Source organism: Thalia democratica, chromosome 6 (assembly GCF_965202585.1).
Source record: "Thalia democratica chromosome 6, ktThaDemo2.hap1.1, whole genome shotgun sequence".
Classification (NCBI taxonomy): Eukaryota; Metazoa; Chordata; class Thaliacea; order Salpida; family Salpidae; genus Thalia; species Thalia democratica.
This window is the reverse complement of record NC_139170.1, coordinates 50,867,943-50,940,031: the sequence shown is the minus strand read 5'-3', so window position 1 is coordinate 50,940,031 and position 72,089 is coordinate 50,867,943. Positions and strand designations below refer to the sequence as shown.

At 25.7% G+C, this 72,089-nt stretch overlaps 2 protein-coding genes and 1 pseudogene across 3 annotated transcripts; 2 read left to right on the top strand and 1 right to left on the bottom strand.

Moving 5' to 3' along the window:
• The first annotated feature begins 31,000 nt into the window (after nucleotides 1–31,000).
• LOC145839216 (lysine--tRNA ligase pseudogene) lies at nucleotides 31,001–33,270 on the top strand (annotated as a pseudogene). The gene is made up of 2 exons (XR_014370051.1): nucleotides 31,001–31,094; nucleotides 31,771–33,270. The product of XR_014370051.1 is annotated as a lysine--tRNA ligase pseudogene (transcript).
• A 1,158-nt stretch (nucleotides 33,271–34,428) lies between these two features.
• LOC145837828 (uncharacterized) lies at nucleotides 34,429–62,771 on the top strand. The gene is made up of 22 exons (XM_082945279.1): nucleotides 34,429–34,553; nucleotides 37,464–37,553; nucleotides 37,736–37,806; nucleotides 38,123–38,305; nucleotides 39,016–39,099; nucleotides 39,906–40,076; nucleotides 40,377–40,526; nucleotides 40,821–40,895; nucleotides 41,333–41,457; nucleotides 42,411–42,559; nucleotides 44,616–44,697; nucleotides 44,935–45,051; nucleotides 45,844–45,995; nucleotides 46,883–46,953; nucleotides 47,293–47,342; nucleotides 48,235–48,385; nucleotides 49,310–49,512; nucleotides 56,031–56,168; nucleotides 57,730–57,862; nucleotides 58,552–58,655; nucleotides 61,608–61,777; nucleotides 62,365–62,771. The coding sequence occupies exons 1-22, from the start codon at nucleotides 34,429–34,431 to the stop codon at nucleotides 62,420–62,422; spliced, it is 2,652 nt and encodes an 883-aa protein (XP_082801405.1). The 3' UTR covers nucleotides 62,423–62,771.
• A 3,407-nt stretch (nucleotides 62,772–66,178) lies between these two features.
• Nucleotides 66,179–68,704, bottom strand: LOC145837734 (protein phosphatase 1 regulatory subunit 3B-A-like). Its single transcript, XM_082945166.1, has 2 exons — nucleotides 68,620–68,704; nucleotides 66,179–68,181 (listed from the first exon to the last, which is right to left on the bottom strand). Exons 1-2 carry the CDS (start codon nucleotides 68,651–68,653, stop codon nucleotides 67,187–67,189), a joined length of 1,029 nt encoding a protein of 342 aa, XP_082801292.1. The 5' UTR covers nucleotides 68,654–68,704; the 3' UTR covers nucleotides 66,179–67,186.
• Between the last annotated feature and the right edge of the window lie 3,385 nt (nucleotides 68,705–72,089).

Genomic DNA, 72,089 nt, shown 5'->3' with positions numbered 1-72,089 from the left:
AATTAAAAAATTCAAACTAAATTAAATTTTGTACTAGTCAAAACAAAACTTAAGGTGTTATGTTATAAACAAAGTTTTTAAGTGTCTTAAAATTTTCAATGGTTAGTTTTGGTATATCTAAAATTAAACAGTTCAATCTTTAAAAATTAAAAAAAATCTTCTAACACTTCAATCTTGCAAATGACTGAATGTTATTTTAAATACAACAAAAAAAATCTAAAATCAATGAGGCCTAACATAAATAGATGTTCATATTTCATCGCGCTAGTATAGGTACAAGATCTAAGGCTTAATCCGACTAAATCTAAATTCACCATAAGTAAAGTGTAAAACAGTTTGTATATTTAAGCAAAACAATTTTGGAACGTTGTTCAACAAAATTAATTTCTGATATTAATTTTTTATAACGCTAAACTTTCGTTTATTTCAATTTAATTAATTAAAATCAAAACACACGTTAATTACTGTAGTCTTTTTTATTTATTCGCACTTTTTAAGTTCGCACATTTTACTTAAAAACGCTGTGTAAAAATTAATTTGTTTTTTTAATTATTTTTAAATTTAACTAAAGAAACTCTAATTCTAACTAAGTATTTATGTAATTATAATATTTTTTGTTTTTAATGAAATTAAACGGAAACCAAAAATGTCTTAAAAAACTTTAAAAATAAAGTAAAATTTGAAATTAAAAAACAAAACGTAAACAAAAAACAGTTAAAGTTTTTATCTCATGATTAAGTAAAAATAAAAAGTAAGTCCTTGAAAAAAATTGAACATTGTATAAACGAATTAAGTAATTTACACAGAATTAAAAGTGAAACGCGTGAATCTAAACTGAAACAAGAATATGAAAATTAATTCTTGTAGAAAATGTTGAAATATAAGTTTGAAAGAAAATAGCAAACAGTGAAATGTACTATAAAGTAGTAAGCGATAGAAAATATTTCTGCAACAGAAGCTTGCTTTTTGGTTCTTTCAGACACTTTATGTTGTTGATAAGTTGTTTTAAAAATTTTTGAAAGTTATAAAAGCTAATTGTAAAACTTTATAACCGTACTAACTGCTGCTTTATTTTTTCTAAAATTAATTTTTCTATCAAAGCTAAAGACCGACTAATTACGTCATTAACACAACTAAAAATAAACGGTAGGTCTTTTTATTGGTAACCTTTTATTGATTTTCTAGTTACATCAAATAACTTTGCAAAATTTTTGAAAATTGTACAATTTATATTTTTAATCTCATCATTATAATACTGTAATAAACTTTCATTCTTACAATAGCAAATAATGTAGAAGCAATCAAAACAAAATCTAAATATTAAGATAGTAAATCTAAATAATAAACCTTTATTAGAAACTTATTTATGGCATTTTTTTTTTTCAAAAAATGTAAAAATGTTTAAAAAAGACCACCCAACAAATAAACATATGTTTATAGAATCATTACTTTTTGCTTCATTTTTTTAAATTAAAACATCTTTATTTTGCAATGTCTACTAAATTAAAGTCGGTTTGTTTTTGATTAACTTTCATACTAAATGACACTATTATTACGATGGTATGAAACATCTATGTTTCATTATAAAAAATTAATTTTAATTTTACTAATCTTTAAAATACACCAACTTTTATTTTATAATTTTTAGCACCATTTAAATTAAGAAAACTTTTAACGATTATTAACTCTATGTTTAATTTTTTTTTCATATCTTAGCAACATTGTTGAAATTTAAAATTTATATCATTTTGACAAAATACTAACTATTTTTTTTATTTTACTATTTCTCGTGTAAGTTTTGAATACCCTTAAAATTAACTTAAAACCTTTTTTTGCTTTTCATTTTAAATCCAAGAAAATCTAGTGAAAGTTTCGAATTTTTGGTTTAGCGGTCAAAATTTACAATTAGTGTTTCCTTTCGCAACTCCACTTAAGTTTTGAGAAAAATGCCGGTCATTTTTACACCACGGGCACGTTGCACCCTTAAAATATATCTTAGGGTTGCAACAAAGGGCTGATCGTACTAATTCAATCATCAGACCACAAGCCTACGATAGACTGAGACTAGTTTTGTCCTTATTAGGACCAATCGGCCAGCCGAAGAACTTACAGTCTTCTATCTACAAACGGTTTATCATGCTTTCACATGAAGCAATCATTTGGTGACAATGATTAGTGACATCAGCATTGTCTTTTTCCGTATCACGTTTAATAATGTTTATACGCAGAAAAACTTGTTAGTTATTCAAAATTTGTTTACTCTTTAAAAAATATTTTGTTCAAGTTTTTAAACATTAATTTGTATGAATATGTTTTTTTTCTATAAGCCTCTAATAACTCTTTGAAGTAATGAATAACTAGCTAGATTAAAAACTATTTTATAAAAAAACTTGTATGAATAATATGATCAACTTCTATCATGAACTTATTCTTGGTGTTTTATTTAGTTAAAAAAAGTTGCAAGTATTTATAAATAACTTTGTTTTGAGTTTATGTTTATATGTATATAATACCTTAGTCCCAAGTGTAACGTTCGACTCGTCAGTTATTCTAAGTGAAAGTTATTTTATTTACAGCAACTTACTATTATAAAATCCAAGTTTTAATTAGTTTATTAAAAGACAAAGAAACTGTAAAGATATACATTTATAAAAATTTATTTTAAGTATAATTTAACGCAACAGAGCTTCTTAAAGTATGTTTGTTTTTATGTTTAGTTGTTTGTCAAATTAAATTTTGATATAAACAAAATCTAAAAAATAAAAAAACTGTTTGATGTTTGTTTTTTAGTTAGTTCCAGTAGTATGTGATATGTAAACAAATACAAATGTACAATGTAATTGAAAATGGTGATAAAATCATAATTTAATGAAACGAAGTACAGGAGAAATGTTCATTTTATGAATTTGTTAGTTACGAAGGTTCCAATTCCACAAATGAACATTAAAACTGTTGCTACTACACCTGTTGAAAATATTTTAAATAATAAAGTTGTAGAGAGTTTTTTTTTAATATTAGTATATTTTATATTTAATTGTTTTTTCTCACAAGTGAAAACAGTTAAAAAATAAAAACAACTAAGTGTAGTTTTTTTATAGAAAAGTTAAAACTTTTGTCTTAAAAACATCTGGTATTGTATATTACAGAATTAAAACATTACTGTATAAACAGTAATTTAAACGTTAACTTAAACTATTAAGTCGTTTTAAGTTAAATAGCTAGACAGAGTTAATAACTAGTATAATTTTAAACTATACGTAATAAAGAAATCAATAATAATTGATAAAAGTCAAAGTTTAAATATGCTAAACATAAAACACCATTTATTTACCAAGTTGTGTTCACATAAAACTAGTGATGTACCGGACCCACAATTTCGGGTCCGGCCGGACCCGGATCCGGACTTTTTTTTCAAATTAGAATCCGGCCGGAACCGGATCCGGACTTTTTTTTCAAACTAGAATCCGGCCGGAACCGGATCCGGACTTTTTTTTCAAATTAGAATCCGGCCGGAACCGGATCCGGACTTTTTTTTCAAATTAGAATCCGGCCGGATCCGGATATCAGACAAAAATGGCAATATCCGGCCGGACCCGGATAGTGAGTCCGGTACATCATTAGTATTAACTAGCCTGAGTAAGAATGAGGTTTTTAAAAACTGAAAAAAAGAACTTTAATCTAATAATAAGTAGAACAGCTAGCCACAAGGTTTACAAATTTAGGTGTTATTTACAATTAAAAATCTGAAATCAAGTTCTTGAACAAAATACAATAGAAAATTACAAAATATTGAAAACTGGATCAGCTCAAGCTCATTCAAAATCTAAAAGAAAACTAGCCTGAGTTTTATAAAAGACTAAACTAGCCTTAGGCAGTCCAAGATTTTCTAAAATTCCAAAAATTTTCTAACTAGCAGTGTTGCCACTGTTTAAGTCAACAGAACTAGCTAGAGTGAGTATAAACAAGCCTGAGTAGAATGAGGTTTTTAAAAACTGAAAAAATTACTTTAACCTAATAATCAATAGAACAGCTAGCAAAGGTTGACAATTTGGTAGTAAAGTTGTGGACTGATTGTGGTACACTTAACTTATTAGTACTACCCATCATAACTAAATCCTACCTTATTTAATTAATATCTAAAAAATTCTAAATTCTAACTGAGACTATTTTCTATAATCAGACACGACAGTTTTGAGTGATGAATTTTTTATATAAAACACAACAAGTAATACTAGCATATACAAAACTATTAATTACTTTGGTAACACTTTAAAAACTGGGAGCTATTTAAATCTATATCAAAAGACTTAAAACAATAAACTAAAAATTAAATAAAACTTTTAGTAAACAAGAAACTGTAAAATTTTTAATAAACTATTAAACTATAAACCTGGCTTGAATATTTAAACAATTAAACACCAGTTGAAATATTCACTTTTAAAACAAAACACTACTTACAATAAGCATTCACAAAAAAGTTCAAGGTATTTTGTTGCTTCAAGCTGCACACCAAACTAACTAACTGCTTACATATAAACTGCTTGTCATGTTCTGATGTTTTGTTGCATCAGTATTTAGTTTGAAACATTTCGTCATATGATTCTCATTAGCTCGTACATTCAACCGTATTTACTCTAAATATTCTCTGAGCTCAAATTTAAACAATAAATAATGCAAATATTCATTCCTAAGTTTTCAATTTTACAACATATATAAATAGTTGCTTTTCTGAAATGTTTATTTCATTGTTTAAATGTAAACAAATGTAAATTAGTCACGTGTACAAAATGAGCCAACCACGGTAGGTGTTTAATTTTAACTGACAAAAATGACTCTTATTAATTTACACAGGGTTTTGAAAAATTACTTTTCAGTATGCTCTTTTATACTAACAAGATCCGGGTCCAGCCGGATCTCTGTTAGGATCCGGCCGGACCCGGATCCGGACTTTTTTTTCAAATTAGAATCCGGCCGGAACCGGATCCGGACTTTTTTTTCAAATTAGAGTCCGGCCGGAACCGGATCCGGACTTTTTTTTCAAATTAGAATCCGGCCGGAACCGGATATCAGACAAAAATGGCAATATCCGGCCGGACCCGGACCCGGATAGTGAGTCCGGTACATCACTACATAAAACTAACAAGTTTTATTGTATGTAAATCAACTTTTTTGAACATGCTTAGTGTAAAACAAAACCAATTTAAGAAAAAAAATTAAAAAGAGCAAAAGTTTCAGTTATATTCACTATAATGATTACAAATTAAAATTAATTTATACTGAAAACAAATGTATACGTTTGTGATTGAATCTCAAAAATGTAACTTAAAAATTTGTTATTTCTTGTTTTCGGCTTAATGCGGCTAAAAGCTTTTATTTAAATGGAAACTGAAAATTAAGCTATTGTTCCAAATTAACCTGCGTAGTAACTAAAATTCCAGGCAAGTTCAGCTTCTTTTAAGTAGTATTTTGTTTGACTTGTCCAAATAGATAGACCGATAACTTTAAATAGCGCTGAAAAATTAAATTGATTATTAAAAGTAATACTTACTTCGTGAAAATTAAAACCATTTAACGTATGATAAAAGTTGTATAGAAAAAGCTGTTATCAATTTTATATATTAAACTCACTTATTAAGTTAAAATAAGTTTTAAAACAGTTACAACTTTCCTTTTTCATACTAGTGTTATTTTTTTGATATTTTGGCTGTGTACTACTGTCATAGAACTTATAAATAACAGTTTTATATTCAAACTAAATAAAACAATATTGAAAACAACTAATATTACAAAATAATTGATTTAATACCACGAGTATTTAAGTAAAGATTAACATAAAACCTAAAATGTTAAAAAACCACAAACCTGCAACAACTAGCAAACAAAAAGCTGCGTCAAACTTTTTTAATTTTTCAATTCCCTTAGACACCTCTAAACGCGTTTTGAAGAAAGCTGCAAATCCAAATAAGGAAATAATTGTCGATAGTATTAAGAAAACCTGCGCGCTTTGGAAAACTGTTGAAGTTTTAATATATTGAATTGTAAAAAAACAACATGCTTGTTTTATCTACAAACTAATACTTGTATTGGTGAACTTTCCTTTAGTGTTGTAATTAAAAAACGCATTTTAAAGTTTTTATAATTCAATGCATTAGATGTTCACCGTTACATGTCGACAAGAAGAACTATAAATTATACATTTTTAAACTTAACAAGCACAGCTTAATGCCAAGTTCACAGGTACGATATTTGAGAAAGCATAACTAACTTATCAGCGGTTTCATTAATTTTGCTAAGTAGTTTCTAGTGTGACAAATTTCATACAAATTTAACTTTGAAGTATTATTATATACTTAAAAGATCGATAAATTAAGAATTTATGTTAAGTTTAAAATATTTATATCATAGAAATCTTTCAAGCAATATTTTATAACTGAAGATTACGAACTTGAATAGATCAAAAATAACAATTTACAAATTTTACATTTGTTTATAAATCTATGCGACTTTGAGACGATGTTTTACGTTTTAACTTTTTACAAACGATTGTATGCTAGCAATGCGAGACAGCTTACCGTTAAACGGGAATGAAGCCAACGGTATACAGATTTCGATACCATCGGGATTGGTGGCGCAGCCTTTGAACAGACTGTATGAGGATTTGTGGTATTTATCTATCACCCAGTCGGTTGAGAACAAGTTGTACAAATCAAAAAAGAGAAATAATAAGTAGCAGAAGATAAAAGCTAATGCTGGTTTGTCAACAACCATATTGTTATTTAGCTACTCTGTGAAAAACTATTAAATTTATTTTTTTGCAAATTTTAAACAATGTTTATATTTTTTTATACTTATGTAATATTTTTTACCAAATAATGTTTTTAGTTTTACGTATGTCATCACGTATTAAATGTATAATGCAAAATGATATTTTGTTTAACTATAAAAAAAGTGCTAAAAAAGAAAGGTCCAAAGATCTAATGTACAAAAAAGCCTTTTGGTTATCGAGTCACTAACCACTGATACAGTTTAATGTATTTTTTAAAAGTTTAAGTGACTAAAATAATAATTTTAAAACAAAATATAAAAAAAAATACAATACAGTAAATTACAAATTAAATGTTTTATGCTTATTATATTTAAAGTTTTACTCAAGACTGTTTTATTTTATGAAATTAAATATGCTTGTTGATAATAAAGAATTGACAAAAAAGGAAATGTTACTAAAGTACATATAGTAAAAAGATAAAATTAAGTATAAACATTCAACAAAAAAAAAATTAGTTTTTCTACAAACTTAAAAAAATACTTAATTTTCTCTTCAATTGCGATAAATACTTGTATATTTATACTACAATTTTTGTTTAAAAGTCTTTTTTTTCATCTTAAGTACAGTCAATAAAAAGTTTACCGTTTTATTTTTTTAACATTTTTAAACAATTATGCTATATAAAAGCTAACAAAATGTGTTTGTTTTGTTTTATTGGAACTTATAGTACTTTGTAAGTGTTGCAGAACATTTAAACAACTATTTTTAGTTTTATATAGTATACCAAAGAAATTATAGGTTTTTTCTAGTCTTCTCTTAAATAATAAATATTTCAACATTTAACTACAAAGTATTTTTTTTAATAATTTTACTTTTATTGCTTATAATACATAAACAAAATTATTTAATTAATAAAAACTGTTGTAAAATAAACTTATAAAATATTTAAACCTATAGTTTATACTTTAAAATAAAGTTTATGCTAACAAACTAAGATTAAAAAAAAGTATGTTTATCGATTTGTTAAAAATTTAACAACAAACATTTAAGCTTTCTTACTAGAAGCATTACAAAATTGGGATACTTACAGTCTAAAACTTTTGAACAACCTCTAACAAAAACTCTTAATAAACATGAGCATAAAAGAGTAGATATTATTTTTTCAGCTTTGTAAACTAACTATACCTGTTACTTATTGAAATAATAAACTAAAAGCCCATACACCGTTTATACACACATTTAGTTGATTTCATTACCATCACATGTTTCTAAATTAAGTGACTACTTGAAAAAAATTATTTCTTTTGTACGAACATTTAGGTTATAAAAATCATATGATTTTAAACTATAAAGGACTTTGAAAGTTTAATTTAAATCTAATTGATCATGCTTTATAAAATATAATGTTATAAAAAAGTTTATTAAGTCTTATGACACTCATATGTTTTACCATTTAAAGATTTTTTGCAAGTTTTATTTAAGTTTTAAAGCTTTTTAACGACTACTTTAGATTTTAATGACCTTAAAAAAGTCAATTAAGTGTCATGTTTTTATTTAACAGAGTTGATATTAGTTTATAACTTCGCAAAAAGTAGTTTTAATTTTGTTTTTATTAACAAAAAGAAATTTGGTTTCACTCTAAATTTCAAACTTATTCAATCTACAATTTACATTAATAAACTTAACGACTTCCTTCATTTTTTTATCATTTTAATACTACTTTAAGTTTACATTGGTAAATAAAAATATGGTAAGAGTTAAATAGCTAATCTTGTAATGTTTAGTTATTACCTTTAATTTTGAAATAATATAAAAAACATTATTAAAAACAGAAAATAGTTTCTACTATTTTATAACAAGTAAAAACTTAAATACATAAAAAAATAAAGTACGGTGAAATTAAGTTATGGTTGAAGTTAACGCGTTTATTTTTTTAGCACTATAGTTATAATAGCGTAATTAGCCAGTCTGTCGCTGTCCTATTTAAAAAAACCTAAAAAAGAATCAAACTCAAATATTTTTTATACAAATTTCATTTGAACAACATTAAACAGACGACAGTTAAAAGGAAGAAACGTAACATACTTGTAATTTTTTTTTCGTGATATCTTTCAAATGATATAAATATATATATTTCGAAAGCTGATTGATAGTTATAAATGAAGCCTTAGCTCTAAACTTAACAAATTCCTGTAAATTAACTAATTTATAAAAAATACTATTTTATCATTTTCCTAAAGTGAGTATAAGTTTTTCAACACAAAAAAAAGATTTTTTACTCAGAGAAGTTGATTTGTTATTTATATTTCTAAAGAATACAATAAAAAAGTACATACATAAACTTATTTGTTATTCACTATAAACTTTTCGTAGGCCATATTTCTAGAAAACCAAAGTAAATTATAAATTTTAATTTGAAAACAAACAACAGCAAAACATTTCTAACTGGAACTGCAGAATAAGTCTTTGCGGGCCAGGTATATTGCTATTTTTTTAGTTAAAATAAAGCTATAAATTATTGTAATACACTGATACAATAAGCATTAATCGATGCCGGAAATAAAAATATATGTTATTAAAAAGCATATTTTATTTCTCATAGAAATTATAAAACACCGTCAGCAGTAAAAATCTATAACTACTTTTTAAACTTAACTTACATTACAAAAAATTAATTTAGTTTGTTTAGATAGATTTTCGTATGGTAGAATAATTTTAAGTTTAGTCATTTAATATGCTTAATTAAACTTTTTGATTTTAGTATAAAAAATTTAAAAACTGTAAAATTCTGTGACGAAATTTTAAAAACCAAAGTTAAAATTTTTCATAAAGCCTTAAAACTAGTTTGTTTTCTAAAATTTATTTAAACTATTAACAAACTAATAAGTTTAGAATTTTTTTACTATATATTTAATATATAATAATGCAAATAAAGTCTATAAAAAATAATACTGTTTCAGGTTTCTATATACAATTGAGTAAACTTTATAAAATTTAAATGATCATTTTATAAAAGTTTTATGTCTCTTTTACTTATATTCTTAAGACAAACTTTCTTAAACCATAACTTTTAATGAATTTTACTGTTAAATGGCCCTAATTAAAGCTTTTTAACTACAAACTGTTTTTTTTAACTTTTAGATAACTGATTGATAAATTAAAATAATAAATGTTTCAACTTAAACATAAGATCAGTAATAAAATAGAAATAACTAGAACTCTAACAACTTTGTTAAAAATGACTAATTTAATTTTTTTAGTTTTTAGTATTTTATTATAAAAGTTCTTTTTTTAACTATCTTTACAAAATATAACTTTTCATCTAAATTTAAAACGTAAAACTACTCAAAATGTTTTATATGTAAATAAAAACAAGTAAAAGATTTACAAAAAACGTCTATTAATGTTAACTTTATACTCAAGTAATTTTTAGCTAGAACTTTTTAACTTATATATTTTTTACCTAGAACTTTTAAAAATCTAACCGACCCTTAAAAATATCGTTAATAGGACCAAAGTTACTCTAATCATATAAGAGTACTTTTTAGTTGGTTAAAATTTATCTTTGTAATAAAGTAAGTTATTGTTTTTTGTTTTGTATTAAGTCGTGTGATGGTTGTTTAAAACTTTCTAAATAAAACGTAACATTTAACTTCCTCTAAACTTTTTTGACTTTTACCTCATAACGAACAAAAAAACCAATATTTATATAAACATTTTAATGTCTTAAAATTTATATTAATGATAGTGTTATTAAAATATTCAATAGTAATTACTTTTCTATAATAACTTTCTGTTTGTTCTTTAATCTTTTTAACTAGTTTTTCTTTCAAGTTGTTCATAAAATACCAATTGCTAGTTATCGGTTTATGTGATTTCTCGTGATGATAACTCAAAAAATTATTACGCTAAATTATTAATAATGACTAAAGAATAAAGTAAATTATAAAATGAAGTCTGATGTTAAAGTTAAAGAAGTAAAAATTTTGTTTTATTTTAATTTTTGTTGGAAGATAGTTTGATATTTTAAAAATATGTATTTCAAAACAATTTCTAAATGTGTTTCTAAAAAACTCTTGATTTTTAAAAAGAAAAAACAGATCAAAAAAAATATGTTCAGTAAAAACTTTTAAGTATAACAACTTTTTGGTTTCATTTACCACGAAATCCTAATAAAGTCTAACATTTTTATATTTTCTTGCATAACATTTGTTTAATAATTATGTGAGAAGATTATAGTTTATTTTATTTTTATAAAAACTTCAATATTTGCACATGCTTACTAGTCTTTTAAACATAAGACCTTTAAAAAAGTAAAAAATAGTCCACATACTCTTCTACTCGTTTATTATTATTATTATATTGTTTATTGTGCAATGTTGGACTCAGGCATCAAAACCTGAGCCACTTAAACAGGACACACAAAAAGAGAAAAAGAAAATAAACTTATATTCAAAACTTTAAGATAAATTATACATATATATATATACAAACATAATTTAAATGGAAACACAAAGTTAAACACAATATGATAAACAAATGAACTAAATTGAAAATTCAGTTCAAAAAATTCAAATTTATATATTACTTAGTACACACAGTAAAGAAGTTTGTCTAAAATCATGGCTTATAAAACAATATTCATAACTACAAAATATATAAGTAAACTAATAGTTTGTAGGGGGGAGGCGTAGGGAAACGAATATTTTTCCTTTTGTTACAGTGGAAAATTAGTTAATTTTACTGGTATTTATCGTATTTAAGTCAAATCTTTTTAGCTTTAAACGAAATTGTTCTACCCTCTCACAAGATACTATATCCTGAGGTAGTCTGTTCCACATAGCTTTTGCTCTGTGAAAAAATGCGCCTTGCCACTGACTGTTTTGAAAATCATGTTTACATTTTATTTTCAAATTATTTCCTCTTAGTTGATATTTATTTTGGGAAAAATTAAAAAACTGGTCAAAAAAACTTTTATATTTGCCATTGATAATTTTATAAAGAATTAATAAATCAAATTCCCATCTTCTATATTCCAGTGATTTCAATCCAAATTTAATCATTCTATCATTATATGACGTGTAAGATATGCTGCAACGATTACAAATATGACGGGTAAAACTCCTTTGCACAGATTCAATTTTGTTAATATCCTTTTTTAAATGGGGTGACCAAATTTGGGTACTAAACTCAAGTTTAGGGCGAACGTATGTTTTAAATAGTTTTGTCAGAATTGAAGCAGAATTAGTTTTAAAACTTTTCAATATTTGATAACATGTAGTTTTTGCAATCTTATATAAATAGTTGATATGTTCATTCCATTTAAAATCTTTGGAAATATAAATTCCTAAATCTTTAAAAACTTTAATTTCTGGTAACTTGATGTTATTGATTAAGAGGTCAGTTGGAGAAGATTCTTTTTTGTTAATGGTTAGAATTTTACATTTGCTAGGATTTAAGTTTAGTTTTCTTGTTTTTAACCATATGTAAATATTATCTAAAGATAGTTGTAATGAAGTATTTGATTGACTAAAGATTTTGGCATCATCTGCAAATAAGCTTAACTCACTTTTAATATCAATGTTTGAACAAATATCATTAATATAAATTAAAAATAGAAGGGGACCAACTACACCACCTTGTGGTACTCCACTGTAGATTGTTAAAGAGTCAGAAAGCGTATTATTGATGAGTACTCTTTGTGATCTATTATTTAAAAAGTTATCAAACCAATCAATTAAGCTTACATGTAGCCCATACTGATTTAAAATTTTTAATAATCTTTTGTGTGATACTGAATCAAAGGCTTTTTGAATATCCGTATAAACTACTTTAGTAAATTCTTTTTTGAGATAAGGAACTAACCAAGAATGTAAGCATGTTAACAGTTGAATGGTTGATGAGCGGTTTGGAACAAAACCAAACTGTTTGTTAGTTAATAATTTGTTATCAAAGAGGTGATTGAGAATTTTTACAGATACAATATGTTCATAAATTCTTGAAAAGCCACTTGTTAGAGATATTGGTCTGTAATTTAATGCATCGTGTATATTACCTTTCTTGTGCACAGGAATAATAAAAGATGTTTTCCATTGTTTAGGAACATCAGATAGTTCTAGAGAGCAATTAAATATTAATGAAAGTGGAAATATTATTGATTGGATAACATGCTTGATATAATAGGGTGGAACGTTTTCTGGCGTTCTTATGATTTTATCTTTTAAGTGGTTAATTGAACTTATAATGTCTTCATAGGTTATGAAAAAATTTTGCATCTTACTACAATTCTTTTGGGGTAGCTTAAAAGACTGGTAACTCTCGTCTTTTTTAAAAACTTTTTGAAAATTTATGTTAAAAAGTGTTGCTATTTCAAAATCTGAGGTTACTGTTTTGTTTTTATCATTATCATATAAGAGATGTATGGAATTATTTAATTTAAGTTTAGATTTCACGTAGCTATAAAACTTTTTTAAATTTGGGTTTTTGCAGAATTTGTTTTCATATTCAAAGTTGTATTTTTTAACAGCTAATTGATATTCTTTAGACTTGTTTTTGTATTTTATCAAAAGTGATTTATTTGTCTTACTTTTTTTGTATAGATTCGCTTTTTCTTTTAATAACTTTTTAATATGAGATGGATATTTTTTACTTTTGTTATTTTTAGAAAAAGTTGGAACAAAACGTTTGATTGAGATTTGGATTGAGCTGATGAATTGATCGTAGAAATGCTGGAGATTTTCTGAATTTTTAAATAAAGAGGTCCAATTAATTTTTGACAGGAAATCATTGATGCTTTCAAAATCTGCTTTTTTATAATCATATGAGACTTCTTTAGCAATAGGTACTATTTTATTTTCAATTTTAATTTTTAGTGAAAGCAAGTTATGGTCACAAGTGTTTGTTAATGGAAAATTAGTTGAGTGTGATATGATTCTATCTAGACCAAAATGATTGCAAATTATGAAAATGAAATTTATGTTTGGAAAAAAATTGAAAAGGGTTAACTGTTAATTGCCTTCGATGTTATTTTACGTTGATAAACAATAAATACTAACTAATGTTTTATAGCGATTAAAAAAATTATTCCTCGTTGGTAAGTTATTGTTTAAAATGCAATTATTACTATTTTAAAACTTGTTATGAATTTATTCTCTAAATTTAAACTGATGTTTATTTTAACACTACAATATTTTTAGTTAAACCAAAAAAAAAATAGATACGACTAAAATAAATTTAAAAAACATAATCATCTTTTATATTTTGAAATATTTAGTATTTATAAACTTTGTTAAACGTCATCTAATTTTCAAATCCCTTTCAAATTTATATGGCTTGTTATAAAAGTATTTTAATTAACTTTAAAGCATTGAAAATGTTAAAATTGGTTAATTAAGTTTCTTATTAAATTAAATTTGAAAACAAAGTGAGGTTGTATAAACTTTGTTATGTGTTTCCATTTTAACCTTATTGTTTCTATTTACTAGATTGCAGAAAACTTATCAAGTAGAACTTAATGAGCTTTCAAATTTCTTGTGTTTATATATGAACAGCAGTTAACTTTCAAATGCGGTTTGTTCAAACTTTTAAAATAAAAACTACCTAACTAATTTACGAATCTAAATTAATGTTTTGCTCGTTAGTTTAAAATAATAAACTACAATGAAATAAAACATAACAAATAGCTTGTAATCTGTTTTTTTATATCTCAAGATAGATCAGTTTATTAGCACTTTTGTTCAATTTTACCTTTTTTGTTTTTATCAAAAAAAGCTTATGACTCGTTGTTACTAAACTATTAAACTTAAACATGGTATAAGTCTGACGTATCTTATTAAACATTTGGTTTCATAAATTCAAAGTTGACCAGAGGTTTTAAAGTTCTTATAAGTAATTAATTTATATTAATTAATACACGTAATTTTAATTTATTTTAACTTAAGTTTTTACAACGCTCTAGTTTTTAAAAAGTACAACTGTCGATAAACTTTTGAAAAGTTATATTTTTATTTAAGCAAAACATAACACGTTGAATAATTTTTTTACAAGAAATAAAAAACTTATTAAAGATTGGTATTGAAAATAATTGACTTTAAATTTTTTAGCGTTATTTCTCTTGCCTGAAGGCTGTATGTTACTTGTTTAAATTTCAATAGTTTTTAAATGTAGAACTTAATATATGGATGAAAACTTTTTTAATTAATTAATTTAAAAGTTTTAAATGACTCTCAAAATTATTCTTTTTTCCTGTCGGTATTGACTATTTTGTTTGATGGAAATTTTAATTTTTCAAAATATGTTGCTAATTCATCTATGATTTGAGAATGCTTGAAAAGAAAACAATTTATTTTCCCAACCAATGACAGTTAAAAACTGCAATGAACACCAAATACTTATTTAATTTAGATTTTAAATAACCTAAACAACGAACCCAGTATAAACATATTGCTTAGTGTTATAATGTCAAAGTTTTTGGAGTACTCTACTTAAACTTTACTTTAGTTTTTCTTTTAAATTAGATTTTGCACTCTTAAAACCTTTACTATTGTCATAATGTCTACATAAATTCAATAACGTATCAAAGTAAATAGACTTTTATGTTTAAAATATATGAAACGAATTATGTGTTTATAGAGAATCAAATATTAATTTTAAAATTTTAAGACTGAAAATTTTTAAATATAAATTTCTAATACTCTTTTCAAGTATATTAAAAACCATTGTTAGTTTATTAAATTAAATCTGCTCGTGTTTTGTATAATCATGAATAAGTAAATACTTTAAGATAAAGGAAGATATTAAACTAACTAATTGTTTATACAAAAATGTGTGTGAAAAAATATAAAAGTACTTAATTAGCATGCAAAATACTTTTGAAAAACAATTGTTTAAAAGAATCAATCAAAAAAATTATTATTAGTTTTAGAAAAAATAAATGGTTAAGTAAATACCCAGTTAATAACAAATAATTATAGTTTTAAATTTAAAACAAAGTTCTGCATGCTTTTACATACAGTTACACTTTCGAGTTACTTATAGTTTACTTTATACATAAAGAAGTTACGGTGATAAGAAGTTTTCCAAATTACTTCAAGTTTATATACTGCATATAATCATGTTGTGGCTGGCAGTTTGAAATACTTGTATGATCAAAATTATCAAGAAATAATGTTTCATTTTCAGCAAGACCATCTAATTCTGAATTTTCATTTACGTAGTCATTAACATGATTGTAAATCAAGTTTGATGGTTGAGATAACGTTTGTATATTTGGATCATTTAAAATCTCAGGGAATAAAGACGTATCTCCGATAAGTTCATCCAAATCTGAACCTTCATTTTTGTATTTAACGAGTAGATCACGCTGTAAGTTTCGTGAAGCAGGCTGGGGATTGTAAACAGTGTCTATATTGCTCTTCATGTAGTTGTGCTGATTTTGACAATAAATTTGCGGCAGAACTACATCTTTATCAAATGTAGTTTTATTCACATCTCTGTTAAAAGCACTAGTGTGTTGACTTCTACTGATGCTATTACTTGTGAGCTGGTTTGCTGGTACGAGTTCAACGTTCGTGTCTATTTGATGCCCTGATATTAAAGACGATTTATTGCGACTAAAACAAGATTTATCTGACTCAGAATTCTGTGTGCTTAAAGCGTTAGTGTTGTTTTTAAACATATCTTGATTATCTTTCATGTTTAGGTGATATTTTGATATTAGGTCACTTTGGTCTCGATTTAGATCTTGGTTATCTGAACCATAAGGTCTTGTATTCATACTAATTTCATTGTTTTCATTTAAGCTTAAGCTCGTGTTTGGTTCTCCAATAAAATCATTTTTGCTTTTTTTATACCTTTCTGTACTAAACCAGTTATGTACTCTAGGCTTATCAGAAATTAGTATTGTATCTTCAATAAGACCACCTAATTCTGAATCTACTTTGTTGCATTTATTAACATAATTAAAATTATCATAAAATGGTGCACAATAGAAGTCTACAGTAGTATCATTAGATATTTCAGGAAACAATGATGCATCTCCTGTAAGATCCTCTAAATCTGATTTTTTATGGTTGCAATCAACTGGATAATTATCTGTTGATGTATCTACAGGTGGATCAATATAAACAGAAGTTTCGTTATTATCACAAGAACTATTTAAAATAATGGTTTTGTTTTCATCTCTAAACTGTGAAAAGCATGTATCCAAAGTTTGATGACTTTCATTGTTGCTTATACTAGTTTGTTGCTTTGGTATTGAATCTTGGTCACCAACGTTCTTGTTTAGTTGATATTTCCAGACTATACTGTTTATATCTAAATCAAAACTTAGGTCGACTGATTCAGAAAGCTGATTACCAATTTCACCTTTATGTTGTTTGTTGTTCTCACAAAAGCTCTGGTTTTCTCCTTTATATAATCTACTTTTGTTTGCACCTCTTTGGTAAGTGAACCAACTATTTACTCTATACTCATCACAGCCAAGATCTTTGCTGATTCTTAGCTTGTCTTTAGAACTTGGATATTTGCATTTTTGATACTCCCGTTTCAAATATTCTTGCTGGTTATATGTAAATTTTTTTCTTCTTCGTCTTACACCATACTTTTTTTCAGTTGGGATGAAACTAATGTTTTTCAAACCTTTATTCGCTATATCACGTCTATTGGCAAACCACTTGTCTATTATCATGACGCTTATTTCTAAATCATTGCTCAGTTTTTCTATTTCTTCCCTGCTAGGGTTCTGATTTGCTTTAAAAACCATTTCAAGTGAATTCGTCTGATTTCGATTCATTATTTTGTAGTCATCAACAGTTTTGTCATGTAACCTATGCCTTTTGTTATAAAACCATTTTTTTAAAGATTTTTCGGTCCGTTCTAACCGAAGACTCAACTTTTTGATATCATCATCTGTAGGTGATTGAGAAAAATATTTGAAAAAATTTTTCAAGATGTCCGATTGCCAAGGTTCTAATGTTTTATAATAATTAAACTTTACTGTTTCATCTTGCACGAAAGGTAGGTCTTCTGTTACTACTGGATTATTTAAAGTACTCGAAGAAGCTTGGATTTGTTGAGTATTTGGCAAGTTAAAAGCTTCGTTAAAACCTCCTTGAGGTACAGGTATCAACTTAGATGGCAAATGACTTATTTCTGGTGCAAACTTGCCATCACTTTTGGTGGTGTTTGGTCCAGCTGAGAATATGAATATTCAACTGTTTTGCCATAATGTGTAATACTTAGTTAAACATTAAATTTTTATTGTACATAATGAACAATTTTTAAAAAAGTATTACGGAAATACGTTTAGAACTGTGTCTTATAATCTATCAAAAATTCAAAAAGTAGATAAAGTACTCAATGCATTAAATGTCATCTGAAAATATAAATATTCATCTGTTTTGCCATGTTATGTAATACTTTAAACTATTAAAACTACTATATGTTTTACTGAACATGATAATAAATTAGTTTCAACAAAAATTACATAACCACTTTTGGAACAGTGTACAATTATCTATTAAAAATTCAAAAAGTAATTAAAGTACTCAATGCATTGAATGTTTTGTGTTTACAGGGTTGCCACTTATTTTTTCAAATTTTTTTCCAGATTTTCCAAATTTCTTCCAGGTTTTTAAAAGTACTCATTTTTGAGTTTATTTTTAGTTTTAAGTTAATTTTAAAAAAAAAACTGTGTTAAATGGAACAAAAGCATTGAAAAGATACTGTAAAGTTACTTTAAATGTGTTTTTGAATAAAAAAAATTTTGATGATATCAAAAAATTTTAATTATATGATAGATTTTTGTGTCAAATCAAAATTTTACAACTGAAAATGTTAAAGTTGTTAAAAATTCCAGGTTTTTCCAGGTTTTTTGATCAAATTTCCAGGTTTTACCAGGTTTTTTTTCAAAATTTCATAAATTCCAAGTTTTTCCGGGTTACTTTAGCCTAAATTGTCAAATTACAGGTTTTTCCAGGTTTCCAGGTAAAGTGGCAACCCTGTGTTTACTTAAAACAACCTTTAGGTTTTAACTTTAAAAACTAAAAAAAAATTACAACTGAAAATAATGAAGCACACATTTATACTCATAAATAATTTATTAGAGAAAATAATTAATATGAAAAGATTTACCTGAAAAGTTCCCACTTGGATTAGTGATATCCCTTATATCTTTGTTTCCAGTTTCTTCTACTGCAGCTAATAAAGTATGTGGCTATGAGTTAAATTTCATAAAATAATATTAATTCTTTAAGAAACTTTATTAAAAAGACTTATAGTATTTTTTAGTTATTTTTTTATATTACAATCTTTAAAAATCATTTTCTTTCTACAGAATAACTTTTAATTCAAAATATTAATAAATTTATAACGTGTCTTGTGTTTATAATTAAAAACTGATAAACAATTTTAAACGTAGTAAGAATATAAACTTTAATTAAAACCTATAAATTTTATTAATTAAAAAAAAAACCATTCGTTTGTTTTATAAAACTCTCAATAATATTCTCTTCTCCAGTATGTTTTGTATTTTTGTTTTGGAGAAATTTTAGCTTCTCAAAATTTGTTGCTAATTCATCTATGAATTGTGAACATTTAAAAAGTTTTCTTTCCAGAAAATCAATTTTTTCATCAACTCTTGTCAATTTAGAGTTGCAATGCATAATAAATGTTTATAAAAAAAGATTTTTTTTGAATCTAAACAACGAGCTCAGTATAATTATATTGCTTAGTATTAGTCTGAAATAAGTTTCAGAGAATTTATTTCTTTCTAAAATTACAATTTTAGTTTCTTGTTTTAGAAATATTTAAATTAAATTTTCAAATTTTGAAAACTCTTTTACTTTTTTAATGTCTACAAAATTTAGGCAAAAATTTTTGTGTTTGTAGAAAAATCAAATATTAATTTTTAATGGTTAATACCAAAAAATTTATAACGAAAACATATAATACTGTTTAAGTACATTAAAGTCCATAATTAGATTTTACAATGATACAGTGAGTTGCAAAACGATGTGTAACTAAATAACTTTACATAAAGCAAAGTAATAAACTGATATAAATATTATTTATAAATTCAACAAAATGTAAATAAAATAAATATAATTACTTAAAGATTATATGAAATTATCTTGAAAAACATTTGTTTAAATGGTAAATCAGAAAAAAACTCTTTCATTTTGAAACAAATAAGATGTTTAGTAAATACATAGTTAAAAAAACTTTTGAATTTAAAACAAAGTTCTACATGCTTTTATTGTCAGTTACATTTTCGAGCTACTTATAATTTACTTTATAACACGCTGCTGAACTCAAGATTTGTCAAATTAATTCATGTTTATGTACTTCATATAATCACGTTCTTGCTGGTAGTTTGAACTACTTGGATTATCAAAATTTTTTATAAATAATGCATCATTTTCAGTAAGACCATCTAGCTCTGAATTTTTATTTATGTTGTCATTAACGTGATTGTAAATCAAGTTTGATGGTTCAGATAACGTTTGTATACTTGTATCGTTGAAAATTTCAGCGAATAAAGACGTATCTCCGATAAGTTCAACCAAATCTGAACCTTTGCTTTTGTATTCATAGGGTAGATCATGCTGCAAGTCTCGTGATTTAGATTTAGTTTCTTCAGTTTGGGGATTGTATAAAATGTCTGTGTTACTCTTTATGCGCTGATCTTGACAGTCAATTTGCGGCAGAACAACATTTTTATCAACATTTTCATTCACATGGCTGTCTCTGTTAAAAGCACAAGTGTGTTGACCTTTACTGATGCTATTACTTGTGAGCTTGTTGAGTGGTAAAACTTCAACGTTTGTGTCTATTTGATTTCCTGATACCAAAGACGTTTTATTGCGACTTAAACAAGAATTGCCTGACTCAGAATTCCGTGTGCTTGTAGTATCTGAATCTAAGTTTTCGTTCAATTTTAAGCCTGCGTCTTGGTTTTTGTTTAAATTATCTTTGCGTTTTAAGAATCTTTGTCTATAAAACCAATTGTTTACTTTAATTACATTACACCCAAGATCTTTGCTAATTCTCAGCTTATCTTCATAACTTGGATACTTGCATTTTTCAAATTCCATTTTCAAAACTGCTAAATCATAAGACGTGAAAGTTCTTCCACCTTGTCTTACCTCTTTTATGTTTGCTAACAAAGGTGTACTAATTCTATTCTTCAAGTCATTTTTTGATACTAAACGTTTTCTCTTAAACCAGTTGTTTACTTTTATAACATTTACTCCTAAATCCATGCTTAGTTTTTGTATTTCTTTTCTATTTGGCGTATGGTTTGTATTAAAAAACATTTCAAGCGTTCTTCCTTGATTTTTGTTCATTCTTTTGTAATCAATTTTGCTTTTATCATATAACCTGTTCCTTTTGTTATGAAGCCAGTTTTTTACATTTTCTTTTGTCAGTTTTGTTTCAACGCTCATTTTTTTGATTTCCTTATTTGTAGGTAATTGAAAAGTTTTGTAAAAAAAATCATTGAGGATTTTAGATTGACATGGTCTCAATTTGGGACAGTCTTTGTACATTACTGTTTCGTTTTGCATTAAAGATGAGTTAGTTGTTAAATTTTTCAAAGTACTTGTAGAAACTTGACTTGGCTGATCAATTAGGAGTTCTTTATGACTCGCATTTAATTCAGTTTTATTCTGAACAAAATTATTAGCTTCGTTTGTTTTTTCATCAAGTTTTAAGCTCATGTTATTTCTGCTTAACTGCCTTCGATTTCTAAACCATTCATGTACTTTCAGCCAATCACACTTAAGCTTTTTGCCAATTCTTTTCTTTTGATCCAATCGTGGATAATTACATTTTACATACTCACTTTCCAAAACCAGGTTCTCGTCTGAAGTAAAACTTTTATTCCTTTGTCTTACACCATCAATTTTTCCTCGCGAAATCTGATTACTATTTTCTGTATATTGTTTTGTTTTATGACCATTTTTGTTATCGAGTTTTAAAGTATCTGATCTTTGATCATCGCTCAATTTTTTGTTTATATTTTTCTTTTTCTTATTTAGTTCATACCTGTTTCTGCGAAACCAGTTTTTAATAGTAGTTTCCGGTCGATTTATTTGACAACTCAATTCTTTTATGTCATCTTTCGTCGGTCGTTGAGAGTTGTTGTTGAAAAAATCTTTCAAAACTTTACGTTTCCAACAAATTATATGAGACCGGTCACTTTGTTGCAGAATTGGAGGTTCTTTTGTTGAAGCAGAATTGTTTAAAATACTTGAGGAAGCTTTGCTAAATTGAGCAGTTGTAACGTTAAACGGCTTGTAACAACCATTAGAAACCACGGGTACAAAATTGGAAGACCAAACAGCATTTTTGAATACACTTTTGTTGGCATTATTGATAGAGGCGTTGGATGATGCTAAAAAGTAAAAATGTATTTGCTATAAATATTGGAAAATAAAAAAAAAAGTATTTACTTTAACTGTTTTTAAGGTTTTAAAGCTTTTGATCACTTATAAGTAAGGTTTTTAACATCACAAAAATTAAAGTTAAGTGGAGCAACTAAATCATGCATAAAAATGTTTTCATTCCATTGTAGGAGCTTTAAGACTTTAGAAGTATGAAAAAAAAAAAAAAAGATTATGTCAGTTCTGAAAAACATGTACTATTAAAGTAATAATGAGATATTTTTGTAAAGAACTTTAAGTGAATAAGTTACTTATTAAAAAATAATGCATTTCTTAAATTACTTTCTAAAAACTTAAAAAAAATTTACATATAGATAAAGTTTTGTACTGTTATCCTAAAATAAGTATTTTATAATTACTAAAAAAAATCAAATATAAGTTTGTGCAAAGGATATTTTTTCTTAAAAAATGCCAGAAAAAACTACTAAGGTATAAATTTATTTGCTTAAGGAAATTTAGTCAGCGAAGGTTAAAAAAAATCTTAACAGCTATAGCACAAAAAAAGATTTTAAATTACTTTTATTTTACTGTTTTAGTTTACTATTTCCAAAAGGCAATTACAGTAACCTCTCGCTTATTTACGCACATTGTATTTATAAATATGAAAACAAAAGATAAAACTATACATATAATAAAAAAAAATTATTTAAATTTATATAAAATTGTCGCAGTATTCATGCGATAAATTTCATTTAAAAGCGAATGTTGTAAAATGTTTTTCACTTTTTCATAACGTGATTTTTAGTATTAGGAAAACAAACAGTATTTTATTAAAAACAAACATATTTTTTTTTTAGGAGTAAAACTTTGTTTGAATTAGTATAAAATCAGCGCTTTTCCTTAATGCGTGAGTTCTAAAAACCATCCGTCGCAGAACGCTTTTATATAACTGTTAACTTGGCTGTGGGAATTATCGTCCAAGTCGTGGAGAATCAATCACTCGAGATATCAAAACATTTGTTGCTATCGACGCATAAGTAAATAAGAGTTCGGAATTCACTACATTGTTGGGCGATAATTAGTGTAAATTCGAGAAACTGTTAGTTTATTATTTCCATTTCACTCACGTGTTGCAGTTATTTCTTTTCTTAATTTGTAAATAATTTCACAACTAAAGAGACATATGGTTTAGCTTAAGCCTTAGTTTAAATAAGAATAACTAATGCCAGAATTTCCCAGTAAGTTAAAGAAATTGTCGTATAATAATACGAGTAGAAAAATTTTACTAGTTTTAATAATAAGTAGATTTTATCTTTATTTGTATGTGACTTAGTTGATACTTAAAATTTATATTCTATTCTACTTAGCAAATTCAATTTATTGTTAAGCATTCATTTACAATTAAAAAATGGTGTTGTGTCTATATTTAAATGTGTTTTTATAGCCTTTTACAAAAATATGCATTTGGTGCTGTAATGAGTTTCTTCTTTTTAACAAAAATATATAAAATAGTTTAATAAAAATTGTTTATGTTACTACAACTTTTTAATTTGACTTTGCCCACCAAAGATTTGTGTTAAGTGTAAGCTCTATATTTATTAAGTATTACTGCTACTTTTTGCTGGGAAGCTTCATTAAATATATTTTTTAGATGTTTATTCATATATAGGGCAAGAGTGCTGTATTATTTATTTATGTTTTAAACTCTCATTATTTTACTATACTTTCATTATTTAAAACAGTCATATTTCTTTCAGAGTTTTAGTTTAATCTTATATTGTTAATAAAATTTCTGATATACTGAGGTATGACTAAATGTATATTAATTAGTCAAGGAACATAAGCTTACAAAGTCTAAAGATATAGAGAGGTGAGTTAGCATTTAAAAACTTATTTTTAATCAAAAATATACAATTAACCTAATTTGTAACATATTAAAAAAAATTTTTTTTTTTTAATTTTTGAATTTTTTAGAATTTTAAAATGCGTAACTAAACGAAAGTGCGTAAAGTCACGGGCGCGTAAAGATGCGAAAGGTTACTGTAGTTATCTAATCAAGTTCAGTGGTTAACTATTCAAATTAGTTAGTTGTTGTTAATTATATCGTTTAATAAAGTTAAAAAAATGTTTGTTTTTATATTTTATCAACTAGACATACACAAAAAAAAATTCCAAATAGAATTTACTTGTTTAGATGAGGAACGAGTCAAACATGCACAAAGACATTTTTGCACGAAGACCTTTTTGCATGAAGAGAAATTTTTGAACGAGGACAGTTTTTCATGAAGGGTAATTTTTGCACGAGAGTTAGATAAATAAAAAAACATTTTCTTAAAGACGGGGTTGCCACTCGTTTTTTCAATTTTTTTCCAGGTTTTCTAAATTTCTTCCAGGTTTTTACAAGTACACATTTTTGGGACTATTTTTAGTTTTCAGTTAATTTCTATTAAAGAAATTGTGTTTAATAGTATAAAAATATTGAAAATATACTGCAAAGTTACTTTAAATGTGCTTTTTAATAAAATAATTTTTGATGATGACAAAAAATCTTAATTATATAATGGATTTTTTGTGTCAAATCAAAATTTTACCACTGAAAATGTTAAAGTTATTAAAAATTCCAGGTTTTTTGATCAACATTTCAAGTTTTTCCAGGTTATTTTAGCCTAAATTGACAAATTCCAGGTTTTTCCAGGTTTTCTGGTAAAGTGGCAACCCTGTAAAGGTAAAACATTAAAAAATAAAGTTACCGACCAAGGGTAAGGGGTAACAGTATAAATAAAAAAAAACATTAAATAACTAAATTAATTAAAAAAAAACAACTGACCGAGTGTAAAGGTTAGGTATGACAGTGATCGAAGGAAAAAAACTTGTAGAAACTATTTAAAAAATAATTAAAGTTAATAGTTTACAATATAATAACAAAAAAAAGGAGAAAAAAATTTTACTGACTGAGAATAAGGGTTAGGGGTACCAATGATAGTAAAAAAAGTATTTTTTAAAATTTATTGAATAAAAACAACTAAAAAAATTTCAACCCGTGCAAGTGCAAAAGTGTTTTTTTTTCAAAAATAACTCCACGTGCAAAAGTGTCTTCGTGCATATTTGACCTTAAGTGCCAAAGTGTACCTTTTGTGCATTTTATTAATTTTACCCGCTTAGACGTGACCTTTAGTTAATTTTGTGAAGAGTTTTTGATACAAAAGTTTGAATTTTCATAGGTTGAAAAGTCATCTTAATGCTTTATCTATAACTTTTTGTAAAAAATTCTGATAAACAAGTGATGGAAAGATTACTGGTAGATGTCGTTTATGCACTAAGAGACATCGGAGGAGGAGGAGTGCACGGAGGAAAATTTTTGGTTGAATTTTTGCAACTTTTGCACGAACGGTCACTTTTCTTTTAAAATATTTTTACTTGTTTATTTTTTTAACTATTACCACTCTTACCCTTAGTTCGTATTTAAAAAAAGTATTCTTTTTTTTTTTTTGTAGTTTTTTTTATTTTGTTTTTGTTGTTAATTTTTTATTTTTTCTATCATTGTTACCCCTAACCATCAGCCAGAAACTTTTTTTTATTAATTAATAATTTTTTATTCCTTTATTTTTTTATTAGTAATTTTTTAGTAAAGTTTTATGTTCATATTTTTATTCTTTCTGCTACCCCTAACCTTTACCCTAGGTGGGTGGTTTTTTTTTTTGGGTTTGTTTTATATATTTTTTATTTCTTTTTTTATGTTTATTATTATTAATAACTTTATGCAAAGATGAACCATCGTGCAAATATTTCTTCGTGCAAAAGTTTTTTGTGTAAAAGTTTTCCTTACTGCATATTTAACCCGTTCCAACAAATGGTAGCTTGTTAAAAAATGGTATCAAGTTGTAAAAAAATACTGTTTTTACTCATTAGCCTTAATTTATTTCAAAATATAATAAAAATAATCTAAATGAAAACACAAAAAAAAAATTATAAATTTTCAAATGCCTAACAACTTACTTGAATTATTTTTAATTGTGCAATCTTTGTTTCCAGTCACAATAAAACTTTTTAACTTTTCAATAAATGTCATACAACACAGACTAGTTTGAAGTATAAAAATATCATAAAACTATAGCCAAGCATGAAAGTTGTGCATAAAATGCTTTTAAATGGTTTAAGAATACTTGGATTTAGAAATTGTTAACTAAAGTAACATCTTTTTACAAAAACAAACTAATAAAAAAAAATTAAAATACGATGTATGAGATAAATATTTACTTACTTTTCACTTTTAGACTATTGTTGTCTTTCCTTCCAGTCCTTTCTACTGCAGCTATATAGAAATAAAGCAAATATCAGTACTTTCTAAATTTATTTTTTAGACATCAACAATTCCTTTAATTTTATTTTTGCTTAATATTTTTTTGATATTCTTAACTTACTTCAAAGGAAAAAACAGCCTAATACAAAATAAATTCGAAATTAGAAAAGATTATAAAATAGAAAGTTTTTCACCTTTGGCTTGCTTAACTTGACATTCAAGAATATTCTGTATTTTTGTCTGTTTTGCATTTTTGGTTAACCAAAAGTTTAAACTGTCAAGATTTTTTGCTAAATCATCTACCAATTGACAATGTTCAAAAAGATTTCGTTCCAAAACTTCAATTTTCTCATCAACTATTGAAAGTTTTGAGTTGCAATGCATATCCAAGGCTAAATTCTAAATATTTTTTAATTTGAACAAAATTAACAGTTTAAGTCTACTACTCATTATCATAATACTATAACTGTTGTAATATACCTGTTACTAGATAAAAACATATTACGTTTCATTGAAGCTTTAATCTGTATATCTAAACTGGTGTTAAAATATTAATATATATTTTTAATTCTAATTTTTGCTTAAAAATAAAGTTAAAGAAAACATCATGGTCAGTTATAGTATAAGTTATAATAGAAATAAATTATGAAAAATTTATGAGTAAAATTAATAAATATAATGAAAATACCAGAGTAAAAGTCGTGTGAGAACTTATTTTAATATAACAAACTTTTGATTTTCATACAAATTAAATGAAATAAAACTTGATGAATTTTATTAAAGTTAATGAAATAATGTTATACCAATCTATTTCTGTTGGTGTTATGATGTTAATTATGAAAGTTGTTAATTAATTAGTCATGATGAAAAAGAACTAATGTATGAAATAAATTTTTAAACAAGTACTCAGATATTTTGCAATAAAATATAAGCAAATATAAACAAATTTATATAAAAATTGCTTAATCAAGTGCGCATAAAGTACACTAAAGTTTATTTTTAAAAAATTTTATTGAAATTAGAAATTTTACTATAAATAGAATTCTCTTTTTTTATAAATAATTTGAACTTTTAGCACACGCCCAAAAATAACTTATAAACTTTAAGTTACAATAACATTTTAAGTTTCATCATCGTAAACTCAAAAACTGTCTCTATTTGAAAAAGGCCTATATTTTCATAAGTATATATGTATCTGAGAAAGAATACTTCTTAATGATTTTTCTAAAACTTTAGATAAAATTTAAGCTTAGTCTATATATTAGTTTTTTTTTTAAATGTACCAAAAACTTTAACATGCAATAGTTTCTTAGATTTAAAAAAATATAGTTTTTCACAATATTAATATTATTTGAAATTTTATCACCTTTAATATCCAATTCTATCACCTTTAATACATAGGATTGTCACTGGTTTTTGGGTTCACATTTTTCAAAGTATCTGAAGGAACATGTTTTTGGGGTCTATTTTTAGTTTTAAACTAATTTTAAAAACTGTGTAAATAGCAACATTAAAAAGATACTTTAAATGTGTTTTAAATAAAATACTTTAATGTTGACAAATTTACTTTATTTAGTAAATAAAAAATTATGTGCCAAATCGAAGTTTTACTACATAGCATGTAAAAATGTTTAAAACTCCAGGTTTTATGGCAACCCTGTGTAAAAAAAATATTAAAGAAATAGTGTGTTGAACTATTTAATAAACCAGTAATACCAGTTTTGATTATCTTCCTTTAACTTAATTAAGTAGCTAATTCTATTTATATTTTCTGTTATTATCCCAACTCTTATAGCAGTTTTTAAAAATTGAATTTTTAATAGCTTCTTACTATTTTATTGATTACTTTTAGTAAAAAAACTTGAACTTTTAAGTAAGTTATTGTAACATTATTTTTTCATTTATATGTTTTTTCTATCAACCAAATGTTTTTTTAGATAAATAATGTAAAAAAAAAATTCTATTAAAAAGTAACTAGTCAATATAGTTCTACTTTGAATCTTAACTTTAAAATAATATGTGCTATTCCTTATTTATTTTTTTAATTTCTTCAAACTTTTAGTACAATGAGAGTTTTTTCTACTTAACTATGAAATACTTAATTATAAGATTAATACACATTTTTAAAAGTTAGAATTGATAAATATTTACATAAATCCTAAAGTTGAAATACTTAATAACAATTTTTTTAATGTTATTTTTGATTTTTAAATTAATACATTTTGCTTCAAATTTTAATTAGTAAGTCAAATCTATTAAGTATATAAGACTAAAATTAAAAATTATTCAATCCATGTTTTAACACTTTAATCTTTTAAAAGAAACATAAAAATTCTGAAACTATTCAAAACTTTTTAAATATTAGAAAAAAACTGTCAGCTAAGCCAGCTACTGTAATTATGCTTACTAATTTGTAATTAGAATACAAAGTTTTACTTACATCAGATTTTAGGGGAATACCAAAATATAAACTTTGTTACTGGTGAGAAATCCTATTCTATAGTAACAAATAAAACAGTAAAATTGAAAGCAGTATCATTGTAAACATCCAGCTCTAATAAAATGGCATACTTTTACTATTGCAGTATATAATAGTTTATCAATATAGATGTATTAAGTTTTAAAATTTTTATTTAAATCTCTAACAAATTTGTTCAATGAGCACTAAAAAAGTATGGACCTTACATTGAAAGAAACATGTGAACACTCATAGCTATGGTCAATGAATTAGTAGGAAGAAAGACCATTTGGTCATCAAGCCTCACACCATTGCTGGTAATCAATACTTTGAGCTAAGTTCAAAAAACTAATGATTTTTTTTCAAGTAATTATACATGCATTTTAAGAAACAAACTAACTAAGCAATAAATTTAAGTTTAGAAAGTTGGTAGGCACCCTTTTTTAACTCATTATTGTCAATATTGACCATAGAGAAAATGTTTTGTGTTTGAAATCTTTTTAATTTTCTAAACCAAATACAGAGAGTTGCAAAAAAGCTTTGATACCTGGAGTTTGACAATTTAGGCTAAAAAACCTGGAAAAACCTAGAACTTGTGAAGAAAAACCTTAAAATTAAAAAAAATCTTAAACAATCTTTAGATGTTTAGTAGAAAAATTATGATATGACACAAAAATTTACCAAATAGATATTTTTTTCTTATTATCAATTTTTTTTTATGGAAGATAAGTTTGAAGTAGCTTTACAGTTTCTTTTCAATGTTTTTATGCTATTCAATACATATTTTTACCTTAAACTTAACTTTAAACTAAAAATAAATCAAAAAGTGTGTACTTTTAAAAGCCTGGAGGAAAATTTTAAACCTTGAATAAAATTTGCCAAAAACATTTGGCAAACCTGAAAACCTTGATACATCTTATTGCTACTTTTATAAGTCTGTTAAGGGCATAAGGTAGGGGGTGGGGGATGAAACACTTTTTTCACAATTTGATCTTATTTTAAAAAGTTTTTGCTAAGCTACAAGATGCTTTTTACAGATTAAAAAAAATTAAAATAGTTTTTGAAATATAGCTGGTCAAAGGCAACAATAAATTCCTTTTGGGAGGCACAAACTAAAACGGCAAATAACTAGAAATCACTAAAAATCTATCTTCTTCTACGTTTTTTGAGATAACTACCTCAAATTTTCAAGAAATGTTCCTTGCAATATTTAGAAAATTATGTTGAAACAAAGTTTTAAAAATTCAAAAATAAAAATTTTATATAAAAAAAACAAAAAAAAAAGAATTTCACAAAACAAACTTATGGACCTCAGTTTTTTCATTGTTAGATATCTTAAATATTTAAAAACCTACCAAAAGTATATATATCTTCAGCCCTCTTTTTTTGTTACAATTTACAGCTTTTTTTCAGATAGAAATTTTTACTTTGCATTTCATCCGTTTTTATTAAGAGCTCTAAATATTTTAAATCATCATAAATTATTAAAATTCCAGTTAAAAATATATGTATTTAAGACACAGTTTACTATCAATCTTATTATTAAAATAAAAATAAATTATTTTGTTATGATGAGTGTTATAACACAAATTTAAATGGTTGACAAAAAAAAATAATAATTCCAGATGTAAAGCAAAACTTTTTTTTTTAATTAATGACTAAAATAAATTTATCACTTTTAACTTATTTTCAAGAACTTAAGGAAAATATATTTTGCATCAAAGCAATTACATTTTTTACTATTTAGTTTTGTGTATAAGTTATCAATATTCAAAAGCCAAATTAATGATGTCTAGTAAAAGTAATATAATTATATGATTTTAGTTTGTTGTATACACAGTCAGTTGTTAAACTAAAAAAATAAGCATTTTAAAGGCTACTGGAGAATATATTATCAGGAATTAATATTTATAACAATTAATGCTTGCTAAAATAGTACATGAAAAAAAAATCTAATGTGTTATTTTTAACAGTAAGGTAAAAAGTTGTGGTGTGCATTCTTTTAAATATTAAAAGACAATTGAAATAGTGTATCTTGCCTAACTACTTGTTTGTTTTAATAAAACTGTAAGATATGTTTTTTTTTCAGAAAACAATAAATTAGTTATGTTAAGATCGGTTCAAAAATCATTATGGAAAGTATTTGACACCAAATCTACTTTTCGTGCCATTTCTACTACTAATAAGGTATATTTATTATAGTTTGTCTAAATAAAATTAAATCATATTAAAAAAAATTTACACAAAAGGTTTTAAGCTACATTTAATGAAAAATATAATTGTTTTAAAACTTTTCAACTTAGTTGGCTACAACATAACATGTTTATGTTTTGAGAATTTTATTAAATAGTTTCTAATTTTTTTTTATTTGAATTATTTTTATGAATTTTGCTAAACTTCTAATTAATTTGCTTCTATGACTTTATTGAGCATAATAAGAAGTATTATTTTTTCAAGTTTTGCCTGTCTTTGAGTCAAAAAACTGTCCTGAGTCATCCTGATTTTTTTCAAATCCTTAAATAAAAACAAAAACTTTTAAGAATCATTAAAAATAAGTTGTTTAACTTAATTGATTATAAAATTTTAAAGTATTGAATTTAAATCAACTATATCTCATTCAAAATATACTAAAAACTGGCCAGATATTTTCAAATATCTGAAAACTATTCTGAGTGTGTTGCAACCTTGACTATGTTTGCAAATTTAAATTCTGAAAATAAGCTAACTTCTTTTTTTGTAATGAATTTCCTCAAAGACAAAAAAAATACAAGTTTGGCTTAAAAAGATGTTTCAAGTATGAGCTTGTTAATTAGTACTAGTTAATTAAACTCTAACAAATATTAAGTGGTTTATATTTTTTAAGGTAATCAACAAAGATGACAGCCTTGACAAAGCAAAAGTTTACCACATCGAAAAAAGCAAGCAAATATCACAAATGAAGCACCAAGGTGTAAACCCCTACTCCAACAAATTCTCATGCTCACACTCAATACAAGACTACATTCGCAAATATGATAACATGACAAAAAGCGGGGACAAACTGTTTGAAGAAAAGTGCAAGTTGGCAGGCAGAGTCATGTCGGTGAGAAAAGCTGGCAAGAAGCTGATTTTTTACACCATCAAGTCAAACAACTGCAAGTTGCAGGTGATGGCAAACTGCAGTTGGTACAAATCTGAGCATGACTTCCATGCAGATGTTGACAAAATAAAGCGCGGTGATCACATCGGAGTCAGTGGTTTTGCTGCAAAGTCAAAAGTGGGTGAGTTGAGCATAATACCCAATGAACTTGAACTGCTGGCTCCTTGCACCAGGGTCATACCTGAACAGCTGGAGAACAAGGAAATGAGGGACAGGCAGAGGTACTTGGATACCATTGTTAATAAGTCCTCTTACGAGAAAATGCTGGTGCCAACCAAACTCAACTCTATAATTCGTGACTTTTTCAACAAGGAAAACTTCAGTGAGGTCTCCACTCCCATTCTGTCAACTGTGGCAAGCGGAGCAGCAGCAAAACCTTTCCAAACTTTCCACAACGACCTAAAGATGAACCTGTACAACAGAGTCTCACCTGAACTGAGGTTGAAAGAAATGTTAGTAGGTGGATTTGATAGGGTGTTTGAGATTGGTAAGGTTTTCAGGAATGAGAGCGCGGACAAATCACACAATCCAGAGTTCACAATTTGTGAGGCTTACAAAGCATATTCCGATTACCATGATTTGATGCACATGACAGAAGAACTCTTCACTAAAATTTTCAATGAACTCCGCCCAGAGTACGACCTTGAAACTCCTTTTGAAAGAGTTGACATGATGCCTGAACTCGAGAAACAAATGGGTATTAAACTGCTTAAACCAAAAGAACTTCATACAGAAGACTCCAGAACAAGACTGCTAGAAATCTGTCAAATCCATTCAGTAAGCTGCCCTGAGCCTCAGACTACATCAAGGATGCTGGACAAACTTTGTGACCACTTCATTGTCAAAAACCTGACAAAACCCACTTTCATCACAAACCACCCCCATGTGATGAGCCCACTGGCAAAAGAATGCAAGGACAGGCCAGGGGTCTCTGAGAGATTCGAATTGTATATAGAGGGTATGGAAATGGTGAACTGCTACACTGAGCAGAACGATCCTGTTGTTCAGAGGGATATGTTCATGAGACAGGTGGAGATGAAGGAGTTGGGGGATGAGGAAGCAGTGAAGCATGATGAAGACTTCTGTGTGGCGCTTGAGTACGGACTGCCACCTTGCGCTGGGTGGGGGTTGGGAGTTGACAGGTTGCTTATGCTGCTGACAGGTTCCAATAGTATCAGGGACGTGCTTTACAAGCCACTTATGAAAGAAGACCATAAGTCATGAACTGAATGCTTCTGATTTGATGTTTTCAAATGATAACTTTGATGTTTTGAATGAGTGTCTGTGCTGGTTGTTCAAGAAAATTTCAGTACAAATCACCAATGAATAAAATATATGACTAGCTTAATTTTTTAACTTCAATTTAATTGTAATTTTTTTAATGAATGTATCTTTAAAAAGGTATATTAGAAAATACATTAAACATTTAAGTTATATTTGTAGCTGCGTTTTACTTAAAACTTTAACTATTTCTGTTTACTTGATGCTATAGAAAACATGTTTATGCATGTTGATTTGAAATACTATTTATATTTCACCTTTAAAAAAAAAATTTTATACATCACTAGAATTTTAACTGCTAATTGATAACTAAGGAGATAATTATACCATCATAGTTTCCATCAGTAAGCCGTATGATACTTTTGTATTTTATATAATTTTTGTTGTACATAAAGTTTTGAGATTTTTAATGAAAAATATTGTATTGATATACTATTTTATTGTTTGTATTTGTGCTAGTAAATGTTTTAGGCAATTATCTGAATTAAAAATTTGGTTTGTAATATTTATGCATCATGTTAAATCATTTTTTTTCTCTGAATTTTCATGATTCAATGATTTATGTCTTGTTTATATTTGAAAACTTTGGTTGTTGTTATCTAAATTACAGTCAAATAGTAGTTTAGTTTGTACATATAAAAATATTTATACAGATTTTAAGCCCACACTACTGTTTTATAAGTATTTTTATGAATATAATTGTTTTAGTTTTGTGTTTTTTGTATTATATATTTTACAATATTTAAAGTTATAATATTCTTAATACAGCAAAAAAAATCTTGTCACAGTACATCTACTTATTACTTTTTTGACTTAAAGAAAACTTTAAATTTTTTTATCTTCAGTTAAATTCAAAACACTTAATTATTTAATATATAAATACAGTTATTTGTTGCACTGTCTATAAAAAAACTTGATTTAAGCACATGATTTTTATATACACAGAAATGTTATCGATTTTAACTAGCAAAATTCTTAGCACACTTTAGTTAATACTCTTTGCAGCTTATGTTATCATATTACTTTGACCTTGAATGATTTAAATCTTTTAGCCACTAAATGATTTTTTTTCATTGCAGCCTTTATAGTAAATAAATATAAATGGCTGAACAAAAGAGATTGGAAGAAGATGAGAAAAGATTAAAGAATTGGAAGAGGTGGGGTCCTTACTTAAGTGAAAGGCAATGGGGTACTGTGAGGGAGGATTACTCAAAAGATGGTAACTGGTATGTTGATTTTTGAAAACTTTTCCTAAATTTTGATTTATAAATGACTGCCAATAATGGGTATCTTCAGATTTCCCCTACTGTTTTTGAGTAGCTTGAAATCATGCAAATATTTATATATTTACTGAATCAGCAAAATTTTTATAAAGCATTTTTTATGTTATTTTTTATATTTATGCCCTTATCCCTAAATTCACTTTACCCAAACATAAAAAAAAATCAAAAAGTAAAGATTTGATAGTAAAATAAAAAATATTATAAAAATGCTTTATAAAAACTTTGCTGGTTCTGCAAATATGCAAAAGATTTGCATGATTTTTAAGCTATTCAAAATAAGTAGTGGAAATCTGAAGCCACCCCCAATAATTGGAAAAAATCTGGGTATTTTTCTATTTATAAAAGTTTTGCAGATTAAAATTAAAAAGAAAAAATTGCTAAAGTTGTGCTAGTTTAAATATTTATAATTCAAATATTTTTTATTTAAGTTAAAAAGTTGTGAACTGTTAATATTATTTGTAACATTTTAGATTGTGACAGCCTTTTATTACAAGTCGATTTAATTTGTAAAATTTTCTTGAGGGTTCATGAGCCTCAGGTTAAATCATGCTAAATTTTTTTAAAAGAAAATTTAGCAAAATGTCAGTTTTTGTCATTTTAAAGCTTGAAAATTTCAGTTTTTGTCACCTTCACAACAAATGAGTAAAAAAACTTCACGTTAATTAAAAAATTAGATAACTGACAATAACAAATATGTGGTCCATACGTTTGTATTGGAAACTTAAAAAAAGAAAATATCTCAAAAGTTTTTTTTTGCAAGTTATTAAACTTAAAGCTTTCATATAATAATTAATGTTATTATTACTTAAAAAAATTGTTATCCTTCTATGCCCTTAAACAGAAAAACTTTAAAAGCAAATATTCATACATGAATAGATTGTAATTGTTTCCACATTTTACAGAACTAATTTTACAATTGTTTTTTTTTTGATCAAAAAAGTTAAAATAATCCAAAAATCAGTTTTCTACAAGTTGTTTTAAATTTATTAAAGATTATTCTGAGATGAGGTAGAAATTTAGTGAGTTAATATATTTTCTTTTAGTTTATCCCCCTCTACCCATTTAGAACCTAATGAACTCTTTAACATTAAAACTTTTATGTTTCAAAAGTAACAACCAGTTTTTACAAAGTAAAAATAATCTTTAGTTTATTTAGTTATGTAAAAATAAAACTAATTTTTAAAAGAATTAAATTTAAAAGATTATCCCCTAACCCGCAATTAGATTATAATTTTTTTAAGACTAAACAAATTATAAAATTAAACTGGTAAAGAAAACATAATTACTAACTTATAATAAAAGAATAAAACCAAGTAATTATACTGTAAATTAGCAATGAATTATTTCACTTGCCCTAATTTTTTATTTATTTAAATATTTCACTTCAAGCATTTTATGTTTTATAAAAATGAATTTATTTTAATAATAGTTTTAAGCAGCTTTTCTTACAATTTTATTACAAATGTTGATATTAAAGGTTTTTGTATTTCTTGCAAAATTTATAAAGATTGTTTTGTTCAAATTATATTCTTATCAAACTTAGTAATACTTTCCTTATCAAATGTGTACAAAAAAGGTGAAACTAATTCAGGATTGCCACAAAACCTGGAATTTGACAATTAGGCTAAAAAACCTAGAATTTGAGAAATTTTGAACCAACATTTTTTTTTACAAAAATTAACTTTGGCTTTTATATAAAAGCTTTAAGTACAAACTACAAGCCAGTTTTTATAGAATTCAAAAACGTCATTTAACTTTTGAGATATTTAATTTTTTGTAAAAACTTTTCAATATAAACATATGAACCGCAAATTTTTAGGGGTCAATTTTCTTGAAAATTTTTAAATTCACTAAAAATCTATCTTCTCCTTCATTTTTCAAGCAATCTTCTTCAAATTTTCAGGAAACATTCCTTATAATAAAAGAAAAAAACGCTACTTTAGAATTTTAATAATTTAAAAAAATTAAAATTTTATTACAAAAATTAAAAAAAAAGTGTTTTTTTTTTCAAAAAAAAAAAATTTTACAAAATTTTTCAAATTGTAAAGTAGCGTTTTTTTGTTATTGTATAAAAATTAGACTGAAAGTTTGAATAAGATTGCTTGAAAAATGTAGGAGGAGATAGATTTTAAATAAAATAATCTTTTTTTGCTGTTTTAGTTTTCCTTTCCCATAAGGAACTTATTATGCGGCCCGACTTTGACTGGTCATATCTCAAAAAATAGTTTGAATTTATTAAAACGATAAAAAGCATCTTGAAGCCTAGAAAAAAACTCTATAAAATAAGATCAACTTGTAAAAAAACATGATTTACCCACCCCCCCCCCCCCCCCCCCCCTATGGCCTTAATTTCCTAACTAAAATCCACGCACAACTATTCAAATTTGACAACTCAAATTGTTTAAAAGTTTTTCAATAGGCCAAACTCAAAAAGTTTTAAATATTTGAAAAAAATTAAAAAAATCGTATGTAAGTCTATATAATATATCCAAACTTTTTTGATTTTCAAGTTTTAAATTGTTTCTGGAGATTTGGCTAGAATAAGTTTTAAAATAATCCAAATTTAAGTTAGTTGTAAAATAATTTTCAAGATTTTTTTATTTAATAATAAAAAAGTGTTTATAGTAATTGATAAGACCTACATACACATCTTTTATATCGTTTAAATGTATATTACTTTTTTAGTAGTTGCTCTAAAACTTTTTGTTTAAATAATTTAAGTTGTTTGAATTTGAATAGTTGTGCACCCATCTGTGAATGTTAGACTGTGGTCATGTAAATTCCACACGTACATTTAAGCTAAAAAAAACAATAATGTTTTGATAAAATAAAAACGTCTATATCTAAATACAGTTGGGAATACTTCCCACACTCCCAATCACGCTCACGAGCTTACAGATGGGGAGAAGACGGAATGCTGGGGTTCACTGACAGGCAGTGCAGGTATGTATTTGTAGTATGTATATGAGTATTTAGTAAACAAATCATTCCAAATTGATGACTGTGTTTATATAGTACGCAATGTAATGGGATGTTTAAAGTAAGTCGTTTTAAGTTGAAGTTTTGTTAAGATATTATGCAATATAATATAATGTTTTTATGTTTCAAATATTTCATTATTACAGGTTGTGTTTTTCCATTGCGCTGTGGAACGACAATGATGAGTATATGAAGGAGAGATTATTCGGACTCACTGGTTTGTTTAAGAAAATTCTTTAGTTGTGTATCAAAAGTCTTTGTCAGTCAAAAATATCTTCTTTTTAGTTCAAACTTTTTGGTAAAATTTTTATTTGTTTCATTTAAAAAAAGTAATGGGTTTTTTTGGACTTAATGTCTGGTATACTACAGTTGTTTTTTGTTCTAACTTTCTTATGTTCCTATTTGTACTAATAAATGATAGTGCTAGATAAAAAAGTACTTATATGTTTCATTACCTTTACTTTTAAAGTGTTATCTTAGATAAATTTCTAATGATCAAACTGCATGTATATTATTACAATATGTTTTCACAGGACCACAAGGAAACCACGGTGAAGATGTGAAGGAAAATTACTACTACTTGGACTCCACACCGACCCACTCGTACATGAAGTCAATGTACAAGTACCCTATGCTGCACTACCCCTACGATGAACTGGTGCGTGAGAATACGAAGAGGGGCAGTGGTGATCCTGAATATGAACTTGAAGATACCGGTTTGTTTTGTTTATAGTTTCTTCTTGGAATATTTTAATAGAATATTTAAAATAAAAATATGTAAGCCGCATACTTATATACTTCATCGGCAAAAATTACAATAGTTTTTAAAGAAAATATTATGACTCTTTTACCTGTAAAAAAATATTAAGTTTCTGCAGAAAAAACGTTTCATAGTTAAACTTTTGTTGTAATGACCTCAACCTAGCTTTGTAACTTTGTGTTTTTACTCATTATTGATAAATATTGACAAATTACTAAAATAAAAATGTTCCCAAATGTTAAACTTTTGCAGTTCTTGGTTTTAGTGTTTATATTATGTTTAACAAAGCTTGCATTTTGCTGACTTTTGAATTTTAGCTGGATTAAATATACTGGTTTTTAATCAAAGACTTTTGTTTCAATTTTAAAAGATTGTAGAAATGAAACTATTGGCACTAAACTAAAACCATAAAAGTTTAATAAAAAAGTTAGCATTTAAGTTATAAATTGTTCAGTTTCATCTAAATTGCTGTCAGAAACGTACTGCAAAAATAAATTGTATGGTAAGCTAGTAACTTAAAAAAAAATAATATAGTTTAATAACTAAAAAATGGTTTGATTAACTGCTTAATAAAGTTCTGATACAATTTTTAGTCAGAGTCAGAATACAGTATATTTCAAACGTTAACGATTAAAATAATATCACTGTAAAATTTTATGTTCACAGGTGTTTTTGATGATGGCAATTATTGGGATGTAGTTGCAGAATATGCGAAAGAAAATGATCAACTCATTCTATGCAAGACTACCGGTTTGTCATTTTTCATTGTTTAATTTTTTAAAATTGTTTTAAGTTTATAGTATAAATACTTTGACATCCTATGAATTTAAAGTTTTATGTTATAGTACTTTTAAGAATTATTTTTCTTAGGAATTAATTATTCGTTGTACTATGAACAAACAAAACAATTAATCTAAATTGTGTCAAAATGATAAATCTTATTAAATTGGTCCATGTAATTAAGTGATATCAACTGAAAGAGTCAATTAAATGTTGCACTACATAGGTTGTTATAACGATTTTATCTTTTTAGAAAAGAATATATGGTTTTTTTTTTCTTTTTGTCTAGTTCTTTAAGGTTTATATAAACTGACAAAGTATTTTTCATTAAGTAGTCAAATCTATAAAAGATCAATCCAAAAATTGTGGTTAAGTATATATACTATCATAAGTTGAAAAACAAACTGCATCGTTATTCTTATTTTTTATTATTATAAATATATGTGCAGCACTATGGTTTATTGATGAGTTATTTTCGCAAGAGTTGGTTCGTTTATTTTTAGTCTAAAGTTAATTATTTCGATTTCTATAGCAGCTCTTATTTTATATACATAACTGCAAATTATTTAAGAAAGCAATTAAAATCCTAACAATGCTTTTATAAAGCATATTTGTTATGGTGTCAGTTTATTTGTTTACTGATAAATAAAAACACCTTTGAATCTATATACTATTTTAGCACATCAGTTTTTTTTTCAAAATTGCATAAGTTACTCATGCCATAAACTAGAAAGATTATAAAATGTAAATTAACTAAACTCCACCCAATCAAACAGTGTACAATCGAAGCGACAAAGATAGCATTTGCCACGTGATACCCCAGCTGTGGTACAGAAACACGTGGATATGGGGTTGCAAGCACGAAGGTTGCACTATGAAGGCCAAGATCACAAAAACGCATCATATAAGAGGAAACATCAAGTACTTGTGTGAACATGATACACTAGGTTGGGATTGTTTGTATAACAATAATTGATCAACAAACACACTTTGTATAAAATATTAAATGTTGCTACTTTTGTGCTTTAAGTTTAATCTTAAAATAAAATACAAAAAGTAAACTGATATAAAAAAAAAGACAATTAGATTAAAATATTTAGATTAAACTTTTATTTTTAAGAACAGACGATATAACATGAAGTTCATTACTTTTTTTGATATAATAATTAATTTAACTTTTCTAAACGATCTGCCATGGATAAAGTAAGTTTTTTTATTTATTAAATAAATTTCATCATTACATATAGACGATATGACTTGGGAGTTGTTGGATATTCCTCATCAGAAGGAACCATCTTACATGATGACTGAAAATGAAACCAATGACCCCAAGTTGTTCAACAGTAAAAATTATTCCAAGTTCTATAAAGATGCGTTTCATCTATACGTTACTAATAGTAAGCATTATTGCATTTGTATCACGCAATATCACGCTTTGTAGCTGTCTACTGTGTTAAGAGTGGCATATCTTAATAAAAATTTGCCAGTTTGAAGTGTTTTTTTTTAATTCATTTCAAAAACTGATAGTTTTACCATTATGCTGTATATATTAAGTTTTGCTTATTGGGTTTTTACTTCAGTTTTGCCTTTAAACCAATACACTTTGAAATATTATTTAGTGCCACAAAACATTGTTGTAAACCACTAATATACTTGTATGTAAATCTACAATTATATATTTTACATCTTAGGTGAAACACCCGACATAGAAAAACAAAAAGGAACAAAAGCCGGCGTATGGTACGAATTAAAAGTCCCTGCAGGAGGTTTGATATTAAAAAGATATTTTTTTCTGGAATGACAGTAATTAAGAAATTTTAGATTTTTTGTTAAAACTATAACTTTTATAAAATTTAACTTATTTTAACTGTTGTAATGTTGATATGACATATTATATTCAGTTTCAAGAGGTATGCTAAGATTAATAGTTTATTTTGAGAAAGCCTGCTAAAGGTTCATATGTATTATGATCGCTTAACTAAAATTTTACTTTGAGTAACTAAAGGCAGTAAAAAAGCTTGTAGCTATTTTTACATATAGAAAAAGAAAACTTAATTTTTTTTTTATACTTCCTTTTGTCCTAAATATAATGATTTATATTAAGTTTATTTCTATAAATTAGTTCCAAAGTTTTGGCCAAGATTAATTATTTATTTTGAGTAAATGTGTTACTTTAAACTGCTTTAACTTTATATCATATTAGGTAAGGTAGTGGTGAGATCTCGTTTGGGTAAATCTGAATACTTCGAGGATCACAAAGCTATGTCAGTGGAAGATTTCGAACGAGTTTTCAAGGATAGAATAAAAGAAGCCGATGAGTTTTATGAGGTTTGATATAATTATTAAGAGATAAAAATTTTAATTGGTATAATGAACTAATGATTTTTATCATAAACATAATGAAATAATCATGTATTTTCTTCTAAGTTTACTTTTGCTGAAAACGAATTGTCAAAAAATGAATTGGGTTTGTTAGATTATTAAGTTATTATTATATCGTAGAAAAACTATGATATATCTAGAGCTGTAGTCTACTAAGCTCTTATATATATTATAAGGTCATTTAAGTGCAGCTAAAAGTTACTATAAATTTGATGATTTAATTTTGTTTATGTGGTTTTTTAAGTAAACTTTTACAGAATAGCTTTTGTTTAACCATAGTTACATTTTTAATTATAAAGTTAACATTTGTTTCCAAATAATAGACATATATTGATTTAACGATTATCAGATGAAACGGCGTAATAAGAATATTTAAACAAGTAAATAGAAAGCATATAGAAATTTTTGTCAATGTTAAACTTTTCAACGCACTAAGAATTAAATAAAATAAAGTAAATATTCTAAACTGTTTTCTTGCAACCAATGTAAATTATTTTATAATATTTCTTAAATAATCATGCCTTTAGTTTTATTTGCTACAAAGCTGTATTTCTTTTGTGTGGAATATGTAATTGAAAATGATTAAAAGTACAAAACTTGTATCACGTTTATGTATTTGAACTATAAAACTTGTAAATTAATAGTACTCTTTGGTTAAACGCAAAACAATAAGTTTTTGATAAAAGAAACCCATTCGAAGTAAGTAAAGTGTAATAGTTTTTACATGAAAACATGATCTCAGTTTATGATCATCAAACAAACAACTTTATATTATCACAGTACAGTCATTATTCCCCAAAGTAACATCAAATGACATCAGGTGTTATTATTTTTAAACACCAAATTTTTTAAATTAATTTTTTTTATCAATATACAACTATAACTTCATAACATTACAGTCATTGTTTCCCGAAGTCACATCAAAAGACCACCTCATGATACTGAGACAAGCATGTGCCGGGTTGTTGCATTCAAAACAATTCTACCATTACATCATACAAGACTGGCTGGAAGGCGACCCCAACAAAATCACTCCTCCTATGGAAAGGTGAGTTTTATTTGTCATTAAAAATTTTGAAAATTTTCTTAAAGATACAGGTTATGGGGAAACTTGTTAACAGAAATGTTTTATATACAAAAACAAGTTGTTTTATTGTAAAAGTTGCAATATATTCCGTAAAATGCAAAGTTAGCTATTAGTCTAAAATCAAAATATTAAGTTAATTAAACTATTTTGATCAAAAACATTTAAAAACATAAATGCTTTCATATTTATAACTAAACATATTGATTTTTGCTGCATTGTTGTGATAATTATAATATTTATTAAAGGTTATATTTTAAATTTTTTAAATAAGCTTACATAATCTTAATATTTTCAACAACAACTTTGTTAAGTTTCTTATTTTTAAAAACATCGAAGTATAACAAGCATCAGTGTATAAGTTTTTACTTATAGGTTTCTAAATTTAGCATATATAAAACGTTATATTATTTTTTAATAACTTAATTTTGTGAATTAAAAATAACTTCAAAAAGGTATATGTTTAACTAATTTTAAATGATTTATTATGTTCAGTAAATATGAAATATTTTTTATAAGACATGTTATAGTTTGTTAAGATTGTATTGCAACATGCCTAATTTAATTTACTTCATAAATTTTTTGAATAGGGAAGTCAAATTTTATTTCCTCATAAAACAAAGAAAAAAAACTTTGTATGCAATATTTTACGACCTTGTTTTTTTACATAAATAAAATGAAAAAACTTAAAAGTCAAATCGTATTTGTATTAGAAATAAGTTTATAAAATCTTTAAAAGTTTTATAATTACTTTTTCTGTTTAAATTTTTAAGGTGCACGACAATTTGAATTCTAACAATTAAGATTCTAAGGATTCAAATTTTAAAACTTTTTACTTACTGCTAATCAATTTTTTTAATAAATTATATTTTAAACCTCGCTTTTACTACTGTAATCTTATTAATTAGACCTACACAAACATTTTTTTTAATTTTAAGTTTTTCTTGACATATCATTAATTATAAATGTTTTCTTTTACTAATTGTTTTTAGTTTTTTTACCTGTATTATCTTAAAAATTAGACCCATTCGATCATTTTTTTTTCAAACAGGAATAATTTTATGAGATGTGGCCCTTTAAATATTTTTGTAGGAATTAAATTTATCAGAATTTTAATTTTTCTAAATTGAATATTGACGTAACCAGTTTTTTAAAAATAGCTTTAATAAAAGATGAGTTTAAATCAAAACTAATAATTTGAATTGATTTCAATAATTTTGAAAAATGTTTAAATTGTCTCACAGTTTATTTGAGAAAAAATTTTAGTTTGTGTATAACTACTAGTATTTTTACATAAGTACGATTTTTTTTAATAACATTTTATGTAAATGTATTTATAGGTTGAAATTTAATTTAATTTCAATGTTGTTGACCAATAAGCAGATAAACATCAAAAATTATTGTTTGTTTAATGTCATAGATGTAAAAACTTTACACTTATATTAGTTTACAAAAACAAAGTATTTGATTTATATTGCAGTTTAATTTTATGACATGATTGTATTTAATAGACACTGTTAGTTTTGATAATTTTTACCAGTGTTTAAAAGATTGAATGAAAAACTATTTAATTTGCATAGAAAAATTGCTAGTAATAAAGTAAAAGTTTGTTGGTTTGTTGAAATTGTAAGTATGTTTCAACATTGTTGTTCCTAAACTTCTTAATAAGCTATAATGCTATCCCACTAGCAGAGTGAACTATAAAATTAGTAATTTTTGCTGAAATAATTACATGTTCAGTATTTTTTTTCGTGCAATGATATGCTATGCGGAGTATTTTATATTCAACAAGCCATTAATTTGCGCTTATGATAAAAACAATTACATGTATAAAAAAAAGAAATTAGTTATATGTATAGAAGTTAGTAATTTAAAATATAATTATTATATAGTACACTTTATATTGTATATGTAGTGTAATCACGTACTTAATTTGCTGTATAGCTTTTTTCAACAATTATACAACCACATACGTAATTTATGTTTATAATTTTTGTTAATAATATTTTACTTTATACAGATTGAAAGGTAGAAATAGTGATTGGAAGCATTTATTCAACAGAGATGTTATAAGTATGCCGGATAAGTGGGAATATCCTTGGGTTTGTTCAGTTTAAATTAAGTGTTATTAAGTAAAAGTTTTGTGCTAAGAATATATAAAAATTAACATAAGTGGTTATAAAACTATAAAAATATAAAAAATACAGGAAAAAAGCCAAGTTAACATTTAATCTTATATTTTAACTAAAATATTCACATTTAAAACAGTACAAGCTTAGATATACACATACATAATTACATTTAAAACAGTACGCATCATTTATTTATTATTAACACAGTACGCTTCATGGGATTTGGCATTTCACATGATTCCATTCTCATTGATAGACGCTGAATTTGCAAAATCACAACTTTTATTGTTCCTCAGGGAATGGTACATGCATCCGTCTGGTCAAGTTTGTTTCAATTGTTGATTTTTAATAAAAAAAAAATTTACAGGACTTCTTTTCAACATTTAAAAATTATGAGCTCTGTTTTTGTTTCATCAAATATTTTTTTTAAAAGATTAATAGGTAACTAGATCAGTTAAAATTCTTCAATAACAAATTTTAAGTTAAAACTAAAACTTTATTTTTTGTAATATTTGGGACTTACAACAATATAAAAGTACAGTGCTAAGGTTAGGGAACGTTTTTAACAGTTTTGTTATGTATGGATAGAAAAAAAAGTTTTAGCCAAAATAAACTAGTAATAAAAGTTTTTTTCGGGCAGATTGAATTATAAGCGTTACACTGAAAAGTTAAAATTAAATAATTTCAAGTTTTTATGCAAATTCAACATTTTTTTAAGGATTGCCCTTCATTAGCTTTATTTATACTGAACAGTTTAATAACTTTTTAACTCATAATTTAGTCTAAATTTCAATATAAATCATTAATTTTGACTCTTAAAAAAACAAATATTTCAGTCTCCATTAAAAACAGTTTCACCACAAAAACATTTTGATAAAAATTCAATTTTCAAGCTTTTGTTTTTTGAGATGCCAATCTTTTTAGGATCTCTTAACAACTTAAACTAATCCAATAAACTCAATACATCTACATGACAACAGTTCTACCAAGTTCAAAATTTAAAAACCTATCATTTTACACAAAAACACTCACCAAGTAAAGTTTTTTTTTTATAAATGATTTTTTTATGATTTGTCAACAATGCATAATAATATCAAAACTTTACATCACCAACAGATACCGGCTTACGAGTTCGCGTTTGATGACGTCAACCCTCCGGTTCACGCATGGGCAGTTTTCCGCGTTTACAAGATGACGTCACCAAAAGGAGAAAGGGACCAATTGTTCCTGAAGAAATGTTTCCAAAAACTCATTCTCAATTTTACTTGGTTTGTGACTTTATATTTTAAATAAGCAAATAAACTAATTAATTGAATATAGTCTTAGACTCTTTTGCTAATTACTGAGAATTTTATTTTGTGTCGGTTTAAAAAAGCTTTTATTAATATATTAAAAAACATATGTAACTGAACCAAAATTTTATAATTATATATAGTTTACTATGTTCCCATTTTATCATCAAACTGTTTTTCAAACTTATTTTCTAAACTTTATATGCTTTTCTTTGCGTTATGTCTATATCGTAGACCAGGGTTTCGCAAACCCATTTTCATAAGTGCCCCTTTGGGAGAGTTTTATCGGTCGCCCTTATTAGGTTACATCCCTTCTTTAGTTAACTACCTGTTTAATTTTATACCCTCACACTATTTATTGCCCCTTCTTTGAAAAAGTCAGCCCTTAGAGGGTGATATTGCCCACTTTGGGAAACCATATTATAGGACGCTTCAATTTAAAATTACTTTGTTAAAAATTATGTTTGTAGATCAACCTCATATATCCTTTAAAAAGGCTATAAAAGCTTACTTATATTATGTTAACTAAAAATTATTTCTAATATATAAATATTTTTTATTTATTTAACTACGTAGGTAAAGTATTTTGCATCTTTTTTATGTACATGAGACTTACAAACCACAAAGTATACTTTAATTATACGTTATGTAACGTTTAACAAGTGACTACTTGAAAATAAGAAAGCTTACTAAAATAAGCTAAGCAGCAATCTGCTACTTAATAATCACTGAATCTGTTAGAAGCTAAATCTATGTTGATGTAAATATGATTTTTATTATTCAGAAAAAATAATAAAAAAGTTATAAATTTTATTACGTAACTGTATATTCGTTTTTTATTATTTTAACTTATTTCAATACAGGTGGGTAAACAGAAAAGACCCTGAAGGCAGAAATGTATTTTCAGGAGGTTTTCTGGGACTTGACAATATAGGTTTGTTGCTTTATGAAAAAAAGGCTTTGCTAATGGGTTTTAAATAGAAAATATAAACATTTAAAATACTTTACAAACTTTTTAAGTTAATATCTTTTTAATGCCAAAGGTTTTATCAGAATGGAAAATTTTTAAGGACTATAAATTTGTCATACAAAATTGTTGGAGCAGTACTTATTCTTTAGGTATATTAAAAATATTAGTTTTTCATTTAACGCACAAATTTATTTATTGACAACTTTAACATGTTTTATAATGATAATGTTAAAAGTTATCATCTTAAACTTATTAGGTTAACTAATAGATCCACAAATTTAAATATATTTATTTTAATAACAGGTGTATTTGATCGTTCTAAACCTTTACCTACTGGTGGTCATCTTGAACAAGTAACTTTTTATTTTATTTACATTATTTATAAACTGTTATCTATACAAAAACTTTAATTTTTCTATTTCTAACTTACACAATACTTGATATCTTATAACAATTTATCTTAAAAATCATTTGAATTAGTTTTCGTATGAAATATTTGTATTGATAAGCTTTTTCTTCATGTTAGGTGGTAATATAAAGTTTTATAAATGGTAAGACACTTAATTTGTTTTAGAAAATTTAAGTTAATCGCTAGAGTGTGCTATTCAGTTGCTTAAGAGTAAGGTTTATTTTGAAATTTTATTTGTGTATACACAATTAAGTTGTCAATTTTAAACGATAATGTCTGATAAAAAAGTAATCTGTTTTATTTCAAATTGTTTTCATCTGCTTTTAAGTATTTAAAGCTAATTAAAGTATATATAATATATATAACTAAATTAAAAACAATTGAGAAGTTTTAATAACATAATAATAAAATATTATCATGCTTTACTTTTTAAATTTAGCCCTATTTAATTTTAACTTTTTTTTTTCTTATAAATCATGTTTTTAGTTTGATTTTTTATGATTAATGTTTTAAAAATTTATCGATTTTTTTGCAACGTTAAGCAATTATTGTTTTGTAAAAACTTGAAAAACGACTGGGTTTATTTTAATTCTTTAAACAAGAAAACAAGTGTTCATGACTTAAATATTAATTAGTTTTATATACAAAACATATAAACTTGAGTTTTTTCAGTAAAAAAATTGTGTTAAAAAAAATGTTTTATTTAATTAATTGATTTAAATTTATTTAGTTCTAATTTTATTTTCAAACCTTTCATAATTACTTTAATATATTTCACAAACTTCTTCCAGTCAAATTTTTTAGCATTTTTTTTTTCATTTTCAACCATCCTACAGGCGGACGGCACAGCATGGATGGCGTTTTTTTCCTGCCAGATGCTGGATATTTCACTGGAACTTTCGTTGTATGATAGTTCCTACGAAGATATGGCTTCCAAGTTCTTCGAACATTTCGTATTTATCGTGGATGCTATGAATGCTAGTGGAGGTATTGAAATAAATACTTGTTACTTTAAAAACTTAACACGCTTATAAGGAAGAAAAGTAACTATTTCTTATTTATTTAAGAGGTAAAACAGTATGAAAGTACTTAATTTTTCAAAACTTTATTGTTGTTGGCTTAACACCTAAGCTTTTGAATGAAAAATGTGTTTAAAAAAAAACTATTTCTGGTAAAGATACTAAAATTAAATGTCTATTGATTAAATGTAAAAGTTTAAAAATGTAATACATTCAAAAAAATAAAATACGGCTCAGTATTTTAGACTTCATTTATTTATTAGTTATGCAAAGTTCACACTTGTAAATAATAAACAATTAACAATTAGTTATTGCAGCTTTGCAAATTAGTCACACGCTGTCTATCAGTCAGTTGCAGGTGTTTGTGTTTTCAATACATAATTCTATAATAGATTGTTATTAGCCCCGGGGGCTTGAAGCTTTGTTTTTAACCTTGAACTCATAAACTTAGGTAGGCTTGTGTATTTAACTTAAATTATTTTCAGCATTGTGAATAATTTTCTTTAGGTTTTTATATTTGAAACTTTCACTAAAGCATTACATAGTCTTATCAAAAGTTAATTTCATAGTTACAAGATAAAAAGAAATCTCAAGATACTGAAACCTAAAGAAATAAAATAAGTTATATTGTACTAACTTTGATCCTAACATCACAGTAAACTTTATACAGTTTGCTTGTGGTATTCTAACAGTAAAGTATTATAAAATAATTAAATAAAGGGTTATGGGACGAAGTATACGGATTTTGTTACGGCATAGATAGTATTGGTATAATTTGATTATTTTTCAAAACCTAGAAAAGTAGCATGTTTTAGCTTAAACTTACAGATCTTTGTTATATCATTAACAGGATATATTTTCCGGTAAAGCATTAAATAACTTACTCGTACAGGTTTATGGGACGATGAGGATGGGTTCTATTACGACAAACTGCAAAAAGACAACAAATCATCGTTCTTACGAGTTCGATCAATGGTGGGGTTGATGCCGTTGTACGCTTGTCTTGTGCTGGAACATGAAAATATGCAGAACTTAAAGGAGTTCAAGAAGAGAACTGAGTGGTTCCTGAACAACAAACCTAACTTGAGTGCTAACGTTAGTTGGATGTTTTGATATAAAGGTTGTAAAATAAGTGTAAGATTAAATAAGTAGCCTCACCAGAGTGTAATTTGAAGAGTAATCTAGTTTGAGCGCTAATGTTAGTTGTTGATTTATAATAAAATGATTAAGAAAAATTATAAAAGAAATGTAAGGTAGTATAGCAGCCTCACTAAAGTGGTTCCTGAACAAGAAGCCCATTTTGAGTCCTAATGTTAGTTGTTGGTGTTAAACTTAGAAAACGAATTAACATATTTGTTTACACAATTAGAATTGATTAGGTTAAGTCGAAAAATTAACCTGTATCAAAAACAGAGTTGCTAGCAGTTTGCTTTCAAAAAATAAACATAAAATGAAATAAATGAATAAATATTTTTACTATTTTGCTTATTTTTTTGATAATTTTATCTTATATAATTTTGAAGATTCACATTAATCTATTTGTTGTTTACATTAAAAGTTCTGAATACGCTTAATAGTGCAAGTGTGACAAAAAACCTTTTTGAGCTCAGTTAAAGTTGTTTTATTAGTATGTTTTTGTAATGCTTGTATTTTCAAAATACATTGCCAGACATGTAACCACACTTGTTAAAGCAATGTAAATAAAACAAACTTCGCATGAGAAGTCTGTGTTTTTATTTTCCCCTGCAAAGCTCGAATGTTAGTGTTGTGTTATTTCACTGTTTTTTGTTTATTTACCTGGGAGTGCGATTTGTTTAGCCAACGTATTGTTTTCATTTTCTTCCATATGTTTAAAAAGTTATGGAATTATTTTCTCGAAGCTAAAAAAAGCTTAAGAACATCATAAGCATACTAAGCTTCATAAAAAATCTTAATATCAATATATTTCATGTACTTATATCTCTTTTTTTCACCTTTGCATTAAAAAAATTTTTGTTGAGGCCACTGATAAAATCAAACATGAAAAGCATATCAGTCTACTAGCCCCGCTATTTTAATACTTCAAGTGTTTCCGTCTTCTTACTGTGTTTATGTCTCATATTTATATTCGGAAGTAAAGTCTCACCTGTGCAACCAAGCACGGTCATATCATGCTTTATGCACATAATTTTAAACTTTACAAGCTCGTAAAATTGTGAAAGCCAAAAGTGCGTAAGTGCATACTAACGTTGCTGTTTACACAATCCGAGTGTTTTTACCTTTGTACAGTGTTTACACATCCGTCTCAGCATAATTGCATCAGAAGTAAGTTCTCACCTGTAAGTACACGAACACATCATGCTTTGTACACGCGTGAAGCCGGTATGAGTGTTGTTGTACAAACACATATATTAACGTGGCTGTTTGCCGTGATATAACAGCAATGCATTGTTGGAATGTTCGTTGCTGTGTTTTCCCTTAATACACCTTAACATGCATGCAAAAGTTATACTGCAATTGTTATATTCTGCAAAAATTTCAACTTACCACAAAATGGTTAAAAAATAACTTGTTGCGCATTACATGTTCATTAAAGTAAAAAAAAAGTCTATTACTTTTTTACTCAATCCCAAAAAGTGTAATGTTTCATTTCATACTAACAAACAACTTTGCTTACAAAAAACATGTCAAACCTTACTTTACAATACTCGCCTTGTAATGAATAAAAACAAACATATTTTTAAGATTTATTATAAACAGTTAAATTCCGTTCATTTTGACTGCGGTATCATACAATCTAATTAAAAAAAAATGATTAATGTTTTTACCGATGCAACTATGATTTTAATCGCTTTTAACTTGTTTTTCTTGTATGAAAAAAACAGTTTTCAAACTGTATTTGTTAGAGGTTTAAAAAAGCAATTATCAGCCTAAATTTTTGTGACTTTTTATGGATATTTGACAATTAGTTTTGTATTCTTTTCCAAATTTCTGGAAATCTTGAATTTTGTTATACGTATTCTATTATGCACACGATATTAGTTTATTATATTTGTATAATTTAGTTTTTTTATTTACAATAAGTGGTCATAACTGAATACCTTGACAATTGATTATAATTTTTACAAAATACCCGACCACAAACTCAAAGATAAATGTTCTTTTACGTGTTACTTACTTTTGGAATTTTGTCTCACACATTACATCTATAAAAAATATGTAGTTTCAAAAATTCAAAGTATAAAACTAACTCAAAAGTTTGTAATTGAATAAACTTTCTGTCCAGCTTAAAAAGGGAGAAGTTTATTCGATTTACAAAACAGTTTTAGTATATTTTAGGTGATGTAATGCATTAATGCGTTAAGTTTTGCAAAAGTTACTGCGAAATGATGCATTCTGCTAAAGTTAAAAAATGTTTTTTGCTTTTTATTTATGCATTAAGGTGCAGGCATGGGAATAAACATTTTGTAACTTTGAATTTGTTTATATAAAAAAGGTTATTTAACTGTCAATTTTACAAAAATTGTTATGCTAAATGTATTAAAGCTTGTTGTCTTATTCACATGTTAATGCAATTAAAACTAGTAAGAAGCTTAATTGTATCTAAGATTATTTTTTGTTTCCCAGAATAAGCTAACCATTTTTGACAGTAAAAAATTTATTTGCTCTATTTTATATTTTAGCTGCATAATTGTGTGAGCATACTTTATCAGGAAAGTATTATAGTACTATAGTAATAAAATATTGTAAGTTAATATATATCTAAACGCTTCTATTTAGATTTTAGATTAATATAAGTAACTTATATACAGGGTTGCCAAAATACCTTAAATTCTGGAAAATCCTTGAATTTGTGAAAATTTGAAAAATAAACCATGAATTTCGATCAAAAATCACTTAAAAACTTGAATAAAAGGGAATTATAAATTATATTACATGTAAAGTAATGAAATTTCGGTTTGATAAGAAAATCTCTGATAATAACAAAAAATATTTATTTTTCATTAAAAAATACATTTATTGTAGCTTAACACTATCTATTCAATGTTGTTATACTGCTGAAGACAGTTTTTTATCTTAAGTTTAATTTTACAATAAAACAAGCCAAAAAGCTTGTTTTGTAAAAATCCGGAAGAAATTTAGAAAACCTGGAAGAGAATTACAAAAAACATTTGTCAACCCTGTAAATAAATACTTTGTTATCTTACTTATATGCCATTAACATTAAGCCATCAACAAAATCCCAATTACAGATAATTGTCATCTTATCAGTATATAGTTGATAGTGAAGACGCTAAGATAAGTTTTATAGTGTATATTACTGCTTTTGTGTTCCCTTATTCTACTGCAAGTTAAGAAGTTTAAATCAAGTTTACTGTTTAAACTTAATTTGAATTTAAATAAAAATCATCAAACAACTTGTATATACATTTTTTTAGTTGTACGATAACAAAAAATGCTTATTTATGCAAAAATTCTATAAACTGAATGTTTAAATTAAGTTACAATAGACATATATTTTTATATTTATTAAAACTTATCTAAAATTAGTAGCTATGAAGTATTTTATTATATACTAATAATAATTTAAACTGTTTTATCGTTTTAAAACTTGTCAACTTCAACTCAAACGCAAAAAAAAACCTTTTGTGATATTATCTAAATAATATTTTTTTTTAATTTAAATCTAATTTTATCAATTCAATTTGAATTATCAATTTTATCACAAAAAATATTTGCTCTAATTTGCAGTTCTAACCAACTTATAACAAAGCTACTAGTTGTGCTTTTATAACTATATATACTGTAAAATATAATGTTTTTATCAGAGCTAATATTTTAGGTGGTCAAGTTAATTTGCCTCAAAATTGTCGTCTTATAAAACGTCTTAATTATTGATAAATTTTAACAAAATTTTCAAAAAGAGTTTAAACAAACTTAAATATACACATAAAAGCAGTACACATTGCTAACATGTTGTACAATCAACTTGTATAACCTCCACTAACTTGTTATTTAACTTATTTGCTAACCAGCATCACGCCTTTGCCATGCTCTCAACATTTTGTTTACTTACATTTTGAATATGTGGGTTGAATGAGTTTATTTGTGAGAAAAATTCCTTTATGTTTGACACTTGGTTTCATTTGAATAAAGCTGTATTTAAATGTTGTGTAACATTTACTCCTTATAACTTAAAAAATAAAGCTACATAAACTTATCTGTACAAACTAATAAATTTTACCTAAATTTTGATACGAATGATACGATGATGAATTAAATTAAAAATAAGATATATTTAACTAACAAAACTTATAATTTTTTTAAAGTTTTATCTTATAAAGTATTTAGTTTTTACAGTATTATCTTATATAATACTATAATCTTTTCAACATTTGTAAGCTATAACAAGTGCGTAAAACAAGAAACACCTGGTTATTTTCTAAAAATAAATCTGTAAAAATAGTTTCCTAATTTAGCTTTTCGTAGACGAAGCTTTACATGACTTATTTAAAATACCAGTAAAAATTTGAATGAAGATATCAAATTAGAGTGCATTAAGAGATTAAATCTAAGTTTTGTTTAGGTTTGCGTTTAGTGCTTCTACTTTCAATGTAGAAACTCTTTACTCGTGTTAAATTATACTTATTTATAGAGCACAAAACTTTTAATTTAAACTTATGATTTTTTGTTTAATTTTAAGTTTAGTTTGTTAAATTGTATTTGATAAAAACGAATATTTTAATTACTTTAATTATTACTATTATAACTTTAACATTAAAACTTTTAATAGAAGTATCAATTTAAACTACAGTTAGTTTACTTTCAATAATGCTTTTTTCGTGTTTAAATTAATACTGTAATTTAGATGAGTTATTTAAATTTAAACAATCTAATTTTATAAACAGTTTTTACAATAAAAGTTTATTCTGTATAACTTTTTATTGCTTTGTGTGAGTGCATATATAGAAACTTTTTACGTTTAAGATAGCATATTTAACCTGCAAATTTATATTTCTTAAAACTTTAAGAATTAATTAAGTTTTAAAAATTATGCAGTTTTGAATTCATTTTGATTTGTCTATGTAAATAAGGTTGAAAATTAAAACACAAAACGATTTTTAATTAAGTACAAAACTGAAGTTTTCACACAAAATTCCAAACGCTTGGTGTTGAAACCGAGCAATTTAAAATTCCATCATACCAAACCATTATGACGTAACAGTTAAGTTTCAGTTTCTCCTTCCAATATATGCGCCCGGGCCAAAAACACGCCTCTTGTTATTTCCCTTCTCTTACAAATGTAACCTACATTTTCCACAACTTTCCATTTGTTTGCTCATTTGCTACAGAGAGAAATTTGAATATTTTAAAAGTCACGGAATTCCAGTCTCAGTTTAAAAAGCTTTTTTGTTTTGACTGTTTTTGCATATTGAACTTTATTGCGTAATAATCCTGTTTTCATGTGTTTTTAAAAGACTGTTTGCTTTTTGAAATTAGTGTGCTACAATGCTCTTAAATTTTGATATGACACATAGGTCACGAAATTTCAGTCTCAATTTCAAGTCTCGCTTCAGTTTTGACGTATTTGTTGAAGTTACGAAACTTTCTCGTTTTATGAGGATGCTTGAAAATATGTTTTCTTTTCGTAGTCTGACATTTATGTAATTTTGTTGACTTTGTAATTTTTCGCTTTAACAAAATAAAAATTTCATATTTTTATAGTTTTATGACATATTTTTAATTTTTTATAATTTTTTTTATTGACTTGGTTTGATTTTTAATTGCTTTTTTGGTGTTGGAAATTATAATTTTTTATCAGTATAAAAAAGAACAAATTAAGCTTATGATAAAAATAACTTTGTAGCTGTCTTTTTGAAATTTTTCCAAATTTTTTTTTGTGTTTATCTTAGTTTGTTAAATACATGAAAATACTTACAGGTCTGAATACAATATGTTATGTTATTATTTTGAACTTTTCTACTAATGTTGCACAATGATAGTCATTTGTAATTGCGTTACAAATAAATCATGTAGAAGTCTCAGCTAATATAAACACTCTTATACCACATATTATACCAATAAAAATATACAAATTTTCAAATCTCTTAATTTATTACTTAAGTTTTGAAAAAATTATAAGCATAAAAAACAAGTTTAATTTTCAGCATAGTCATCTGAACATAAAGGTAAAAATAAATTTGTTTTTTTTTTGCCTTTTATTTTTCAGTTTTTAATGTTAATATAGGCTTAGTTGATAATAAGTTGTACTTATTTAAAACTAAACAAGTTTTCGCCTTATGTTTCAACTATTTTCATTATTCTTTGTTTTCAAACATAAGCATTAGTTTTCTAATTCTATATGTAACAATAACAATAGTAATTCATACAAAGTTTATAAATTACTTTTAAACGTATTATTTAACGCTTATTGTTTTTATTTTATAATAAATCAAACTTGTAAATTTGAAGAACAACTAGTTGTTAAGAACTTTTTTCTTTTAAACTTAAACTTCATTGTTTTATCAAAATTTTGTCAAGTAAAGCTATTTTAATTAATTCGATTTTTTTTCATGCAATGTAGTTAACCAGTATACAACAACGGCATAATACAATTAAATATAATTTTACAGGTAACATTCAAAGAAACTGCAAATGACAATAGAGTTCTGCTTGCCATACCTTCAAAAGAACAACTGTTGTCATTACTGAAATATTTACTTGATGAAAATGAGTTTCTGTCTCCATATGGTATCAGGTCTCTTTCTAAGGTAAAATAATAATTTTTATTTGATAAATATGTAGAAGTATATATATAAGCACACATATTTGTATATTTATTATAAAGTTTTGGTCAGTCTCAACTAAATGCACAACTTTTTTTTAACATCATTACCACGTCTTAATATCTATAACGTTTGTAAAGTTTTATGGCTCTAAAAAAATTCAAATGTTATACAACTGTTCCAATGTTTCTGAAGATTATATGAAATACAAGTGCATACAAATATATGATTAATATATTTATCAAAGGTGTAAAATTATGTGTTTATTAGTAATAAAAGTTGAAGTATTTTTATAAAAAATTATTGATGGTTTAACCATATAAACCCAACATCCTTGATTTTCAATACAGTAGCAAATATACATTAAAGCTACTTATTGATTTTGTATGGTTATTATGTGCAACCACAAATACCAAGTATTTTAATAATAAAACAATAATATTGCTATTGATTGTAATACATTTAGTATAGGTATATTTTATTTCCACTTTTGAAAAACCCTGAAAGATTTCAATATTATTAAATCGAAAACTTTAGTAAGTAGAAATAGTTTAAACTGAAATGTGATAAGTACTTTACAAAGTTTTTGTTGTATTATTATATCTCTGATTAAGATAAATTGTGTTATGTGGTTTATATTAATTGTTTTTCCTATTTATATTAAAACCGAATACTTTTTTGTAATAGTGTGTCTTATATTTGAAGTAGGTTATTTATAAACATAAATAAAAACTTCACTGTGCTAACTTTAGCGTGAAATTATAGTTAAATGTATAATGTTATATTGTTAAAATCTTGTTAAAAATTAAATACAAGTTTGTTTTATTCTTTTTATAAAACACATAAACGAACATAAAATGTTAAATTTTTATTTTACGAAAGAAAATGACAAAAATTATTGATTGTAGTTTTTTTCTTTTGCTTATACTCTGTTGTATGTAGAAAAAAATTTAAATATTTAAAGTATATTTTTTTAACATCTAAAAAGACCATAAAAAGTGTTAAGAAAAAAGTTATTCAAATTGTTTATTATTAATCTATAAAACAAAAATCAATAAATGTAATTAGTTTTCAAGATTATTGTTTAAAACGCCTTTTATATATACTAGTAAAACATTAAGACCTTTTTAACAAAACAAAATGAGTTATTTAAATGCTCATACAAAATATATTTTATTTCTTTTTTTCGATATTTTATAGCATAGTTATGTTTTTAACTCTATAAACTAGTTATGTTTTCTACTCATACAGTAAAGTTGTAACTACTTTTAAATATTATGTACAAGTGCAATTTTATAAAAGTTTACAGCTCTATTCTTAGTAAACTTTAAAAACTCTGCCCTGTTGAATATCAAAAACAATTTTTTGATAATTATTCTTGTTATTTAAGCTATAAAACAGTTCTTATGATTTTTGATGCTTTTCTTAATAGTATGTTACATTTATACCGAATCTAGTATCCGGATCCAGTCGGATATTGCCTTTTTAGATCAGGATCTGGTCAATATTAATAATACTTTATTAAAATTTAATTGAAAATTTCTAGGTCCACGAAAAAGAACCATATATATACAATACACAAGACGGTCACCAACACAGAGTTGATTATATGCCAGGTGAAAGTAAGAACAATATGTTTGGTGGTAATAGCAACTGGAGAGGCCCTATTTGGATTTGTGGTTTGTTGTTTTTTATATAATTATTTTTTTTATTTTATAGTTTTTAAACATTTTAGTTTGTAATATTTTTAGTTCCTAATTAAAATAGCTTATAATAAGTAGAAAAATGCATCTACAATTATGTTTTTTGTACTTGATCTTAAGTTCTGATTTTTTTATTAAAATATGAAATTCATTAGTTTTTCTGCTTTTATTTTTAATTTGTTTTAGTCGTTTAAGTTTATTTGCTCTATAAGAAATCACGTACACATATATGTATTAGTAAATTTATCTCAAACATGTTTATTTTTCGTACATGAATATTTTTATTTTTTAAAAAGCCACGAATTTTACAAGAAATGTAAATTGTTTTATTCCATCGTTTTCAACTTATGAAGTTCTTATAAATTTTTAATTTTTTACAATCACGTAAAATCTAAATAAAAAAAGGAAAATGATTTTTGCCATGCGTTTAATATGTATGACTTACTTAACTTCAAAACTGATGTCTTTTAAATACAATAAAGTATAAGTTCAGAAGTAAAATGAAAACATAATAAATTTAAAACGTTTATTGCATAGTTTCCACCTGGTTTTACTTTTCATAATATGAATACTTAAGCGTTATGAAACAAAAGTCATCATTATCAGTCTAAAACTATAATTTATTATTACATTTTAAATAAAAAAAAAATAAAAATTAATCACAGTAAACTTCCTTATAATCGAGGCATTGGAGAGATACGATTATTTTTATCAAGATGATATTTTGGTTGAATGCCCAACAGGAAGTGGTAATCGAATGAGATTGAAAGTTCGTTTTTTTTATTAATGAAAAACAAATTAAGTTTTCTAGATTAACTCAATAACTTAGATAAAAATTTTGCTAATAAAGTAGGTACATTATCTATCTTTATGTGTAAAAAGTCTTTTTATAGTTAAAATCATCTTACTTTTATAACTTAATGACATTTAAATATTAACAAATCCTAAATTTATATCATTATTATTTTAGAAGTTTAAAAAAAAATCTTGCAACAAAAAGAAATTGTATTTTTTAATGTTTGTTGTTAAGATATAACTGTGTTTGCAGCATCTTCTAAAAATAAAATAATGTTCACATAGATTAGTATGTAAATTCAGTTCAAAAGGCACCTTAAGATACATGAGATTCATAAACAAAAACATACATTATTGCAGCACCCATGAAAACTTTGTGTTTTTATACAAAACAAAACCTCTCCTTTAAAAGCAAACAGTTCTTGCAAAGTCAACAAAAGTCTTTTTATTGTTGTTTTATTTCCCGACAATTCAGTTTTGGCAAATGCTATTACAAAACGAATAAAACATATTTTGATATTTTAGCTAAGTACAAGTAGTTGTATATTTTCTGTTCTTTCTTCATAAAAGTCATTAAAGACAGCGAAACAGTCTACTTTGAAAACTTGATGTTTTTTTGTATTTTGTTCATACATTACTTAAGTTTGTATTCCGAAATAAATGCCAGGAAATAAGCACAGTTTGACTTCGGAACTTCATAATTTTAATCGATTCCCTTCATGAATTATTCACACATTGCGACGATCTTGAACTTGGCTTGAATTATAAAGCATTTATGACGTCACATTGACCTTATCGCGCTCGTTTGTTTGGTTTATATTTTCTAACTAGGTGAAAGTTTCTTTACTAAATATTTTGGTTCAAGTTTGTCGGTTTTACCTGTTTAACTAGGTGAAAAGCTACTATGTGAATTATATGAATAATTAAAAAACAAATATCTAAAATGTTTTTAAGTAAAGTTTATGACTAAGTAAATAAGTAATTTGAAAATATATAAAATTTTTCCTCTTTATGTTTATTTTTTAAATGTATGAATAAAATCGTTTTAAAAGGCATTAAAAGTTTAAATTTATATTGAATAACTTTTTTTAATTTGATTGAACTTTATTTTTACTTAATTTTTTCTACTTGTAACACTCACTTCCGCTACAAATAAGTTACTATTTTGCTTTCTTAAAGAATTCTAACTTCTTTCATCAAATTATTATAACAGTAAAATATATTGCAGCAGTTGTCAAACCACGAAAGTCTAGAATTAAAAACAACTTCATGGATTTTATTATAGGCTTAGCTTTTCAAGGTTTTTTTTCATAAAACGTATTTTTCTCATGCAGCATGCATAAGTCATGCTTGTGCAATACTTAAAAGCACGAAAAATTGTTTTCAGAGTACAAGTTTGCAAAATTTATTTAAATTTCAGTGTTGTAAAAAGTAAAAATCTGTTTTTTCTTCAGCACCATGCTCAAGCCATGCTTTAGACAGGTAACTTTTACAGAAGCTCTGGTAACCTGTTAATAAAATGCCCCCTGGCATGCATATATTTGTTATTATTACTTCATAAACACCAAACGTTGCCTTCCTGTTTTTAATGTCGGTTTTGTGAATAATATTATGCATGTACAGTACATTATGTACCGTAGAACAATTTATATGCTGTTTTTTTAAGATTGAGGTTTTGCTCTTACACAGTTGTCCCAGTTTCAGATGAAAACATGTATACTAATTTAAATGTAAAAAAAAACCCTTAATTTTAAAGTACAGTTTGTAAGTACAACCTAGTTAAACTATATACAACTTTGTAAAAATAAACCAAAACTCAGTTTTGTAGAGTATTTGTGTAAATATAGAACAATGAATACACACCTGGTTTCTGCAACACTAAGTTTAACATATGTGCTTTTTATGCAACAAAGTTATTCTTTACATTTTTGTATTAAAAGAACATAAGCTACAGCTGCAAGTTTTGTAAACTAGTTAGGAATAAAATACTAAGTGCAACTTTTTAAAGCTTTTAATAAAAAAGCTGTTTTTATATTTGATCTATTATAAACTATTAATAGGTAGTTAAAATTATTGTTTAAAGTTTTTTTGGTTAAGAATTTTTGAAAAAAGTAAAACGGAAACAGTTCATTGCTTTAAAATTAATCATAAATATATATTTTCTTTTAATGTTTATTAAAATTTTTGAAATAGTTTATTGTTTCCATATCATTAATTTTGTACAAACAAATGTTTTTGTTTCACATATTACTTACTAACAGGAAGTAAAATTTTAACGCAAAACATATTTCCATAAACAAAAAATTTACTATTTCTATGAATTCTTTAACTGTTAAAACAGCTGATTCTTTTCTTTTTTTTTCAAATTACATTTGAGATAAAAAAAATTGAACTAGAGATTTTCTTATTTATTTACACAATCGCCCTTTGGCGGAAATTTTAAAAATAACTCTTTTTTCTATCAGATATTAATCCCTTGTTATTCATGATTTTTTATTCCCCTTACTATTTATTGCCCCCCCCCCCCGCCCGAACAAAAACGCCGTAAAGGTGACATTATCACTAATTTTGGTTTTTGGTTTTAACTAAAAAAAATTCATGTTTTGTCACTCTTTAAAAAGAATGAATGCAGTCTCTTTTACTTTTAACTGCTGTCAGCAGTCGTCTATGAAATAAATAAAGTTTTTGTCAGACCTGTTTTAACAAATAAAATAATAAATCAGTAAATAAAAACAGTGCCTTTTTGTTATGAAAAAAGTTTGAGACTTATAAATTAAAGTTTAAGGTAGTTAACGGTTAAATATTATCTAAAAACTGCATTGTAAAATTTGTAAAAAATATATAAAGTTTCAATAAATGTACAAAATTAGTCTAGTTTGAGTTTTTTGTATTATTCTTTTTTTCTAAACATAATCCCACATAACAGGAGGTAGCAAAGGAGATATCGCGTCGTCTAGTTTCGTTATTCGAAATGAACCAATCAGGCAGCAGAGCGTGTCATGGCGACAACAAGTTGTACATGGGTGATGATTGGAAGGATTTGTTGCTCTTTCACGAATATTTTCACGCTGAAACCGGCAGGGGGTGTGGGGCGAGGTTAGATTTTTAACTTTATTTTAGGATATATATGAGTCAAAGTTGTTTTTTTTTTAAGGTCGATTTTATTTTTGTAAACTTTCGTCTAAACTACTAGATACTTTTTACAACTTATAAAACGCTTAAAAAGTTTTTGTAATAAAGTGGATTGAGTTAATTAAATATAGGAGCCAATGAAAGGGAGAAAATGATTATTTAGCTATATAAAATCTAATTTTTTTTTGTAACAGTTATTTTACTATAACTTTTTAAGAGTTTTTATATTTATTTTTTAATCAAAATTTCTGAAAAGTTGAGATTCTTAACTTAAAAACCTAAGAGAAGCAAGTTAATTTTATAAAGTTATAATGAAACTGACGATAAAAGTTGTCTTAATTAAACTTTTTTTTTATTTTTTAACTTTCAGTTTGCCATATAAGTTTATAATTAAATAAGCTATTATAATTAATAAAAATAATGTTTAACTCTACTCTTGATAAATAAGATTATGTGCATCAATTAACCTATATTCAAATTAAGTTTTTATAAATTTAAATTAAAAATATGTCATAGTTTCTCATTTTTGTTTACATAACTTTAATTTACAGTCATCAGACTGGATGGACAGCTCTAGTGATAAACTGCATCAAAAAGTTGTACGAATAAAAATAGTATTGCTTTTTATAACCGCACAAAACTTTTATACATTCTATTACATTCTATCATATTTTTAAAATTTATATGCAGTAGTTTTTCTTAATATTTTCTACTTTTTTTGTTTTTTATATAACTTTTCTTGTTAAAACTTTATTTACACATTCTGTTATATTATACCGTATTTTATGAGTTTATTCAATGAGATTTTTTTATGTTTTCTGTAAAACTTTACTGTTTTATTTCGTCTGATATTTTTTAAATTTTATTTGCACACACACACATATGCAGTTTTTATATGAACTTTTTTATACTATGCATTCAATTTCTAGTAAACCTAAAACTGCTTTATTACATAATTAAAGTGCACTTTTTAAAAATGTTATTAATACTTTTGCAATATCGTTACTGTTTGTTTTTGTTATTGTTGTTTTTTATTTTCACTTTTATTTAGTTATTTTTTACTTATTCGTAATAAATATGAATTAAATAAAATTAAATTAAATGAAAACGAAGAATATAAGTTTATCTAGTTTATAAACTAATTTAGTGTGCTTTTTTCAAAGGGTAATGTAAAGCATTTTAATCAAAATAAGATTATTATAAAAGATAATGATTTACAGTAATATTTTTCTTTTTTTACATTGTAAAATGTATGTGTTTTTGATGGTAAATTAATGCTAACTGGCTTTAGTTTTTCAATTTTGCTAAAATACAAAAGTGTTGTTACACATAAATAAATGTAAATACAAGCTTCATAGAAAACACAAATGGTTTTTCTAAGAAAATACTATTTTATCTTAAGACATAATTCACATCCTTAGAAATGTATAGTTGAATTATGTTCGAGCTTTAGACTGAAAGCTATTTTTTGTGTAAAGAAAATATTGTGTTTAGCTGTTTAAAATGCAGAATTTTTACCATATTAACAACAGAAGTCAAAACATAATTTTATTTTAAAAATCACATGGTCTTTTGTTATGAAGTTTTTCTTTTAACAAAGTTGAACTCAAAATTACAAATTCAAAAGAAGTAAACATAGTAGGTTTTTATGTAGAAGTTTTATAAATATTTAACTAACAAAAGTTTTCAAGTTTGAAAATCACATGGTTTTTGCTGTGTAAGGCTAATTTTATGAGAAAAAAAATATTAATATTTTTATTTTAGAGCTTCATTTGCTGTTATATAGTGTTTATGATTTTCTAATTGACAACTTAAATTTTGTTGTCTTATATAACATAAATATTGAATCTAAACTTTAAAACGTTTTTTGTAGAAGCATTCAGTTTACGCACAGCTTTTTATGATTAATTATGACGTGATAAGGTCGTGACATCCTTATTCTTGTGACGGTATTATATTTATCACGACCAAAATTTTATACTTATGTAAGCATTTAGTTTGATTCAAATTTTAACAAAAGATAAAAGTATTTAAAACTAAATCTTAACAAAACATCTTCTAAGTAATTTTACTAAGTTTATGATAAGTTTAAATCACATTTAAATAGTGTTTTAGTATTATTTTTAATACTAACAATTTTAATACTTTGTAAATTTAGATTAAAATTTTATAGTTATGTAAGTTAAATTTTGATCTAAACAATTTTTGATAAACTTTTGTACTAAAATTTCTATGTTTATTTAAATAAATAGTTTTGGTTAACAAAATCTTAACTCTCACAAAGCGATTTTCAGGCAGTTATACTAGGCTCTATCTTTTAAGATATATAGATTTTCATTAGTTGTTATTTAAGTTAAAATGTATAAAATCATGTAATACTATAATACCTTTTTAAGTTTACTTTTATTCGGAAAGTTATACCATACCGAAATTACTGGGTGCAAAATTTTTATCGCACATTAATCCTAAAATCGTAACATAAAACTTATAAGGTAATATTTTTTATTATCACTTTACATTAGTGACATTTATTCAAAATTGTTACCTAAAGCAATTACCAAAGGCGAGTTAAAAAAAGCTACAACCAAGTTATTAATTAGTTTACCATGAGTAAAAAAACATTAGTTACATAAAATAAGAGTTTAATATGAATAATTGCACTAAACTTTTGATTTAGTTGGCACAACTGGGTTTTACATAGCATTAATAGCAGTTTGTTTTAATTGGACAAAATACAAATGTTTATGTGTTTCATATACTAGCGCGCAAATTACAAAAGACCGCAAGTATCTAGTTTCGTAATCTTTTTACAAGCCTCTAAACTCTGACTTTATTCACCAATTAAAATTCAGCTACTTTGGACAGTTTAAGTTGAAAATAAAGTTCATTTATGTAACTAATCAATAAATTGTTTCAAAGTCTCAGACATTTGCTGCTTACAAAACACTACTAAATAAAAAAATTGTTATTAAGTCTAAAAGCTTAAGAAGAAAGTAAGTTGTTGTTTTTCAAAGATTTGTACAATACACACAGCAGTTTTATACAGATGTTTAAAAATCTAGCTCTTGTTCAAGTTCTACATTTTAGGATACCTTTTTTAGCTTGCAAAATGTTTTTGCAAAGTACCATACTAATTTGTTTAAGTTTTTAATGTTTTATATAACATTTTACTGTCACGTTTTTTTAGTTTTAAACTATAGTTTAAATACACTTTTTAATATAATAAAAATACTATCTAACTTAATTTCGCAACAAAATACTATAAATAACTAAATTAATACTCTTTTGGCACCTAAACAATCCTGAACTAATACCATAGGCTACTTAAGATCTAATTAAAGACCCACCTACAAAGCAAAACTAGTTTTCATTTACATTAGTAATAAGTTTTTCATTACACAACCAACCCTTGGAAAATTTTCTATTGTGACGTAATATCTACGCACTTTAATATGTAGTTTAGCTTCTTAAGTCTCATTGTGGTCTTTTGTCAAAAGTCTGTCAGGTTTTCAGTCAATATATTTGCATAGTCATTTATTGTTAGTTCAGTGTAAGCTTATTGTGTAAGTTGTTTTTTTTTCGTTGCTTTTGTATATGCTACTTTTGACTATGAATAGTTTTAAATTTACTGTTTTTAGTTAAGTCAAACAAAGATTATTTTTTTAAATGATGTAAACAACTGGTTTCATTGCCAAAAAACGTTCATAAAATTAACTATTGCTTAGTAAGTCTTAAATAAAGTTGTCTACCTAAAATTATGTCTTTTGGTAATATAAAAAACTTATAAATTGTTGTAACATTGTTTAAACTATAGATTTAAAAACATTTAAATAAACTCTTTAAATTTTCTTTGTACTTACTATTAGATCTTTAAACTTTTATACAAGTTTTTATCTTAACATTAAAGATACTACACATTGACATACAAAAGGTTTAAGTAAGTTGAAAGTATGTATGTATGTAGTTTAGATGTGATTTTGAATAAAGATACTTTCTGATACAAGAAAATCTTTCAAAGCTTTATTTTTAAATTCTACTACTAAAAAGTCTGTTCGTTTTTTAATTTTTATCTACTGATGTTACAGTTTACCTACCCAAGAAACTTAATTTTTTTTTTTCAAATTGATTTTTAAACTTCTTGTAAAAGTATGATAACGCGTTTTAAAAAGTAAACATCAGTTTTCAAACTATAAAGTAACTGTAAAAACTATACAATACTGCTAAATGATGCTTAAAATAAATTCAATTATATACAAAATCTGTAAATTGGCGCATTTTGTCTGCATATAACTAACCATGCGTTAAAACTTCCTTATTCCTTATACTTAAGTTTGTTTTTATATTTAACAGCAATACTTATAAAGTGTAACGATTTATTAACAATTCATTGAATGTAACGATCTAAATATGTTTTAATTATAAAAAAGAAAATAGTCACAAAAGAGTAGAAAGGTAATAAAAATGCGTATAAAAAAACATTTAAATTAAAAAAGAATCATTAGTTTCACAACTTTGTAAGTTCAATTTGTATTTAAATTAAAACTGTTTCAAGAAGAAAAGTTAAAAAGAAAATGTAAATGTGTATAAATAAAAGATAAAGATGCTGTATTAAAGTATGACAGATATAAATATGAACTAATCAAACTACAGACAGTGTAATTAAACATAAATAAAAATTTGTTACTTGCTTAGTTTGATATTAGAAGCATAGATATATAAATACTTGCAGTCTACAACAATACAATAGCGCGCGCTAAAACACATAAATAGCAATTCAAACAACAAATAAAGTTAATAACTTAAAATTTTAACCACATTAACAAACTAATTGTTTTTTAATAGGCTTTAAGAATATTATTAAAACAACTTAGAATTAGACGTTTAAAAACAAAATTAAGATAACTAAAATCCATGTACTAAAAATTGTAAATTTATTTTGTACAAAAGAGTAGAATTTCATTATTTGAAAAATAGTGTTTCAAGTAGTTAATAAGCTAATGTACAAAGTCTAGCATGTACTGTATTAAACTATTAAAACTATTAGTGTTAAACAAAAGAATTAAAAAAATTATCAATAAATAAGATACATATTTACTTCACTGTGTAAGAAACTCAAGCTTTTATTGCAACATTTAGCTTTTTAAAGAACTTTAAAAGGAAAAAAAAACTATAAAATAAAACTTAAATAAATGAAATAAAAGTTTAACTAGCAATAATTAAAAAAACAGTTTAAATTATTTTATTTACTGTATGCTACATCACACAAAATAAAACTTCTTAACCGAATCTCTAACATTCAGAAGTTTATTAAACAAACAAATTATCTAAAAATCGAATTAGAACTAATCTCAGAACCGCAATCCAACCAAATGTTCACCAAAACGGACAGTTGAGGTCCTGATTGGCCCACACGCTATCTTGGGGGCTGGGTAATTCCCCGTAAGTGACTGGGGCGTGCTGCAACCTCTCGTAGGCGGGTTCCAGTCCCTGGTCGTCCTCGTCTGAAGCGAACTGCTGAATGTTGATCGTGTAGTTCCTGTTCTCGTTATTGTCCCAATAATTTTGTCCCTGGCACTCATACTTGATACAAAAGTGGGCGGAAGTGCAGTTCGGGGGGAGTTCCCTCGCCAGGTCGTTCACGTTGAAGGAGAAAGTGTCCTGGTCATTGTTTGACTTTTGCGGGTCGTGGCGGCACTCCCTGTCAACGAACGTGGCCCATCCGTCCGTTGTCATGCGAACAGTGACTTTTTTGTCGAAAGCCAGATTTTTCACTTTCACCTGGCCGCTAAGCACCCCTGAACTTTCAATATTGCAGCTCTCCAACGCCACCTTGTGGTTTGTCACCTTTTTCGCGAATCCCTGAAAGTCCTGGAAGGGTTGAACAAACTCCAGGTTGAACTTGTGGCGCTTTCTCACTTTGCGCTTCTCCTCCCTGGCAATCAGGTTTCTTGTGCTTTCCCGTTTCTGCAACCCCAAGTACTTCATCGCCTCGAACAGGGAATCCCCGTCGATGAAACTCTGCGGGGGGTCGTTTGAACTCTCAAACAAATACTTGACGTCGGTGAGGTCCAGACCCCTGGCGTCGGCAAACGTCACCCTCCTGTTGGGGATTACCCTTTCACGCGACAACCTGGTTGCTATGGAGACCTTCAGGCACGGTTTTCGGGGAACCACCTTTTTCATGGGTGAGGACAGCCTTGTGGTAGATTGCGAGCGCCTCTCGTGAATTTTCGGGGAAATCCCAAAAAAGTAACCGGTGGCTGAGGGGCTTCCCCGGCACGTGACCGGAAGCCGTGACGTCATCGGGAGGTTGTTATTGGGGTCGCGGGTTTCTATGGAGATGGGATTAGTGGGCTCAAACGCCGACACTGAAAAAAAAAACGAAATTTTAAATAGAATATCAGGATATAATGATGGTAGTTATTTATACAATTCATTTTGTAAAAAGATAAGTTAACTTAACTAACTATAATTAGATTGAAAACATTGTCGTCAATATTAATGATTGAATACATTTAGCGCATTTACTATTTTTTAAATATTTTTATTAAATTACGTTTAAACGGTTGAAACAACTGCAAATAGTAAGTTATTTGAAGTTATAAGCTTATAAGGTAATCTAATAAACAACAAATAATAAACTTTTAACTAGTTTAAATTCACAACCTGCATCTTTAATTTTTAAACATAATCTAGTGTTATATGAAATAAAAAATATTATTCATTCACAAAAAACGTAATATTAAAACTTAAATACAAAATAAATGCAATAAACAAAAAAAAAAAGAGAAAATAAGATAACTAACAGGAAGTTGAATTGAACTGACAAAATATTGCCATGATGGTGATTCATTAAATTTTATTATTTACTAAATACTCTCTGTTACAAAAACTTTTTCGTTTATTATTTGAGTTTTTTTGTTTATTAATGAAAAAACCAAAGTAAGTTTAAAATCATCAGGTCTGTTTTAATTTTATGCTTATTTGGTTTATTTTATATTAAAGACTAAGATATAATACTATCATTTAAACAAACACTATGTATAATAACAAAATAGAAATTCACCGTACGTCAAATTTTCAATAATGTTGAAGGTTATAAACATTTAGAAAATTGTCATTATAGGGTGTTTAAGGCTAAAGTAAAGTTTTTTACTTGACCAGTTTAAAGTTACCAGAAACCCAAGTTAGTTTTTTTAAGTACATTTTGTCATTTGTTCATTGACTTTGTTTTAAAAGTAAAACTAAGCCAAATGCAATAACCAAATAAATTTTTTTGATTAATTAAACTATGGTTAATTTATGAAAAAATAAACTTGTTGAGCAGTTTTTAAAACTTGTATTAATTTTTTTCTAATAACGACTTAAAACTTAACTAAGATAATTAAAAACGTGTATAAAAATATTAGGTAACTGTTTAACAGTTAGAAAAAATATTTAAATTTGTTATATTTTAGTGTATAAAGAAATGTCTTAATCATTGCAATTAAGAAATAAAAACAAAAGTTTAATGCAACACTACAGCTAACATACAAAAGAGCTTCAATGTATTGTTGAATTAAGTTTTCTTGTTATTAATTAATGCTTTTGTTTGATCTTTCCACTGCCTATACAGCTTAATGGAAAAGTTTGATTGCAAAGTTTTAAAGCGAACTCTCAAATGACTAAGCTTCCTTAGTAGTGAAATTAACACTGTATATATATATTCTCATAACATTTGATGATGTAACTAAAATACTGGCAACTATGACGTATGGTCTGTATACTTGAACTTTTATTAACATTCAATTTTAAAATGTTTTTCAATACCTAAATGTAAAGCAAATAAATGTAACACAAATTACTGTTATACTTATATAAAACTTTTAACAATATTTTAAGCTTACTCTTTAGAAGTTAGCTTGTACGTTAGTTTATATTTATGACTTATTGTTTTTTAAAACAAAATAAGATGCTCTTAAAACTGAAAAAGTTTGCTGGAAATAAAAGTTAGCCTTTTTTTCAAATACTTAACACAAAGCACTTTATATTTAACAGTAAACTCTGAATGTTTTCTATAAAAGATACTAAGAAAAGGCTTTTGTATTTTTTTTGCAAGCTAGCTATTTTATTTTGAAATCAATTTAAACAAAAGCTCGCTTAACAAAAAACTAACTTAATAAAAGCTCTCTTGTTTATTTGTTTGTAAACTAATAAGTTATCATGGTTATTTCTAAATAAATTAATATAACGCATTACTGTGCTCATACAGCTTTTAAACAAAGACATTAATCCTACTAAAAAACTTTGAAACCTAAACTTCTACTTTTAAAACATTTTCCTGTTTAGTAAAACTAATCATTAACCAGAAGCTGTAAGGTTTTTTGAACACAAATACATATACTTAATATCATTATAAAATATTAAATTTTTAATAGTTATGACTTTATTCTAACTACTTTTTATAGAAAATATAATTGATGCAATACGATTTGTTAACCATTACACACATACTTACAAAATAATAAATAATAGTATATACCAATGTTCATTATATATTGAACTCGAATTTTCATTATATACAACAGAGTTTAGTTAAACTTATTGTTTATAAACTATTAGTAAACAAACTCAAGCAGTTTATTTATCATTATGCGTTTTAGCACATAAAGTTCTAAATGTGCACTTATAACTTTTAGAGGTTTAGTTATTAACACAACATAAAAGACAACCAATTTACATTTGTGTAAGTAAACAAAAAATTAGCGCATAACTAGTGCACAAAAAAAAAAGTCATAAAAAAGTTACAGTTTTGATTTAAAAAATAAATTGCTTAATGTTAAAAATTACTAACCTTTTTTACACATTTTTAGATAACAAGTCGCTTAAATGCTTAAAATTATGAAAAAAAGAAATTAAAAGTCAATAAAATAAAAAGTTTTATGCTATAAAAAATACAAGCTTTATTTATAAACCATATTTTTATAGGTACTTAAAAAGCTAAGTAAGCATAGAAAGCTATATATAGTTATGTTTCTATTTTAAGAACGAATAAATTTTAATAAACTTAGTCATAGTTAATTTAAAGATATTTTGAATGTTTTTAATTATATTCCAATGCTTAAGTTATAAATTTACTTATTTTTAGTAACTAAATAGTAATTTAATAACTAAATAGTAATTTTGTACAAATAAAACTAATATTCTATTTAAATTAAGATGGTTGGTAACATTTTGGCAACTTTTTTTTAAAAGCTCACAAAACTCTACTCTGGTTATTTTTAATTTTTTGACTGTTCTTAAAAATAAGCTTAAAAATATCAAACACAACCAACAAAAAATCACAAAATGTTATTATTTTCCAAACTAAACTTATTAGTTTACCGGAAACTTATTTTATTTAAATAAAAGCTCAAAATTAGACAATAACTCATCTTAAAATTATATTTTCGGTAAAAAGTATCAAGCTTTTTTTATAGTAAACAACAAAAATATAAACCTATAAAAAAATAATTATAAAACAAATGTTTACACGTCGAGACCCCTTGCATTGCAAATATTCACTATTCGAGCCACTTGCAGTGTTAATAAGGAAATTAAAAGAGAAATTCAAGAAGAAAGACAAGTCTGTGCCGGTAAGTCACGTGGTTTACGTGACGCATGAGTGCACACGTGTGAAAAGCGTGATCTTATCGGAGGGTTGTTGTGACAAAAGCATGGTTTTGATTTGTCAGTTTGAGTGCTTATTACTACTACCTTGTGGTTAGAAAAATAAAATCTCAAACTTAAACATGTTTTATCGAATTTTCAATGAAAGTTTTGAATGTTGAAAGATATTTTTTAAAATACCTTAGTAAATTCAGTTTTTGACTTTAGATTTAAAAATCAATTCCTTACAAAGGTCAAATACAAAAACTAAAAATGCACGGAATAACCCAAAAAGCTTTATTGTATGCTAAATCTTAAGAAAAAAATTGAGGTTAAACTTGAAAGTTTGATGTTTAAACCGGAATTAAGCTTCTGCCAAAACTACCAAAATACTATATAAATAGCAATTTTTTCAACCATTTACAGTAGTTTAAATATTTTTAATTGTATACTTTACAATAGAATATCAATAAAAACTAAGTGTTAATTGCAAAATTTTCATAGTTATTCGACTTTCTTAACGATGTGCTTTCTATTTTGTAAAAATATTTGAGATATTTTGATCTTTTCGACTATTTTGGCATCAACTATTGAAGTATAGCTACAAATGTTTGATAATTGTTAACTATAACTATCAAAACAATTGTTA

Bases quoted from the DNA above. Each gene is read 5' to 3' on its own strand.
- LOC145837828 (XM_082945279.1), top strand. From the start codon at position 34,429: ATGGCTGAACAAAAGAGATTGGAAGAAGATGAGAAAAGATTAAAGAAT. The intron at 42,560-44,615 runs GTGAGTTTTATT...TACTTTATACAG, and splicing joins ATCACTCCTCCTATGGAAAG to ATTGAAAGGTAGAAATAGTG. The intron at 45,996-46,882 runs GTTTGTGACTTT...ATTTCAATACAG, and splicing joins CTCATTCTCAATTTTACTTG to GTGGGTAAACAGAAAAGACC.
- LOC145837734 (XM_082945166.1), bottom strand. From the start codon at position 68,653: ATGGCAATATTTTGTCAGTTCAATTCAACTTCCT. The intron at 68,182-68,619 runs GTTAGTTATCTT...TTTTTTTTTCAG, and splicing joins TCAGTTCAATTCAACTTCCT to TGTCGGCGTTTGAGCCCACT.